This window comes from Lissotriton vulgaris, chromosome 7 (genome assembly GCF_964263255.1).
Source record: "Lissotriton vulgaris chromosome 7, aLisVul1.2, whole genome shotgun sequence".
Lineage (NCBI taxonomy): Eukaryota > Metazoa > Chordata > Amphibia > Caudata > Salamandridae > Lissotriton > Lissotriton vulgaris.
The window spans coordinates 1716469294-1716541382 of record NC_141695.1 but is presented as its reverse complement, the minus strand read 5'-3'; the positions used below and the strand labels follow the sequence as shown (position 1 = coordinate 1716541382).

The following is a 72089-nucleotide window of genomic DNA, read 5'->3' as shown; positions in this document are numbered from 1 at the left end:
GAGACTGGGACTACAAGTGAGGGGTACGGGGGGTAAGTACCACCTGAGGTTACCCGAGGTTACCCGGCCACCGCGAGGCCTCTGGCCGGGAGGGGGAGGGGTGTCAGCAGTGACCGAGGGCAGGGCTGAGGTGACATGAGGCGCACCCCTCAGCAGATACGGGGGGAACAAAATGGCGGCCATGGGGTGTAGGGGAGCCCTGGCAGGGGAGGGGTGGTGAGAGGCCTCAGTCACTGGAGAAAGGCCTCCCTTCCTAACCCCCCCGAGGACCATGCCTCCTCTCCAGCTACACGGAAGGCTTGCCAAGAGAGCCCCCCCACCCCAAACCGCCTCCACACAGTGAGCTGCTGGGCGCCCACTGCAGGGCCAGTGCCGCACTGACGTGTCCAACCTCCCCCAGGAGATACCCCCCTTTAAAGGAACCCACTCCTAGGTAACTACCCCAACATTCACCCCCAGTCACAAAGATCTTGTTTTAATACATTGTTTTTTGCTTACTACTCAATCCCAGTTTGGACCCAGCCATATGCAAATCAGTCTTAACCCTCATGGGAACAGTCCAGCCTGAACTGACAAGCAAGGTCCTTCCTGGACCAGAAACAATCATCTTGGAACCGGTTTCGGGGTATCACCCCCATCAGCCAGGCTAGCTTTAATCCAGTGGTGCGGTGAGCATGGGAGCCACGTCTGGCCATACTTTTCTCACTAGGGGTGACCAAAGCAAAAAGAACACATGATGGACGGAATGCTGAACAATACAAACATTCAACCCCTAGTCACAAAGATCTGGGTTAAATCCATAATTTTTTTTGCTCCCCCAGCTTGAACCCACCTTATGCAAATCAGTCTTGACTGTGCTCCTCGTGGGAACAGTCCACACCGAACTGCCAAGCCAGGTCATTCCTGGACTGGACACAAGCATCCTGGGACCGGTTTTGGGGTATCACCCCTAATCAGCCAGGCTAGCTGAACAATGTAAGCATTGTAAGCCTCCAGGCACAAAGATCTGGGTTTAATCCATCTTTTGTTTGCCCACCACACCACCCCAGTTGGTGTAGTGGCGCTGACACAAGCCAAAACTCCAATGGAGTCTATTCTGCCACGTTCACTAGTCAGTTTGAATATTCTGTCAGTGTCTATCCCACTTGGAGGTATCTCAAGAATTGCCCGTCAGCCAGTTTGTATCTGGTCTGCAGTTCCAATGTATAGTACCACCCTACATTCCTCATATATATCCACTACTTCAGACAAGTCCATAAGGTACCACTAGCAGCGCGCTTCCAGGCCCTGCTTCTTAGCCAGTATATTGGCTTCTCATAGTGGAGTTTCTAACGTCAACCTCATCCTCCATGCCAACGCACTCGCAACTGCGCTCCACACCTTGGGGATTTCAGCTGTCGGTGTAAGGAGGGCTTGGGTATCGGACCCCCATACAGTAGGCTCACATTACCCATTGCCTTTTTTGTCGACCATCAGCGCCAACTGAGTTTGTGAGGCGAAAGCCCATTCGTTTGACACCAACAGCTGGGTGCCCTGTAATTAACAGTATTTTAGATCTGGGCAAGAACTACCCCTCATAGGGCACTCTCTTCAGAGTTAGATGGGCTTTTTGCGGTGCCCAAACATCCATGTGGTGAACTCCACTACCCTAAAGAAGGTCCCCGGCACCTCATAGGGAGTATTATGGAGCATATAGAGGAATTTCAGGAGTGTGATTATTTTGTATAGGGCCGTTCTGTTCAGCAATTTTCCCCAGTGGGCTACATCTTTTGTGAATTCCTTGTGTACCTTCCCAAGTTATTTGTGGAATTTGTTGGTCAGTGGTAATATATATACCTAGATATTGAAACCCCTTGGGTTGCACCACAATGAATTCTCTACCCTCTGGTCCTTCCCAGAGGGTGATTGGGTATATCACCAATTTATGCCAATTTTCAGGAATGCTAGTATGTTTTCCAAATACGGTGAGTATCTCCGGAACCCTTGGCAGGGAGCTGTCTGGATCCGCCAGATAGCATCATATATCCATCAGATATTTGAGGATATCATCCACATACAGGTAAATAATGTCTCTCCATGTGGTGGTTCAGTTGCTCCCTCTTATAAGTGCATTCTTCCTCACTTACTCCGCCAGAGGCTCATGGGTGACAACAAAGAAGAGTGGGTTGAGTGGGCACTCCTGTCTAGTTCCCCGACACAGTGCAAAGTTGGCTGAACAAATCCCATTACCTTACCTTGGGCTATCGGTTCAACTTAGAGTAATTGCAGCCAGTCCAGAAACTCCAGGCCAAACCACACTTTACAAAGGATGGCCTGCTGGTAAGGCGATTCCATGGTGGTCACATGCCTTTTCGGCATCTAGCGAGATCAAGAAAGAGGGGTCCTGGATCACCTGGCATCTCTTCAGGAATTCAAAAAGTTGTCTTAAGTTATGATGTGTGGCCCTTTGTGGCATGAACCTGGACTTGTCTAGGTCCACCAATTCATGAATAATTGTGCTCAGATGGTTTGAAATGATCTTAGCCAACACCTTAACCTCGGTGTTAAGCAGGGAGATTGGCCCATAAGATGTAGTATCTTCCCTCGGGTTCACCACTTTTATGTATTATGACTATTGTCGCAGACTTGAGATTGTCTTGAAGACACCCTGTTCGTTTGGCATCTTTGAACATTGCTAGCATAGCCTTAGTTATTTTCTCCTTCAGGCATTTAAAGTTTCTGAGTGGAAGCCCATTCGGTCTCTGGATCCTCCTACTCCTCATCTGCACAATTGCCTCTCTCAGCTCCCTTTCCCCTATCTCCTCCTATAGTTGAGCCATGTCCTCCCTGTCAAAATGCAGTATGGGGAATTCCCTAATGAATCCCTGCTTCCCCTCTGGGTCTATCTGCAACTTGGAGCTGTATAGGTCACGAAGGTGCAAACAAAACACCTCCAATATCTTCTCTGCAATATACCATCTCCCCTGTCTCTCGACAAATGTAATGTACCCATCTTTGGCCCTCTTCCCTGCTTGCCAGTCAAACCAGCATATACCCTGTCTTATTGCTGAATTAATACATTTGGTGTTGCTTTGCCTGGTAATGTTTTCGTACCTAAACCTCTACCAATTGTCAGTAGCATTCTCTAATCAACTCTATTTGTCCCGTCATCCAATGGTCAGGGGCCTCCGTATACTTCATCTCCTGTCTCTCTAGTTCCGTTTCTAAGTCTGCAATTTCTTTATGTCTTTTCCACTTCTTGCCCAGGACATGGGACATTGTCCCCTCATGATGGCTTTGAAAGCCTCCCATAATACTGTGTCCCAGGTCACTGAACCCTCGGTCTCTCTGAAGTACAGATCCATGGCCTCAGTGATGTGCCATCATATGTTCCTTCCACCAGATATCCAACAGCCTCAGTGCGGATATGAGATTTGTCCGCCTATTGTCCTCTTTACTCATGTGAGCACTGCTTGTGACTCTATCTAAAGTGATTTTCATTGTTAAGTACAAGTCCCCCCTATCAGTAGTAGGGAATGTGACGTTTGCGCAATCCACCCTCCCAAAGCCTCCATCTTGTCTGTCCACTCAGGATCTAGTTAATGTGAGTGGAAATAAGTACTGGGCCAGGACCACTGCTCCTCTGGATTCCCATGAGAAACCAAAGTGCACCAGGAACTTGTATTTCCCTCTGCTCAAGTGTCTATTAAGTCTGGGCGTTGTCTCACCAGGTATTGTACACTACTCCCCTCTTCAGTTGACTGTTTAGGCCATTCACGTTCCATGACAACAGGGAGAGCATCTGCCCTGATCCTCTATCCCATGTCATCCCAAAGGATTGTACTAAACATCCCCAGGGTTCATCTTTCACCTGTCCTGTGTCATGAACCTCAGTTGTTGCCAGTGTTGGCACCCTTCTTCTCCCCCTCCCCGGAGCCCTCCTGCTGCAAGTTTCTAATTACTTGTCCCCCTACTGCCTGAGGCACCTGTAGCCTCACCCTCAAAACCATCAAACTGTGTTGAGTCCTGCTAGCTCAATAACAGATTACATCAGTCAACCAAGCCAGCCGAACCTGGACTCTATGGAAGTCATGGGTGATCAACAGGCCTCGGACAGTCACCAGAAGGTCCATATCAATGTTCCCTCTTCAGATAACCCATCATTGTCTGCCACATTGGGTCACTGTTTTCTTCATATCTGCGCAAAGCCGGTAAATAGCCACCGCCACAGTGTCAATCTTAGCTTCTAGTGCAAACACAGTGTATTTTATTGCCAGCAGCAAGTCTACAAACCAAGGTGCCTGTTTATGGGCCATTTCTTTTTGCGGTGTATGTAAGTTTGCTATATGTTCCCCTGGCACTCCTAGCCAAAAGGCATATTTGTCCAGCTTAGCAGTTTGGCCTGAATTGTTCCCATGGGGCACTGGGTCAAGACAGATTTGCATATGGCTGGGTCCAAACTGGGGTGGTGTAGTGGGCAAAAAAACAATGGATTTAACCCAGATCTTTTGACTGGGGGAGAATGTTTGCATTGTCAGCATTCCGCCCATCATTTGTTTGCGGTAACACTTTTCGCCCTAACTGAGATGGGTATGCCCAGACGTGGGTCCCTTGCTCACGGTGTCACTGGATTCAAGCTAGCCTGGCTGAAGAAGTGTGACATACCCTAACACTGGTCCCAGGATGCTTGTTTCCGGTCCAGGGAGGACCTGGCCTAGCAGTACTGTCTGGACTGTTCCCATAGGGCACTGGGTCAAGACTGATTTGCATATGTCTGGGTCCAAACTGGGGTGGCATAGTGGGCCAAAAGAACAATGGATTCAACCTAGATCTGTTGACTGGGGGAGAATGTTTGCACTGTCATTATTCCCTCTATCATTTGTTTGCTGTAACACTGGCTGCCGATAGTCGCCTAAGCACCTTGTCTTGTACCATCCCTGTGCGAGCCGAGTGTATTAGCCAATTAAATGATGATGGGGAGCCTGGCTTATCAGACATCTGTCTTGTGAGCAGATATAATGCAGCCTGCTGATCTGGCGTATGATGCGCAGTGAGATGTGCATCGCTCCATCAGGCTTTTTGTGTATCTGGAATCCTTGATCATAAAGAGGCGTGATAGTAAAGGAGTCTTTACCTCCAACTAGGGTGTGGGGCTCATACAGAGCTTGTTCATGATGTGCCAGATTACACTGTAATTGACAAAGTTACAGTGTAGGCCTCTCCTGTCTCCCTCATCTGAGCAAGCACTTTCTAACTACAGGTAGCAACTCGTGACAGTGAAGCAATCTAGTTCACATACTTATCGTGCAACTGGGTTGGCACATTTCCTGATGCCTTTAAACCAGGGATCTCCAACTTTTTCTGTAATTAAAGCTATGTCTGTTCAATGAAAATCATTCTGAGCTACCAATAATATTAGTGTTGCAATTGTGAATACAGAAGACAAGATATAATGAATGGCCACCATTTACAAGATTACCAGCAGTGATCACCTGAGTGGAATAGACAGGGTTGTCAGCAGTAATATAAAACCATATTCAATTAGAAATGCTTCTTTATGCATAACAGCCATAGCTGCAATGCACCAAGGAAATCATATCAGCAATAAGTCTCTCCAATGTCACATGATTTATCCCACAAATATCAAGTTTACATGTATTTTAGAAATTCATCTATTTTTCTCCAAACGTCATCCTGAGTTCTTTAAATACACACATTTTCGTCTCGTCTACACACTTTTCAACTTTGGTATACACATATTCATTCAACCAAGCAAAACCTTCTAATTTAGTAGGCTGGGCAGAACAAAGGAGAGCTTTTTACAGGTAGTTGGAGAGATACCAGTAGCTCACAAGCTACTTGTTGGAGAATCTTGCTTTAGACCTGCAGACTACACGCTACCAGCACCTAAAAAACAATGCTATGCACTAGGCGCCTTGATACTGCCTCTGCAACAGCACTGCACATGGCCAGGAAGCCCTGGTTGGCCCGGGGACTTGGTGACCATCCACCTCAGAAGTGTCCTCTGGGTTTAATGCCATACCAAGGAGGTATTTAAATCGTTTTCACATGTTCTCTTCTTCTGTCCCTCCACAGCAAGCAAACAAATGTTGAGGAGTTAAGGGCCTTGCAAAAAGACAACCCGGTTATGTATTGGGGTGGGGCAAAGAATATATGATGTCACTTCCGCTATTCTTGACATTTTGGTAAATTGTCCTCCATGTTTGAGTCTCATAACTTGAGCATGTCTGAGACGTTTGGAGCCGTAGCAGAATTATAAGCCATAGGAAGTGGCTCCCTGGCTAACCAGGCTTGTGGCATGGACACAGGGCTGTATGGATGGATCCAGCCTCAGCCCTTCAATCCAGACCCAAGGAAATGGTACTCAGCCTTCTAGGCATGTACATGACTGTTTGCTGCTGAGAAACAGCACTCCTAGGCACGGCTCGATTCTGACATATCAGAATATTTCATTATCTTCTCTTGAGGTTCCGTCCAAAAGCTCCTGCTGCGGTTCGAAATCAATCTCTTTGCTAAGTGTAAGGCTGGTATAGAAATAGAAACATTTTCCAGGAATGATTTCTTCCCCAAACAATGTATATATATATTGTGGATATTCTTTCACACTCAATCTGGGAGTCCATTAACCTTATTCTGAACAATGTCTTCACCTTAAAACGTGACATCTTTCCAATTAATTCATCTTAGAGGAGCAACACAACTCCTCTACACTGTTACAATTCTTCTGGTGATTCTTTAGCGTTTTAGACGTACTAAGGGGTTCTGGGTTGCAAGAGGAAAACATGCATAATTAAAGGTGAAATTGATTTTTTTTTTCTTTTTTTGATATTTTATTGGTTTTTTTTGCAAACAAATCAGATTATCTCATTGTACAGCATAGAATTCAAAACATGAAAATACCATCAGGTTCTCCAATAGAAAGATCAAGAATGTAAAAAATAGAATAAAAAGGGGAATATAAACTTTGACAAAAAATTGATTTCTAATGTATGTGCTTGTGGTTCATAGCTTGAACCAGAACGTTTATTCCTAAAAGTGTTGAGTTGAGAGGGCATCTGAACCTATGTTTTTAACCCCCAGAATCAATCTCTTCATAAACTCTTGCATTACCACAAGTCTGAAAGTCAGTGGTGTTCAGGTGAACAGGGCGCCCTACACTTGCAAGTGGCAGTCGCATGTGGCCCAGAGCAGAAACTCTAATAGCCAGGGGTCAAGCCTTGTGTTCTAGCAGCCCAGGCCAGGCTGGCATAGATTCAGTAAGTGGCAGTATCAGTCACTCAGCACTTTGGATACAGTTTCTCTTTTGACAAGGACAGCTTCACAGACCTCATGCTTCTATGAAAATGAGGGAGAGCACACCCAATGGTCTGTGAGCCAGACCGCAAATCTTTCTCCAGTGATGGACTCCGCAGGCAAATTTATCATTAGGAATTGGGTCAGGAGTGGCCTCTCCCTGTAGTCTTCTCAGGCACAGTGCTCAGAGATCTTTAACACAGTTACAAGAGGTTAGTTTGGGCCAGAGAAACTCTTCACACAATGCAACATCACAATGCTCATTACAAATTCTTTTTTTACTCTGCAGGGAGATACCAGGGCAGGAATTAATTATTCCAGCCAGTATGTCCTTCCGAGTATAACACGTGAAACCAGAAATAACTTGTTCAATTCCAAGTTTTTCTTCATTCCGGGGGAAATACAAGGACACAATCTGGAAACATTTACAACCTGCTTAGAGCCAGTGGCAAATGTAGGAAGGGCTTTTTTCTTGGCGATGGTGGAGGAGAAACCTTTTCTCCTCCCATCCCACGTCCCTCCCCCCAAGCTGAAGTATGAAAGCAAACACAAGATGATGGAAGGAGAGCTGAAACTTTTCAACCACTGAGCCCCAGTCAAAACATCGGAGTTTAATCCATCGTTTTTTTGCTCACTATGCCACCCAAGTTTGGAGCGAGCCATATGTAAATCAGTCTTGACCCTGCTCCTCATGGGAACAGTCCATCCCTAACTGCCAGGACTGGTGCTCCCCGGACCGGAAACAAGCATCCTGGGACCGGTTTCGGGGTATCACCCCTCATCAGCCAGGCTAGCTTGAATCCAGTGGCACAGCGAGCAAGGGTGCTTGTTTCCAGTCCAAGGAGCACCTGGCTTGGCAGTTCGGGCTGGATTGTTCCCATGAGGAACAGGGTGAAGACTGATTTGCATATGGCTGGGTATAAACTGAGGTGGAATGGTGACAATGGATTTAACACAGATCTCTTGACTGGGGGTGAATGTATGATTTATTCAGCATTCTGTTGATCATTTCTTTGCATAGAACTTTGAAAGAAGGCCCAGCTCGGGCACAGCAGATACCTTGCAGCTCCTCACAAGTGTTGAACAGTGCCTCCAAGCCTAGAATGATCAGGTGCAAAATTTGATAACCCTCTGAGGATATGGCTCCGGTAAACTTGTCATTAGGGCCCAGGAAGGACTCAAGGCAAGAGATTAGAAAGAGGAACTGTCCATAGCAATTCCGAGGAGAATAAACAAGTAGCAATCACAACACCAGTGTCACGATGGACCCTTGTAAATAAGACACGGGAGTCGGAGCTGTGCTAGTTCACCTCTTACTTTATTCCCTGCTAGCACCTTACTGGCTTACAAAGCTAAAACCTTTTCCTGTTCCTGTTTCCTGTTTGGCTGCCTGTCCTGTCTGAATACAGGGTCAGGCGTTACGACATTACATCTCCCCCTTTTGTACAAAGTCTCTTCATACCTCAGATTTCTTCAACCAAACGTCTGGGTCTTCTTATCTGACGCTTGGGGCGGCTCTCTCGTTCTGGTGCTTGGACGTGAAGATTATCTCTGTCATTGACAATTCGCGGAGGGCTGTAACTGTCCCGATCAGCGTTGTCACTATGGCTCACTGAGTCACTTGAGGTTTGACTCAAGGAAACCTTCTGATGGCTGTGTGGGTAATACCTTTTGAAGTATGACACGTTTCTCGTTATTTGCTTGTTGTCAGCTTTCGCGGTGATCATTGTTCCTTTCTTTTTGCTAACTTGTAGGGGAGTGTCGTGATATCAACTGTCTGCCTTCGCTCGCCGGTCTCTCCGGACTATCACCCAGTCTCCTTCTTGTATGTTGGAGTCCTTGGCGTGTCTGCACCGATCGGTGTATGTCTTCATTCTGAGCTTCTTCTCGTGGTCTATGTTGACCAGTGTGTCATGGTCGACGGTGATGGTCCGAGGTTGTGAGGCGGTAGTTGCCATGGGTAAGCGAGTACGGCGTGCCCTCCCTAACATGAGGGTGGCTGGGCACTGATTTGTGGTGTTGTGTGGTGTGGTCCGGTATGCCCTTAGTACTTCATTCAGAGTCTGTTGGATATCTCGGTGCATTAGCTCAGCTTGTTGAATTGCCTTTTTAAGAGTTCCCATAAATCGCTCCACCATGCCATTAGCCTTGGGCCACAGGGGGGTGATCTTTTGGTGCTTGAAGTTGAGATGTGTCGCAAATTCTGTGAAGTCATGACTATTGAACGGGGGTCCATTATCAGATTTGACTCGAAGGGGAATGCCCCATGCCGCAAAGATCTCTTCCAGAATTGGGATGACTGCTGTGGCTCTAGTCGATGGTATCAGGTGTGCAAATGGGAACCGTGAGTATTCGTCCATGACGACTATGATGTATTGTCCCAACTGTAGTGGTCCAAAGAAGTCGACTGCGACTTGTTGCCATACCCCATCGGGCAGTTCAGACATTTGGAGTGGGGCTGGCGGTTCTTCTCGACTAACAAGTTGGCATGTCGTGCAGTCTCTTAATGTTGTCTCTACCATTTGATCCAATGTGGGGAACCAGACGCGTTCTCTCAAGGCCTTCTTAGTGGCATTTATCCCTCTATGGCCTTCGTGTGCCAAGTTGATGACTCCTTGACGTAGCTTGTGTGGAATGACAATTCTCCCCCCTCTCAGAAGAAGACCAGTATCACTGATGGAGAGTTCATCGTGAACCCGCTGGAATGCGGTCAGGTCTCGAAGGAGTTGGTCTGACTCTTGTGGCGTGCTTTTCATGTGGCGCCAGGAGTTCGAGCGGACACGGATTATGGCAGCTTGTATCAGTGGGTCACTGGCAGATGCGTCTTGTATGGCCTCAAGAGGAACTGTGGGGGGGCATGCTGCATCAATGACGAAATGAATGTAGTCATCCGCCAAAGAGTGAGCAGGTTTCGTGGTGTCCAACGGATGGCGGGACATATAGTCAGCTGGGTTTTCGGCTTTTCCAGGTTTGTGAACAATAGTGTATATGTAGTCTTGGAGATGCAGTCCCCATCTTTCGATGCGAGGTGGCATCTTGGCGTTGGGATTGCCAAAGATCGTAATGAGTGCCTGGTGGTCTGTGACGATCGTGAAATGCTTTCCATAGACAAACAGATGGAAGTGTTCGCATGCCCAAACCACAGCCAAGCTTTCTTTCTCCGGCTGGGAGTAGGCTTTTTCAGTGTCTGTGAGGCTGTGACTTGCATAGGCGATGATGTGGCGCTGATCTGAATTTTCACGATATTGTGCGAGAATGGCTCCCAGGCCCACTGGACTGGCATCGACAGTGATCTCAGTCTTCTTGTTCGTGTCAAAGTAGGCAAGATTTATGGCTGAGCTAACAGCTCGCTTGATGATGGTAAATGCCTGTTCACATGCGTCTGTCCAGTTGAAAGGCTGACCCTGGCGTGTGAGCTCCCGTAGTGGGTAGCTGATTGTGGCGTAATCGCGGATGTAGAGCGCACAGTAGCTTGCCATGCCGAGTAAAGAGCGAAGATCACTGACATCTCAGGGAGTTGGTGTGTCGACAAGCGCGACTACTTTTTCCGGGTCAGGCTTCATCCCTTCTCTGGAGAATATGTGCCCATAGAACTTCAGAGTGTCTTTGTGGAATTCGCACTTGGCGGCGTTGAGTGTTAGGTTTGCGTTCAGCAGGGCATGACATACTCTGTCCAGGGCTGTGTCGTGTTCGGTTTGATCTTTTCCGAAGACTAGCAAATCGTCACTGTAATTGAAGGCGTTTGGAATGCCTTGTATGACTCTCCGAATGGCCTCTTGAAAGATCTCGGCAGCCGACGAGATGCCAAAGTTTAGGCGCTTATAGCGGAAGAGGCCCTGATGTGTAGTAAACGTTGTGATGTATCTGGATTGGTCATGAAGTTCTAAATGATGATAACCTTTATTAAGGTCAAGTTTGGAGAAGACGGTGGCGCCGTTGAGTTTTGTGATCATGTCTCTTATGTGCGGACCAGGGTGGCGTTCTCGCTCGATGGCGGTGTTGGGAGCACGCATGTCGACACACAGTCTAACTTTGTTATCCTGTCCCTTTTTGGGGACTACTACAACCAGGGACACCCATGGGGTGGGTCCCGAGGTGCGTTCAATGATGTCGGTTTGCAAGAGTTCTTGTAGCTCATCATCGACAGCTTGCTGCAGATGGAAAGGCACTTTCCGGTGGTGTTGAGCGATGGGTGTCACACGTTCATCTATGTGTAATTTCACTTTGAAGTGGTTCAGCTTCCCGAGGCCTTTGAAGAGTTTCGGGAATTTCGCCACGATGTCTGGGGCATTTTCCGTCATGTAGAGAAGTTCCACTAACCTCAGCCTTTCCGCTGTAGGTAGACTAAGTAGACAGTCAGCTATGTCCGGTCCTTCTACGACATGAATGTAAGCTTGAATTTTTCTGTCTTTGAATGTCAAGGTTGTGTGAAAACGACCTAGGCACGTGAGGGGTTTCCACGCCATCCATGTGAAAATACGAACAGCCGCTGGCTCCAATTTAGGACGTTGTTTCATGCTGTTGTACTCCAACACGCATATGTAGTTTAGCGACGCTCCTGAATCTAAGACAAATTTTGCCGGGTGGTCTCCTATCATGATGTCCAGCTTTGGATATCGTTTCAGGCGATCTGGATCTGAGACCATGCAGATGAATTCATCACTGTCTTGTGACGTGGGTGTGTGTGATGAGGAATCACTGGACGTGGGTCTGTGTGATCTGTAGGAGTTCGCAGTCTGATGTCGGGAGCGGTGGGAACTTACGGATCGGCCTCTGGGATGATATGGACTCACTGATTGACAACTGGACCTCGATGAGCTAGATGACTGATCTTCTCTTCCTCTGACAGCACGAGCGTGATGTCGGGTGCTGCGGCGTGGGGGCGATGACTTGCGTGTGGATCGCCTGGCTTGACGCGCCACCTCAAAGTGATTGTCTCTCCCACAGCGATGGCATCGCTGACCAATGGCCGGGCATTGTCCTGAGTGTGGGTAGTCTTGTCCACACCTATAGCATGCGGGTGATGGTTTCGTTGACTTGTCCTGTCTCGAGTCGCGTCGGGACGGAGATGTGCGAGAAGAGTGCTTTGATTTGTGGGATTTGTGTGAGCTCGTTGTATGTCTTGTTGTTTGGTGTGCTTGTATCCGGAGGGCGTGGTCTTTCCGGTCGGGTTTGTGGGTTCCCATTCGTTTGGCATAGTTTTCAGCTTGGTCATTGATTCTTGTCAGTTCCGCGATCTCCTCCAGGGTGTATGGTTTCTTTAAAAGTCTTCGGCGTAGGGATTCAGATAAACAACCATCAATGATGCGGAGACGTAGAGCGTCTTCCGTTTTGAAGTTTTCAAATTCGCAATAACGCGCCATTCTTTTGATGCGTATGATGAAGTCGCTCATACATTCGTCCTTCTCCTGAGTTACCTGATTGAATGTGTATCGTTCATAGTCGACGTTGCGTTTGTGGAGGAATAGTCTGTCAAGAGTTCCTTTGACTTCGTCATAGGTTGCGGTCGCTGCGTTCGGCAGGTCTTTAATGAACTGCGCTATTTCCTGGCCTATTAGGTTCCTCAAAGCCACCAGTTTTTGTTTGGGGTCTTGTACTGACGAACCAATCATGTAATCTTCGAAATCCTCGCTCCAATTTTTCCCGGCAGGTCCCATGGTGTTGCCCGGTGTTAATACCAATGGTTGTGGTTGTCGCATGAAGGGTGCCCCCAGGGGCACATGAGACGTCATGGCTGCACCAGCTTGAGGCGCTGGACCTGCTGTAGCCGCTGGGCTGGCTGTAGCGTTTCCATCCGTCGTGCTGCTGGCAGGGGTGAGAGACATGTTGGGCTTCTCTAATTTGCTGTATGCTGCCTCTCTTCCTTTTTGTGGCAAAGCGTTTCTTTAGAAATGGGCTTTCCCGCTCTTTGTTACACACTTCGCTGTGTTCTTGGGGGTTTGCCTGATTTTAAGATGGCCGCCGCTCTTGTAACGTGGGTTAACCAATGGCCAGCGCCTGACCTTTCAATGGCCGCCGTGTGGGACGCTATGTCTTTGGGTCTTGGCTGTTCCACTTTCCTTCCTTCACTCTTTGCCTTCGCGCGGCCTCTGCAGGACTCACCCCAGCTTCTCTGCTACTCTTGATTTCTTTCTCGAGCGGGTTTTCTGCGTCTCTCGTGACGCTGCTGCTCGCGTATATTTCCTGCCGCGTGTACACGCGCGTTGTACTTCTCGTTTGCGCTTCTCTCTGTTGTCTGCTTCGGCGCCGTATGCCTCGACGGGCTTATATGTTGGCTCCAGCAGTCTCGGCGCCAGTTTCTGTTTCGCGCATTTCGCGCTCTTGGGGACAACGACGACTGCGGACTCGCTGGTCAGGCCGGCTGCATCCGGCTGGGCTGCGTGACTGTGTGGGGATGTAAGGATCCCACCCTCGTCGCCAATGTCACGATGGACCCTTGTAAATAAGACACAGGAGTCGGAGCTGTGCTGGTTCACCTCTTACTTTATTCCCTGCCAGCACCTTACTGGCTTGCAAAGCTAAAACCTTTTCCTGTTCCTGTTTCCTGTCTGGCTGCCTGTCCTGTCTGAATACAGGGTCAGGCGTTACGACATTACAACCAGCTCTATCAGAACTACTCTCAGTAACGAATACCACAGACAGGAATCAAAAGAAAGCTCTGACACACACCCACATGGGTTGTTGGAAGAACATAACGATCAGGCAAGGCTCCAAAATCAAAAAAGGCAATCGCTGTCAGACCTAAAATGGTTTAGGTGGAGGAGTGCAAATCGTAAATGAGCTGCCAAGGGCACCACAGAGACAACACATGATATGGCTAACACTCACGTGCCGGGTTGGAATGTGATAATATCTGCCGGTCTTGACTGGACCTGACCATGAGCAAAACCCTCAGGGTGGTGAATGTTTATTACAGCATCCCAGCAGGTAAGGCCGAAAAAGACTGAATCAGTTCAAAAAGTATTTAAAAAAGAAACCTTGGAATTGTAGTACTGATAAAGCAAGAGTAACGTTTGAAGTCATTTAAGACGTGCACCACGAAAAGGCAGCAGGTTACACTAGAAGTATTTTACTCAGAAAGTTCCTGGATAGACACACACACAAGCAAATTAACAATGCACATCAGAGAAAGTATCATCAAGAACCCTAAAGATAGACCCATATTTAATAGGTGCGACGGGCAAAGCTAATGGCAATTCACATGTCCCTCGTCTTTGCCTTGCGTGAACGGTTGGTGGTACGTTGCATGACCATCTAACTCATGGAGGTAAAAGAAAAACACAAGACCAAAAAATACCTACACTTTTAGAACCAAACAACACTTAAGAGTAAACATAGAGACACAGGTCAAAGCTGAGGGCTTCATGACCGTGCTCCATTGGGAACAGCCCCCCTTCTCTACCAACTCCATCTTGATTCCACTTTCGTGCAAGGCCATATGTATCATTATAAATTGCGATCGCAATTCGGAGTTTGCAATCGCAATTGGGCTTAGTGGTATGTATTAATGAAAAACTGCCCTGCAAAACAAGGAATCGCAAAATTTGCAATTCCCTATTTTGCGATTCCTTCAATGCAATTTAAGAAGCACAGAAAAAGTGCAATTTGGCCTTAAGCAATCGCGTTTTCTTTGAAAAATGCATTATTTATGCATTTTTCAAAGTGCAATGTGGCGCAGATACTTGTCCTTAGGGCATGTATGTGCGCTACATGTGCATCCATGCTTATTTCAGGGGTGCAACAGGGTGTCCTTTTGACACCCTTGCAACCTTGAAATTGCATTCTCAATATGCGATTCTCTAATTGCTAATCACAATTGGAGAACGTCTTCCCATTCATTCCTATGGGTCTGTAGGCCCGTCGGAATGGATGGGGAAGGTTTCCTTAATTGCGAATCGTACTTTGCGATTCGCAATAAAGAAATATGTAGGATTCGCAAATCTTTTTTGCAAATCCTACATACATATCGTTTTGCGATTCTCAAATAGTGATTCTCTAAAATTCGCTATTTGAGAATCGCAAAACCAAACTTTCATACATATGCCCCCAAATGCCCATTGAAAATGGCGGATAATGCACTCGGCTATAACTCGATCACAAAATGAAATCCATTCTGTCTTGCAGCCGCTTTTTGAGGAACCAAACATGGATGCTGGTAATGGCAGCAGCTGAAGACAGCAGAGGGATCTTGCAGAGTCCACAAAGGCGGGATTCAAGCCCCAAGTTTCAGATATCCACTTGTGATAAATGCAGATGCAGTGACTCTAGATAGTCCCTGGTCGTTGTGAAAACATGGCATGGATCCAGCCCTCTTACACCGAACCTTGAATATGAGGAACATTGGACTCCTTTTGTTGGTAAGCTCCCTCGTCAGTGGGGGAATTTAACTGGGCCTGCAAACACCATCAGCGCAGAAGCTGGACACACTCTACAGCTGTGCAGGGAGAAGGGGGCCTTGGTAAAGGATGTGCTTTTCAGATACTAGAGGACTCTGCAAGTGCACTGGTGTTCAGAGTTAAAAATATTTGTTTCCAATTTAGAGGGCATTTCTGGGAGCACAGGAGCTGCAGCCCCATGAGTTATCCAGCAACAGTCAAGGACGAATAAGGCACTTTGTCATTCATTTGATTACGTGGTAAGTTTTGGTTTCTGAATTTGAATAAGGTTTGTTTATATCTGGGGTTCTTACAAATAATATATTTCGTTACTAAATGCAGTTAGATTTATTTTTGATTTAGCGCACATAATTGGTGCTGAGCAGGAGGCTCTATGCAGACTCCAGCACTTAAGACCTAGTGCAATGCTGCAGTGGATGTTGTAGTTCACAGTCTGGCTTTGCCCACCAGACAGACATTTGTATAGAAACCCTCCTTGCTTTCACTACTGGTCAGATGCTAATACTCCTGGAGGACCAGTGGGGCTGTAGATACTGACAAGGGAGCCTTGCAAAAAGCCCTGTGCAAGATAGTAGTGGAGTTGGTCTGTGACCTGGGCCTCATACTGGCACAAGAAGGACTGACCAACAGGATGGTAAAGAACCAGATGGCACTTACACTCTTCCCTCAGGCCACCCTCATCCTCATACACACCAGCCATAAATTGGGGAAATGTGGAGCCCTAGTCTCGCTGTGACTGGATAATGAATCACATCTTGTGTAAAGGACCCTATGAAAAAAGTATTGTTTCCAAAATATACATTGCACTAAACGAGATGGACATCATTTTCCTCATCTCGAAGACTAAAAAACACAGATTGTCCCCTAAAATCACCACCCTGGGTCCACTTTCCCAAAATTAAATTCAAAATAATCTGCCGCTTGCATAAAACCTTCTGGAGAAAAAGTCATGGTCACTTGCAGACACACCTTTTCTTGTGTGTTAAACCCTGGAGCACCTTCCCCAGCCAGATGTTGATCAAACAGGGAGGCAGGCCACTAGAGGACCAGTGTTCCCGACTCTGGTGGGTGTGGGTCACTGCATGAATGTGCAACTTATCGACCTGTCCTTCAGGTAAAATTTGGTTAACGCTTAGTCAAGCTTATAATAGCCTGGCATACCTTTACACACCCCAGAGGATACCTCAGACTCTAGGACAAGTGGTCAAAACCCTCTTGAATCAATGTTGTTTGAATCTGCCTGTGAAACCTGTAACCCGCTGAAACCACTTTGCTAGCTCACAAGTATCATATAGTTTTTGATATGAAGCTGAAAGAGTCTGTCCGGGGAACATGCTTGGCGCCAAACAAAACAAATGCTACTGTTGGAATTGGCCCTTTCTGCAGGGTCACCCCCAAACTGTTTGCCTTCCTCCTCCCTTTTTCTGACCTTGTTTTTATTGGTTTTAGGACTCTGGGTACTTTACAACTGCGAATTTCCAGATTTGACCCTGTCAAGTGCAACAAGATAGCCCCGTTCGGCCCTGTATGTTTCTAAGCACTAGATTTCTGAATATTCTTTAAAAATTCATAACTCCGATTCTACTTATTGGATTTTGGGCGTTTTCATCTTGTTTTGTTCAATACATTAAAGTCCTTGTTTCTAACTAGTTGTGTGTTATTTTTGTGTGTTTTTTCACTGTTTTACTTCTTTAAATGTTGCACAAATACTTTACACATTGCCTTAAGTGGTATACAGTCAAAATATCGGGTCAAAAATATAGAATTTTAGTAATATCGAATTAAAAATATAGAATGGACAAAATATGGAATGGACAGAATATAGTCAACAAAAATATCGAATTGAATTGCAGTAATATCGAATTCAAAATATAGAATGGACAAAATAGCGAATGGACAGAATATAGTCAACAAAAATATTGAATTTGAGGTAAGCAAGTTAATATCGATTTTTTAATAATATCGAATTTTTAAAGTGTTTTTTATGTTAGTATATGTGTGAAAAGTCTATATTTATTTTATAATTTATTTTAAATAATTAATTTTATGGTATTTCATTTTTGCGTAATATAATTCTGTAGTGGGTTGTGGGTTTATAGGGGAATAGGGTGGGAAGTAATTTAATTATAATTAATGAAATATTTTAATTTATTTATTGGTATTTAATTGAATTAATTGTTAATTAATTTTTAATTGGTAATTAATTAAAATATAATTGGTAATTAATTTTTATTAATTGATAATTATGTTAATTTTATTAATTTATTTTCTGTAGCGGGTTGTGGGTTTATAGGGGAATAAGGTGGGAAGTAATTTAATTATAATTAAATGTTTTAATTTATTTATTGGTATTTATCTTAAATTAATTGTTATTTAATTTTTAATTGTAATTAATTTAATTATAATTGGTAATTAATTTGTATTAATTGATTAATTGATGATTATGTTAATTTTATTAATTTATTTTCTGTAGGGGGTTGTGGGTTTATAGGGGAATAGGGTGGGATGTAATTTAATTATAATTTATTAAATGTTTTAATTGATTTATTGGTATTTATCTTGCATTATTTGTTAATGAATTTTTAATTGGTAATTAATTTAATTATAACTGGTAATTAATTTTCAATTTATTAATTGATAAATATTGTAATTTTATTAATTTATTTTCTGTAGCGGGTTGTGGGTTTATAGGGAAATAAGGTGGGAAGTAATTTAATTGTAATTAATTTTAAAAAATATTATTTATTGGTATTTATTTTGAATTGTTAATTATTTTTCAATTGTTAATTAATTAATGGTTAATTGTTAATTAATTTGTATTATTAGGTAATTATTTTTAATAATACATTTTTATTCGTATTTCTAATTGAATAATTATTATATTATATTAAATTGGTATTTACTTTTAATTAATTTGTAATTGGTATTAATATTTAATTTGTTTTTATTCATATATGAAGTATTTACTTTCCCTACTGTTGCACTCTCTGGAGTGGGAATAGTAATTTTTATCCCAACGCTATCCAATGCTTTCCCTACTGTTGCACTCACTGGAGTGGGAATAGTAATTTTTGCCCCTACACTATCCAACGCTTTCCCTACTGTTGCACTCACTGGAGTGGGAATAGTAATTTTTACCTCTACGCTATCCAACGCTTTCTCTACTGTTGCCCTCACTGGAGTGGTAATAGTAATTTTTGCCCCTATGCTATCCAACGCTTTCCCTACTGTTGCACTCTCTGGAGTGGGAATAGTGATTTTTACTCCTACGCTATCCAACGCTGTCTGTATCCTTGAGCTTTTGTAGCCACAAAAGCAGGTGGCCCTCTGTCCCTGAGGGTTTTCTGAGGGAAGGTCCTACATATCTTGCAGTCCTTCACTTGGTGTTCAGGATGCAGGCAGTAGATGCACTTCTTGTGGGGATCTTCTTTAAACAGCCGGAGCTTACCACAAGAGTCACAAGGTCTGAATAAAGATTTCTTAGAAGAAGACATCTTCAAAACTAGATTCCAGAAGGATAATAGATAAGTACTGAGCAGAGCTCAGGGAGATTCCCTTCTCACAACGTGCGGTAGAAAATCTGAGAGCCTGAGCCTCAGGGGGGAAACTTCTAGTGGGTGCTGTCGCCTGATTGGCTGCAGTTTGGGCTATACAAAATGACTAGGATAGTCACAAGTGTGGAAGTTTTTTCTCCTGTAGCTTGGGATTCTTTACTTCCTGGTTGGGAATTACTAAGTTTTCCTATGTTATTATGGCATATTATTGTTTTTTATGTACCGTGGGACTCCCACTCCAATGACGGGGAATGATTCAGGCATGTGAATCTATGAAAGACATCCTAATACTGGAGAATAGTAGTTTTTACCCCTACGTTATCCAAGGCTTTCCCTACTGTTGCACTCTCTGGAGTGGGAATAGTAATTTTTACCCCTACGCTATCCAACACTTTCCCTACTGTTGCACTCACTGGAGTGGGAATAGTAACTTTTGCCCCTACGCTATCTAACGCTTTCCCTACTGTTGCACTCTATGGAGTGGGAATAGTCATTTTTACCCCTACGCTATCCAACGCTTTCCCTACCGTTGTACTCTCTGGAGTGGGAATAGTAATTTTTACCCTTACGCTATCCAACGCTTTCCCTACTGTTGCACTCACTGAAGTGGAAATAGTCATTTTTACCCCTACGCTATCCAATGCTTTCCCTACTGTTGCACTCTCTGGAGTGAAAACAGTAATTTTCACCCCTACGCTATCCAACGCTTTCTCTACTGTTGCACTCACTGGAGTGGGAATAGTAATTTTTACCCCTACGCCATCCAACGCTTTCCCTACTGTTGCACTCACTGGATTGGGAATATTAACGTTTGCACCTACGCTATCTAACGCTTTCCCTACTGTTGCACTCTATGGAGTGGGAATAGTAATTTTTACCCCTACGCTATCCAACGCTTTCCCTACTGTTGCACTCTCTGGAGTGGGAATAGTAATTTTTACCCCTACGCTATCCAACGCTTTCCCTACTGTTGCACTCACTGAAGTGGGAATAGTAATTTTTACCCCTACGCTATCCAACGCTTTCCCTACTGTTGCACTCTCTGGAGTGGGAATAGTAATTTTTACCCCTACGCCATCCAACGCTTTCCCTACTGTTGCACTCACTGGATTGGGAATAGTAACGTTTGCACCTACGCTATCTAACGCTTTCCCTACTGTTGCACTCTATGGAGTGGGAATAGTAATTTTTACCCCTACGCTATCCAACGCTTTCCCTACTGTTGCACTCTCTGGAGTGGGAATAGTAATTTTTACCCCTACGCTATCCAACGCTTTCCCTACTGTTGCACTCACTGAAGTGGGAATAGTAATTTTTACCCCTACGCTATCCAACGCTTTCCCTACTGTTGCACTCTCTGGAGTGGGAATAGTAATTTTTACCCCTACGCTATCCAACACTTTGTCTACTGTTGCACTCACTGGAGTGGGAATAGTAATTTTTACCCCCACGCTATCCAACATTTTTCCTACTGTTGCACTCTCTGGAGTGGGAATAGTAATTTTTACCCGTACGCTATTTAACGCTTTCCCTACTGTTTAATATTCTGGAGTGGGAATAGTAATTTTATGTTCTACGCTATCCAATGTTTTCATTACTGTAGTTTTTTTTGGACTTTAAATAGTAGCTTTATTTATTTATGTATTTAATATTTTTTGTATTTTTTTAGATAATGTGTTTAACTTTAAACAAAGTTAAAGTATATTTATTTTTTATATAATTGTTTATTTTTATTTATGTTTTATTTTATGTGTGTAGATGCATTTGTAATTTATAGTATTTTTAATAATGTATAAGTAATTAAAATAATTATTAAAAAGTATTAAGTATATATTATATATTGTATGTACATTTTTAATAAGGTTTTATCATTAAATATGTATTATTTATTGATTTTAAACATGATTAAATATGTTTATTTTATTTATAAGTATTATTTACTTTTTTAACAGAAAAAATATATTTTTAATTGCGATATTTTTAACATCAATATTTTTTTTCTCGATATTTTTCTACTTACAATGTTGTAGATAGGGTGTCGATATACTTGCCTTCGATATTCCAGCGTCGATATTTGTGTAGGTAGATATTCTGTCCATCGATATTCTTTCAGTGATCCTCCTTCAGTTAAGGCTGACTGCTCTGTGACAAGCTACCCAAGGGTGAGCACAGGTTAATTTAGGGTGTGTATCTGACTTATCCAGACTAGGACTGTGGTTCCTGCTTGGACAGGTTGCATACTTCTGCCAACCAGAAACCCAATTCCTAACAGCTATCTTAGGAGAGACTGCATCAAATGTATTGAGACCATCTTCCTCCATATGGAAGGGACCGTGTCCCTAAAAACAAACTGTTTAGGGCAGAAGGTACAAAACAGAAAGAATTTTTATTTTCCAAAATAAATAGATACCTTTCTCCTGACCCCACACCTTTGATCTATACACTACATTCGCACACGCATACGTGAAAGGGCTTTCATCAGTCTTAAGGATAAGTTCTGCAGGTCGGCTCTGTTGACATGTGCAGTGTCTTGTCTGGCACCCTCCGCACTCAGTTTCTCCTCCAGCTCCTGAGATAGCCTCTGCACTCTGGGATCCTGCAATCGCTGATACAGGTCCACTATGTCCCCACGCCATATCTCTCCTCCAGATCGGGATCTGGCCACAGTGATTCTGAGTGGGTGTGCATTAGATGGAAGTGGCCAGTTGTCGATGTAATGGTGTCCCTTCAAACTAGGCTCCCTATGTTGCACTGCTATTATATCCAAATGGTCTTTATTTGAGGTAGATCTGAGACTAGTAATGCTACTAGTTAGATCCATGTCTGGGGTTTGTTGGGTATAAAAAGTTATTTTGTTAGATGGCAACAACTTCATTAGTCCATCCGAGTCAATGGTTCTTCTGCCCAGAGTGGTCAAAGTGACTTTGTAAAAGTCATTGTAGTTGGACCTTGGTATTTTACTAAGAGCCTTCAACAAGTTCTCATCTGACCCTGTCTTCGGGAATTTAACATTAATTTCTTCAATGGTATACTTTGGCGAAGGACTATTGAGGCCCGACCTGGCAGAATTGCTGGTGAATCGTAGCAGCCGCAATTTTTGGCTAGTGAAGCCAGAAGCAAGATTGTTGTAGGGGGATGATGAGTCCTGGCTAGTTTGAGTGCAATGAAAACCATCTTGGGAACCAGAGCAGGGTCTCTTCTTGCTGGTTACCAGCCTTATGTAGGCATTAATGGCCTTCTCATTCCCCAGAGATTCCACTGTCCTGCTCTTGGCATATCTACCTGGGTGGAAGGTGTTGCTGGGGATCACTTCATAGTCGTGGCTTGTCTCTGCTATTAATATTTGAGTTGGCACATTTCCTGCAATACTTTGGGTATTCCACTGACGAAGACCTTGTTCTGGGAGAGTTGCATCTACAAGGCTCACAATGGGGTTCATCTCTAAAACCTCATCTTTTAGTATCAACTGGACAGGTCTTTGTTTAATCATTGGGTGAATGTTCTGCGTCCAGGTCATTTTTACCTTGTTTGTTGTATCCAAAATATTTGTGGGCATTAACCGGTGAATACTTTGGCTAAAGATGGCCTCTTCCTTTGGGATAGTCACATCAACGTTCAAGATGCTGGGGCTTTTGAAGCTCGTTGTCACCCGAGTTGTGTGTTTGGGCATTACCTGTAAACCTCTTTGTATTGGAGTAATCTCTGAAACCCATTTTTGGGGTGTTGAAATCGCAATCTGACGCCTTATGCCAGGGACAGTGATAGTCTGCTGGTTTAAGGCCGTCACACTAACTTTCCCCTCTGAAGGTTCCTCTGGGAGTCTTTCATCCATGGTCATCTCTCTCAGGTTCTCCTCATCAGATGCCCTAAGGAAAAATGGGGTCCTGCTATTTCTGTAGATTATTCCAGTTGCAATCTTGGTAGGAAGGGTGGATCCAAAAATACTTCTGGCGTTGGGTTGGTTCACACTACCACTAAACACCGGTTCCCCAGAAGGAGCGGTTGTCCTCAAATGATACTCTAAAGTTGGCAAATAACTGCTACCTCTGCTCTCCACAATCCTTGCTTTTGGCATCTCCTGATATGGAGGCAGAGCTTCCATAATCTTCAGGGTTGTACGCTTCAAGAACATTTTAGGGTCTGACCAGCGGCTGCTGCTGGTAAAACTCTGTTTCACAGCCATCTTCTTGCTTGGCATTGCTCCCAGCATCTCCTCTGTGGTCGACTCATGTTGGAGGGCAATAAAGACTTTATTTCTCTTCTTTTTACTTGGAGTCTGCTGCAAGTCACTCATTCTGTCCTGCCAAGTGTCATCATTACTTAAGTGGGCCTCTCGATCTGAGGCTATGACACCTTCATTGAGTCTGGAGGAAATTACAAAGTCCTCCTCCGTCTCGCGGCTTGGTTTCACCTGGTCTCTCCACTTGTGTAAAAATGTTGGGTTGCCTGTGATTGTCTCCTGCCCACTGGATCCTGGGAACAACCAACTAATGTTGACAGTTGTCTTCTCCGTCATGACCTCGCTTGGCCTTACCAGTAAAGTCCTGATGCTAAATGGCCCACTATTCTCATTGGTGAACATTGGAATTGTTTCCTTGGCAAACTCCTTTTTGCGCACCAGAGGCATCTTGTTGGTGTTCTTGCCAGGTCGTCTGCTGGAGGTGATTTTCAGGTCATCCCGGATAGTCCCCATCGCTGGGCTACGGTCTGATGACACGCTCATTTCATAGAAGTCCTGGTCTGCTGGGTTCTCCAACATATCACCATCTTCATCCATAAGTCTGTATTTCTGAGCCATGCTGGTACCTTCACTCTGAACATCATTAGGACAGTTGACTCTCTAAATAAACAAAGAGACAATGATTATGCACTGAATGAAGCTCAACTATATGCAACTAGCTTCCTGATGTGCCTCAGATTGGCTTTCACCTCTCTCCATACAATACCTCTATCTAAACATTCCTCTAACTCCTACACATGTTCTCCTTATTTCTCACACTGATTCCATACGTCTCTTGATCGTTTCCCACAACCAAATTATAGCTCAGTCTCCTTAGATATTCTTCCTTCAATCACTCTCCACATCTCTTGTTGGTTTCCACTGTTGCCTGCACTCTCATCACATTTACAAAAGACATACTTTTTGCAATAGTAAACTCACTGAACCCATTAAGCAATCCGGGCTTTAGATCTTGTGTATTTCACTTTTCAGCTTGGTTTGTGACCCATGCTGCTTTTAGGAGTCATATCTTGCAGAGGGGTGGGTGTAACTTGCATTATTTGCTGTAGCATAATTACGTGAAATTACCAGCAAAATGATGCAAGACTGCGTAGAATTACGCAGGGTACGTAACCCAGGATTTAGCACTATTTTCTTAGAGCAAAATGCACCGTTGTGCCCAGGAAATGCAACAGAACATTAACAACAGTAGCTGCCCGCGCTTGCTAAGTTTGTTGCTCCTGTGGCCCTGCAGTAGGATTTTGGTGGCCAATTACTCTGAATTATGCAAAAGGGCATAATTGAGTAATTTGTTTGTAATTTTGCGTGAAAAGAGTAACATGAAATTACTCGTCTTACTCAGGCACAAATACAATTTCTCCCAGACCTAATCTTACCTCGAGAGCAGCAGTGGCTCCTTCGCTACGGCGGAAGAGCATCGGCCCACTGCTTTAAGAGTAGTGCAAAGGACAAATAAAATTATAATAACGGAATGTTATCATTTTATTTTTCCGTTCCTAGGTGCGGGCAGCGGCTGGACTGGCCAGAGCAGGGGTCAGTGGGAGGAAGGATGAGCACACTCAAAGTGCGCATGACTGTTTGGCCGGCTGTCTTGGACCGGCCAAACAGTCATGCGCACTTTGCATGTTCCCCACCAGGCTGCATTACACAGCCTGGTGGGGAACATGCACCTGTGTATAGTCTCTGTATAGGCATGATCTGTCTCCCAATGGGTGTCAACGCACCAGTTATTTGCAGCTTTCTCTCCTGCTCTACTTGGGTGCAGGTGATGGGACATTCAACTGAAAAGCTGTGCCAGAAGAGAAGATACTCTAACTGCTCCCAAGAAGATGCTGCTGCACCTTCCAGCTTGAGAATCATCAGTGTGACCGACCCATCACAGTGAGGGTTGCTGGATGAGTAGACTCTGGTCTATTCATACTCCTTGAAACAAAATATAATTTTCGCATGCTGGAGGAATGACACCAGAAGTTGGGCAAATGCACCCCCCTTCTGGTTAGAAAGTCTAGATGAAAAGCACAAATCCACACATGGATGGCAGTGTGGACTCACTGACCTTTCCCAAATAAGGCAGAAATCTAATACCAACGAAAAGGGTTCTACGTGCGAGGGAGTAATTGCGCTCAGCTGAGTACCTGTCTATGTAGTGCGTTATGTGACTAATGGTGTGGTTACAACAAGGGGGTTCCTGGACTGTTCCTAAGCGTGACTAAGGGAAAGACTAGCTGGCGTGACCAGAGGTGTAAATGTGACACCCAAGGGCATCCATTTTGTTGGATGGATTTGCCTCACACACCCCGAAGGATGTCATGCTTCATCATCGGCGGTTGCTCCTCGTCGGGGAGGCAGTGCAATCCCCGACGGGCTCACCTCAAAGAGGGGCTCTTTGGCGGAGATCTTTTTCCAACTGCCTTATGGTGAGGTGTGGGTGTGTGGGCAGGGTGGTATGTGATAGTGAGAAAGGGATATTAAAATGTAGCTAAGGGTACCGGAATGGACTTTATTCTGGGGGTCCCTAGCTGCAGTTAAAAACAAGGGGCTAGCTCACTAGGAGTCAACGAGTAAGTTCAGGTGAACCTAGATGGGGCTAGTAGTGCAAAACGGTCGACATGTTTCTCGCAGTGGGCAATAGTTACCCGCGATTCATCAGGACCTATAAAAGGTGATTAACCACATGCTGGTGTCATGTGTGGGTTTGTGTGTGTATTACCTCTGTGAGAGTTGTCCTATGCCTAAACATGATGAGGAGAAAAAACAACAATGGTTAAAACAATATGCAAATGATGCAAAATCGGTCACGCCAATGGGGAAGAATTGTGAAAAACGTGGCATGCTGTAGGTGTACTTGTGGTTCAAGTAACAATCAACACATGCCTGAGTGGTTAAGTATGCCAATTGTCTGAAGTATGGCGTACGCAACAATCACTAAGTAGGTGAAGTGGGTGTTACTGTGAAGTGTGAGGAGGTTTCTTTTAAAAATAAAAATTAAAAATTAAAAAGGGATTAACATGCAGCAGCTAAGCAAGCTCAATTGTGCAACTGGGAGCATACCCTGTGAAGGTATCAGTAAGTAGCAGGGGGAGACCCCCATTAAAACAAGATGACTATAACATGAGCAAATTACACATGCACTCCGACTAATGGTGTGGTGCTACAAGGAGAGGGGTGACCCTAACAACCCCTCAAAAGCTGTTGTACAAGACAACAACCAAAGAACACAGTCCCTGTACGGGATGGTTTTCTAATTACGCTGAGTTTCGGTTCCAAATGGTGTCAATCCCCAGTATCGGTCTGTGACTCTGTCAGTCTGCCCCACGACTAATTTGGCGTTCTCGTGTAATGGCGAAAATTGCGGCAATCAGCGTAATTAGAAAACCATCCCGTACTTTGATGAGATGCATTTTAATTGGTCTGCCCTGAGTAACACTACGGCTTCACTGCACACAGCCCGTAACTCCGCTTTATCTTCATCTGTGCACAATTCCTGAATATTGATCAACACCCGAACCGGGTTGGAATTATCACCGGTTCAGGGGGATTGTTTCACCTGCTTCCATTGGAAGTAAGCCCTGAAGAGTCCGAGTGTATGTGTACTCAGACGAAACACGTGTCGGCTGGCGCTGTCTTGTTTCGAGTATTAAAGCATCAAGACCTACAAGGCTTCACCTTTTATTCCTCTTCTTATTAATTGCGAATGATCTGAAATTGTACTTATTATACGTATGTTTACTTGTGTGCGCACAGGGACTGTGTTCTTTAAATTAAGGCAGAAATCTAGCCTGTGTTTTGTTCCTGCTGGAGCAGGGGAAAAACTGAAGTGTGCAACACATTTTTATGCGGTGTAACTTGAGCATCACAAGAGCTGCAATCATCTTATCAAGGGCCAGATGTAGGTCGCCAATTACCGGTCGGTAACGGCCGATTTCGGCCGTTACCGACCGGTAATTGGTTTTTGACATGTAGGGGCCATTATTTTACAGAATCGGTAAATTTACTGCTTCTGTAAATTTACCGATTCTGTAAAATACCGAATCGGTCATTTTACCGATTCGGTAAAACCCAGATGTAGGTAGCACCGTTGACAGTGCTACAGGCCTTCAGAATTCGGTATTTTACCACCCAATCCAATTGGGTGGTAAAATACCTAATTCAGGTGTACATGCACATCTGTGCATGTACACCTGTGCCATGTGACGCACAGACATGCCCTTAGGGCATGTATGTGTGACACATGGCACACAAGCCTGTACTTGGGGTGCTAGAGGGTGTCAAAGTGACACCCCCTGCACCCTTGCAGGATTCGGTATTTACCGATTTGGTAAATACCAAATCGGTATTTCCCATTGATTCCTATGGGCTTCAAGGCCCATAGGAATCAATATCAATACCGATTCGGTATTTACCGAATCGGTAAATACCAAATAATACAGATTCGGTAATTCTCAAATTAGAATTATCTACATCTGCCCACTTCCGATTTACCGACTCATAAATACCGAATCGGTATGATTCGGTATTTAAGAGTCGGTAAATCGGAATTACCGACTCATAAATACCGAATCGGTATGATTCGGTATTTAAGAGTCGGTAAATCGGAATTACCTACATCTGGCCCCTAGTCTTCTTCAATGGTCAGGTTTCACAAACTATCCCTCCTTTTGCTATAAAAAGTTAAATCAGGTAATATCCCTGGAATTGAACCCCATTGATTTAGAACAAACATTAAACGTCTGAACTTGTCTCAAAATATTGTGACCAAATTTAAAGAGAGTTTTATTTTGGCTTTTTTTTATTTGAAATTGGATAGCCAGACACAGTTTGAGGGGTTTCCGGGTCATCAAAAATTAAGCCGACATTATAATTTGGGCCACGTGTGGACAAGAATTCATAGCAAATTTATTTCATAAAAACCATGTACATGCACATTCTTTGTTGCATAATCTTCGAAAAACAAATGGACCTGAAATGTTTAGAGGGAAGGAATGTTCATTTGTTGTTTTCTTACAAAGTCAATGCAGTCTACGGCACATAAAACATAACAAGCAAACAGTAAGGAGTGGAATATTGTTAAAAAAACAGGAAAACTTATGGCCAAAACTAATAAAAGCAACACTCAGATGTGTGGGAGACTGAGTATAAAGTGATGCGAGTGGTATAAAGAGCCTCTCCTCTACTCACTGGGAACAGTATTTAAAGAGTAAGAACTGCTTTGGAGAATGCTTAGCTGTTCAAAATAGAATGTTTTGTTTTAAAATACGGATTTAATAGTACCAAACAACGAAATAAGAAAGGGACGAAAGAGAAAAGAAACAGGGCACCAATTTATAAACAGGACTATATAGTGAGGGCTTGTGATGCAAGTACAAAAATAACTTACAAAGACTTTCTACTCACCTTAAAGGACATAATAATGGTTCCATTAGTTACATTAAAGTCAATGTGAATTTACTCCAATTCTTGAGTGAAGGTTTTTACAATTAGCAAAAAGGGGCACTCAGCACTTAAGAAGATGGCATGTTCTAAAAGCAGATGGAAAGGTTTATTGCAACACCGATAAGCAGGACATCTACACAATGATGTAACGTTTGTATTATGCAATGAAAAGTATAGCTAGCCCCCCGTTTGTATTATGCAATGAAATCACATAGAAAAGTACAAGTGTGTATAGCTAGGCCCGGGGCCCCCCAGATCCTCTCTATGCAGTCAACACGACGCTTGTGCATTGTAAGATCAGCAGGGGTTTCTTTGTGCAGTGACAGCTCGTGCCCTGGTCCAGCCTCGATGCAGACTTAGATTGGTACATTAACATCAACAGGTTTGAGGAACCAATTACTCAGCAAATTCCAGATTCCTCATTCCAGCATTGTAGGGAGAGTTGACAGCTTATCAACGATGTTGGGACAGGGACAGGGTATTTGGGTGAATGTGGTATCAGACTGAACTCGTTTGTCCTCAATCCCGGCAACAAAGCAGGCCGGACCATTGAGAAGAGAAAGCTGAACGGCCATCTTGGTTATTGGCACTGCAGCGACTCCCCTGGGCCATCGGAGTCCCAAGGCTGACGCCCCTGGGCCATCGGAGTCCCAAGGGTGACGCCCCTGGGCCATCGGAGTCCCAAGGGTGACGCCCCTGGGCCATCGGAGTCCCAAGGCTGACGCCCCTGGGCCATCGGAGTCCCAAGGGTGACGCCCCTGGGCCATCGGAGTCCCAAGGCTGACGCCCCTGGGCCATCGGAGTCCCAAGGCTGACGCCCCTGGGCCATCGGAGTCCCAAGGGTGACGCCCCTGGGCCATCGGAGTCCCAGGGGTGACGCCCCTGGGCCATCGGAGTCCCAAGGCTGACGCCCCTGGGCCATCGGAGTCCCAAGGGTGACGCCCCTGGGCCATCGGAGTCCCAAGGGTGACGCCCCTGGGCCATCGGAGTCCCAAGGGTGACGCCCCTGGGCCATCGGAGTCCTAAGGGTGACGCCCCTGGGCCATCGGAGTCCCAAGGCTGACGCCCCTGGGCCATCGGAGTCCCAAGGGTGACGCCCCTGGGCCATCGGAGTCCCAAGGGTGACGCCCCTGGGCCATCGGAGTCCTAAGGGTGACGCCCCTGGGCCATCAGAGTCCCAAGGCTGACGCCCCTGGGCCATCGGAGTCCCAAGGGTGACGCCCCTGGGCCATCGGAGTCCCAAGGGGACGCCCCTGGGCCATCGGAGTCCCAAGGGTGACGACCCTGGGCCATCGGAGTCCCAAGGGTGACGCCCCTGGGCCATCGGAGTCCTAAGGGTGACGCCCCTGGGCCATCAGAGTCCCAAGGCTGACGCCCCTGGGCCATCGGAGTCCCAAGGGTGACGCCCCTGGGCCATCGGAGTCCCAAGGGGACGCCCCTGGGCCATCGGAGTCCCAAGGGTGACGCCCCTGGGCCATCGGAGTCCCAAGGCTGACGCCCCTGGGCCATCGGAGTCCCAAGGCTGACGCCCCTGGGCCATCGGAGTCCCAAGGGTGACGCCCCTGGGCCATCGGAGTCCCAAGGGTGACGCTCCTGGGCCATCGGAGTCCTAAGGGTGACGCCCCTGGGCCATCGGAGTCCCAAGGCTGACGCCCCTGGGCCATCGGAGTCCTAAGGGTGACACCCCTGGGCCATCAGGGAAGGTATGGGAGTTTGGGGTGCTGTTTGAATTACCTGCATTGGTGGAAGCAGCTGGGCCTTCCTTGGTGATCGCATTTAACCCGAGGAGACCTTGTGCTCCACAGCTTGTTTGAGTGCCGGGTACTCCCGTTGCCTTCAGCGTCCGGGGTAGTCCCGTTGCCTTCAGCGTTGGGGTTGTCTGGGCTGCAGGATTGAGGCTCTTCCATGCTTGGAGAGGTCGACAGTCCTGTCAATCTCCAGCTTTCCTCATAGCTGTTTTGTAGGGGCCTGGAGGAGGCACTTAACTATTGGTCAGGCGTCTCAGGCAAGGGGAGATGGCCCAGAGCTGCTTCAGTCGGAGGTGGGGGTAGCTGGGGTGTTCTCAGCCCCGTGAGCCTCTTGTTGGTCAATAAGAGCACTGAGCCGGTGTCCTTTAGGAAGTTGAATTTTGTATAAATGTTCGGCTGTTTCATACAGGCATCAAACTTGCTCATGGGTGGCGAGAAATTTCCTAGAGCCCCCATATTTTCTGTTACCTTGTCTTTTTGGCTGAAAAGATTTATTAGAGAGCCTTCAACTGATGGTGGTTTGGGCTTTCTTTTGGATCTCACCCGCTTTGTTGCCTGCGCGGGCGAGTTGTTGTATCTGCCACGCTTCCGTCTTGTGGCAGCTGGGAGGGCTCCTCCCTGATCTTCCTGGACCTCATGAATAGGCCTGATGCCTGGTCCCTGGATGATGTTTGATCAATGGCCCTGGTGCCGTCTCTCTCCTGACCATCCGCGCTTCCTACAAAATTGGAGAGGGGGGCAATAAAGTCACTTCCGTAAACCAGGCCAGACCTGTCCTACCCCCTGCTGCCCCCTCTCACCTGAGGAACAGTGGACACCAGCAAGGAGGCAGCGACAGGGGAAGTGAGGCCTGTGATACGGAATGAGAGGTTGCAACTGAGGTTACTACTTTGTGCGCTGGGTGGGCAGGTTATACGTCGGCACAGCCCCCCAGTGCAGAGGCCTGCCAGCAATCTCTGGTCGCACCGCTCGCCTGCTTGCTTGCCTAAATCAGGTTCCGGGCTGACGGTGATGGCTGCGGGCAGCCGGGACAACGGCAACAGCGGCTTCACAGCCCTACGACAGCCTCGCAGATCCATGCAGCAAGGCTCTGCCCGCATGCCACGTCTTGTGTGACTACTGGCGCTCTGAACAATGTTACAATGGATCTCAAACCAGGGTCAGATTGGGAAGGCGGACAGTCGGGCACGGGACGATGGGCTGATGCTTCAGGGACACCTGTGGGCCATTTTTATTAGCCTCTGTAATAGGCAGTGCTCCAGGAACTTTTATTTGGGTGGGCCAAGGTGCCTTCGGGTAGGCCACTGAGTTAGTCGCACCCGGCATGACTCGCGGGGGGAGGGAGAGAGGGCAGGGGGGTCACGGGGAAATTTAAGAATATATATATTTTTTTTTAGTGTAGCTTACTGGGTCCCACGTCTTCTCGGCTCCTGCCCAGGATGCAAGCAGCCAGGCTCCCTCCCCAAAGGTGCATAATTCTAGTGGCCCTGGGTATATCAATACACCCCAGAAGGCAACAGTTAATGCCTGTGCTGTCTGAACAAATAAACTATGGCGTAAACATTTTCAGTTTCGCTGGTTTTGATTGAAAGGGCTTTCTTTTTTTTTCAAGGAAGGAGTACATGATCAAACATTTGGTCTCTCGAAAAAACAAAAGTGTCTGTGGTGGCCCTCCTTTGACTGAGGTAACTTAAAAGTTGCACTGCGTGGCACTAGGGCCCAGGAAACTTACTTCCAAGGGCATCTGCTGACAAAGCCTATACATTAAATGCCACATCTCAAAGAGACTGGTAAGGTGGTGGTTCGTTTCTGGTTAAATTCAGAGTTTGAGATGGGAGGTTGGTAGAGCAGTGAGGATGCCTTGCCTGGCCAGCATGAGTTGGAGTCGGGCCACCCATCCACTGCGAGGAGGGAGGGAGCAAAACCCTGTTTATTGCCCCCATCACCCCCTGTTCCTAGGGGAGTGAAAACTCTGGCCCGCAGTAGCAGCATCTCCTGTGGTGAAGCCTCACTGTCATACCCTAAGGCAGTGGTCTTCAAACTTTTTTGCACGGAGCGCCGCAAAGCAAAATGTTTTGAAGTCGGGGACCCCTGCAAAACTTTATTCCAAGGATCGGGAAACAGGAGAGGCAGGGCTGAGAGCAAAGGCAGAGCTTTTGAGATCATATCATGGATACTTTTTTGTAGCTCCTAATCCACAGTAAATGTGAAACATATGATAGGGAAAATCATCAAACAATAACAGAAATTGACCAAAAAACTGTTCTCTCCATAATTTGGTTCTTGTGAGACCCTCGCACTTGTGGGCCCCAATGGAATTGCACTTTCTGTACTAATGATAGCTGAGGCCCAAAGTAGCCCTCTACCTCCTCTGCCTCTTTCACAACTTACCGACCATGGCTATCACTCCAATCTTGAAACAGCTTATCTATCCCTTTTTTGGTTTTATGTAGGGAGGACCCGGCCCAAGGGCATTGGGAAACTTTAAATAAGCACCATTTACATTACACAAACACAAGTTCATATTAATTTATTATATATATATATATATTTATTTTAGGCACTGGACTATTAAGTGATTTGAGTTGAGCTGACAAGAGGACCTGAACTAGGTTCCAAAGTAAAAAGCTCTTGTCATTAGGACACAACTCCTCCCTTTTAGAAATAATGAGCTCCAACGTGCTGCCCCCACCTTTTTGCAGTAAAGGTGCTCTCATCTCTCTGTGAAACGGCCTTCGCAAAGCTTGACTGGTCACCTTTTTTTGCTTTTTGCTATATTTGGGTATTAAACCAGCATTAATGAGGTGAAACCAAAGCCCAGATAGTTTTTACCAAATGTAAAAATGACAAAGTAACAAAGTAAATGTATGACAAAATGTTCTGTATAACCCCACATAATTTTCCTTTTCTTGCCACATAATTTAGTCAACACTGCCACATGATTTGGTCCTCCCCTGCCGCATAATTCCAGTGACCCTGGCTGTAATAGGCCTCTCTTGACGCTGGACCCTATGCAACTGGTTAAGCAACACACATAAAAGTAGCCGAGGAGCTAATATATGTTTTATCTGATGCCAGAGTGCTTTTTACCACAGGAATGGAACGTGTAGCTCTATAAATACACTAGTTACTATTTCCAACTGTGAAAACCAGGATTCAAATCGGCGAATCTCTGGTCAGACACAGAAATCTGCAGTGATTGCTTTAGAGAACGGAGGTTTATAATGTAAGAGAGTATATTTTCCCAAAATTTGTTTCATTTGGTAAGAGAAGCGGCCTCCCAAGAGGCCAGGTAGTGTCACCTCTGCCCCAGTGTCTTTTAGGCCTTGTTGCTGGGTGCAGGGCTTAAATGACTGGATATGACATTAAGATTAATCCTGAATCGCTTCACAAAACGTGTGCCTAGAAAAGTACACACAGCACTGAGTGGAACCGTGGAACTAGCATTTACAACAATAGTTAAATGAACACTGCAGTACATGGAGATGTCAGCGAGACGTAAAGCAAGTGCACACGTGGTTAAACCAGATGGGTCCCTGATGATAGGAGTAACTGACTAAAACAGAATTAAACTATTATATCATGAACTGAGAGTCACCTGCAAATCGTGAGCTCCTGTAAGACAAGCTTCGTAGTAGATCTAATTATCAGAGGCTCCTATGCTGTCAGACAGAAAGGATGTTATGCAGCCACAGAAAGGGGTTCCTGAACCAGTGTGTTTTTAGAAGAAATTTGATGCACACAAAGGAGGGGCGTTCCTTACTTTGTGAGAGTTGCCTGCGAAATGTCTGTGCAATTGGCACTTCTTGAAAAGTGGGGTACAGTTTTTTTTATTTTATAGTTATTTTTTTAGGATTGCGGGTCTTAAGAAAATGCAGGCATAGATAACTTTAGAGAATGGTAACTGGGAGTGTTTATTGTGTATCTAGATTTCTCATTTTTGTTTGTCACAACGCACATTTGTGGCTACATCGAGGCACTGAGAAGGGCATGGGATGGCACTTTACAAAACGAATATATAACACATCAGCCCTTTGCATTTATAAAAAAGATATTGGGGAACAGAGGGGGCTTCATCCAGCACATTTTCAGATTCTGTTTTCCACAGCCTTGAGTGGTTCAGGGATGTTGTTAAACCAGAAATATGAGTGCCCCTGCAGAACTCACTTATAGCGCTTATACCTCTGGGGAAACTTGAGAAAAAGTTGCGAGTGGACTGTTTTCCACTGCCCAGAACCGCAACTGAAACTTAAAAACACCCTCTCTCTATTAAAAAGAAATAACCAGACATATTCTACAAAGGCTGGGCAATAATAATTAAAGAGAACTCCCTAATTCATTTTAACATATTTTTTCAGCTTTTTTTTTTTGTTTTACATTCAGTCACAGAAAATTAAGGCAGCTTTAGAACACATTATAAAGTGCTTTCGCCTTGCATTGACTACTTAAAGTACATACCTGTCGGAAGAAAATAACCCAAAGCCGGTATTTTTTTATCTATTTGGTACCGTGCTGGTGGCAACCCTAGCCAGATGCAAGTGTTGTGGCCTTAGGCTATTTTATTTCTCCTCGCCTGCATGCAGTGCTTCTATCACCCTATACAAACTTGATTCAATATGATGTAATGGTGCTATCTAGATATTTCTGTGTAATTGATTCTAAACAGAAAACGTTACGTTTGCCTTAAAAAGCCCTGCTTTGTTCTTAAACTACCTTCTGTATTTTGATCCGTTAGTGTTTGGGCACAGGCTTGTGTACCACACTGGTGAACTGTTGAAGGTATCTCTTTCTGGATTGTTTATTGAGTAAAATTTGAAACCACTGTCCGGCTGGACATGTCGCTCAAAATATAGATCTGACTCTGTCTATATTTATTGTTTCTGATATACCTGAATGCATGGGACCACTGTTCAAAAAATATGTTCCCCGAGGTCCCCTGCTGACTGAATTGGGGTCCCTTGTTGTTGTTAACATAAACATGGAATTACAACGCAAGCCTTTTCATTCTATAGGAAGTTGTTGTTAGATATGGAGTTTGTAGCTCACATGAAGATATGGATTGAGTATTTATTTTTGATAAACCGTGATAGTGCAGGGATCGGGTGTGTTTGGGATACCTTTAAAGCTGCCTTTAGGGGGGAAGCTCTCAGCTTTGGCCTGTATAAGCAAAAACAAATGCGGGCAGCACTGCAGGAATTATATGCTGCTTTAACTGTAGCAGAAGAAAAGCTTATGTTGGGCATACACAGAGGCCATGATATTACTGATCTTCAAACTGAAGTTGCCCGGTGCAAGGCTAAAATAAATCCCAACTGGAGTAAGGAGACAGCCAAGAAATATATGATTAAGAAACAACTGAATTACGAATATGGGGAGGCAAGTGGACTATGTCTTGCACAATAGCTTAGATCTAAAGAGGCAGCCCAGAGGAATAGTGCAATTGTTGATTCTAGGGGCCATCTTATAGAAACTGAGGCTGGGATTCTTGACGTGTTTCATGATTTTTATGAAACATTATATACTGTGGGAACGCTATGACCGGCAAGCGGGGGAATCTTTGGTACAGCTTTTTTGTGATAACAACTTGGGTGGGCAAGATGCTGAGTCTCTGGAGTCCCCTATTACTATGGAGGAGCTGGAAATGAGTTAGCAGTTGGAAAGGCCGCCGGACCGGATAAACTCCCATTGGAGATTTATAAAACCTTTTTTGGAGTCCTGGAGGCTAATATGCTCGCTACGTTTAGACAAGCTCAGGCAGGTGCTCCCCCCTTAACATGGGATGAGGCCAGTATTATTGTTTTTTAAAAAAAGGATAAGCCCGCTGAACAACCCGCTTTAAACCGTCCAATCTCTCTCTTAAACGCAGACGGCTAGATCTATTCTAAAATCCTCGCGACCAGGTTGGCAGAAGTAATAACCCCGCTGGTATCAATTCGACAACATGGTTTTATCCCCAAGAGGGGAACAACTAACCATGTCAACAGAGTGGTAACTTTGTTGGATATCGCAAATTCCAGCACTGGCCGAGGTCAACTGGGTACAGCTTTTAAATGATGTGCGTTAACAACTGGACCGATTCGAGTGTTTGCAAATGTCCATGGTAGGATGATGCAATGTCCTTATGATGCTGATCCTCCCCAAAACGTTATATTTTCTCAGATCTGTGCCACTGGAAATTTCTCGTTTCAATCTGGCATTGTTACAATCTATTTGTGCTATATTCTTGTGGGCTCCGGGTAAATCCCTGCGAGCTATGCAATATATGACTTTGCTTCGGGAGCAAGGCGGATGGGCTGTCCCGGACTTCACCTTATATTATTATGTTTGTATTTTGCAGCATTTGAACATTTTACTAACTGGGGCAGAACCGATTAGTGTGGCTGAAGCCCCTTCTATATACCAAATGCTGATGGGCAGTGATGCCAAAAAGCGATTGTTTATTAATCTCAATAGGAGTTATTATAAGAGAACCAGTTTTAAGGTTCTCAATGCGGCCTATAAAGTATGGAAGGCTGTTAGAAAGAAGTACAGATTAGAAAAGATATCTTGGTATACCCCGCTAACTGCCACCACCCTTCTCCCACCGATATTTTGGGATCGAAGCGTAGATAATTGGCGGGCTAAAGGGGTTCAGTATATAGGAGATCTATATAGCAATGGGGATTTGATGTATTTTGAAATGTTAATTGATAAATTTCATCTTTGCCGCTCCGATTTTTTTAAATACTTGCAAATCCGTGACAACCTGTTTAAACATCGATGGAAAATTGAAGCGAACCGTGTCAATGAGGCTGTGAGGAAAGATGCACGGATTGGTATACTCTAAACTTTACTGTTAGATACCATGGGCAATGATCTAGAGACTCAAAATCCAAAATGGGATAACCGGCTGGGGTGCTTCGGCACTCGGGTCGAAACTTCTATTGAACTGGCTGGGAGACTGTTTATGTCTGTTAACCTCGGTGCACAGGAGAAGTGTGGCTCACTGGTTAGAGGAGGCAGACCTGGAAGCAGAGGTCAGCCCGGGACCATGGTTCAATTCCCGGCTCGGCGGGGTCTTGAGTCCTAAAATGTCCATGGACTCGACAATTCTTGCTCCGGTGCCTACTCGATTCATGGGTTCACACTCTGCGCAATAGCTTGCTTAATCTCCACAACGGCCCCTCGCGGCGGGATGCCTGGCTTTCACCTTGCGGATACCCTGCTGGGGTTATCTCACAGGGGAATACCAGGACGGGTTCCCTAAGCAAGCGCTTAGAAACCGCTTGGTGATTTGTGCTATATAAATTCCTGTACATTTACATTTTACATTTACAGCACTATAAGACAGTTTTTAATCTATATTATACCGCAGCTAAAATATCTATATGTGGGGGGTGGGGGGAGGGGGGTCTAATGATGGAAAATGTTTCAGCTGCGGGTCAGATGAGACTGATATTGTACATATCTTTTATACTTGCAGGCACTTAAATACCTTGTTTGAGCATATAGAGAAATTTTTAGCTGAGATGTTGGGTGGGCCTGTGCGTCTATCAGCACATGTATTGTTGGGGGTTGCTGAGGTAACGGAAGAGGATCAACTGCTCTATAAATTTCAGTATCTGATTTTTCTTGCTACAGCTGTTGCTAGACTTTGTATTGCCTCAATGTGGCTCCAGAAGGATGTTCCATCTTTTGAATTATGGAGGGCTAGATTTCTATAATGTTTAATATAGAATACAGCCTATATGCTTTGAAAGGCAGAAGGAAAAAGAAACTGGGCTGTGAGATTTGGGGTCCAGTGGCCGCTTATATGGATAAATAAGCTTCTTTTTTTCTCTGCTGTGGTTTTTCTTTTCTTTTTCTTTCTTTTCCCCTTTTTTGGTCTGTGTACTATGTATAAGATTGACTTTATGGAACAATTGGGTTGATGTATTGTAATGTGATTTTTGTGCGATCATGGACTAATAATAAAAAGTAAAAACCACCCATGCCTCTCCATTCCTACATGGCATGTAGAATACCTAATACCTAATGGCAGTGTTTTTTCCTACTATTTAATGTGCCATTCATGGCAAAAACTTTATATTTGAATCATTCTAGACTAGAACCAACATTTTTGCTTTCCTGCACAAAATTGTTCTTGCACATACACTCTCCTGCATGCACTCTCAGATCTATACCTCTCTATTGTTTCTCGCTTTGATCTTCCCAGATACTCGTTATTTTAATTCCAGGACTTACCCTTAAATAATATTTCTTCTTTGCGCATCGATAGTGTGCAAACGTGCAAAAGTCTGAAAAGTAGGGGGCATCTGGTGATTCTGAACAAATGACTCCTGCAGAATGTGGAACAAAAACATCTGTGAGAAATGCAAAGTCTACGACTAGTGAATACGCCTGAGCATTGAGCAGTAACTACCATATGCATTCACACACACACCCCAGTTTTTTCATCCCTTGGTCCCCACGCACACTCTACCACAACCTGACCTGCTCTCTACTCCAGCCTACTCTGGCAGGTGTGGTGTAACAAACACTTAACGGGCCACCCTGCAAGGAATGTTGAGGGGCTCACCCCGTAATGCCCATTCCAACACAGTCACCAACTATCCAGTAGAAGTACTTGACTTTTGTCTCCTGCCTCCGCATGACATCAGCAGGAGTTTTCCATGATACGTTTAGCGTCAAAGAGAAAATAAGCATTGGAAATGCAATAGGTCTTGCCTTTGATTAAGTTAATATTTACAACAAGGGGTGGTGAGGAACAGAGTCTCTGAATTAAGCAGAAAGCTCTCACCCAGTCAAGAGATCAGGGCTAGATCCAACACCGTTTTTTAGCTCACTGCACCATCCCAGTTTCAGAACCTGGCTGTATGCAAATTAGTCTGTTCCTTGTCCCAGTGCATGATGGGAACAGGGCAAACCAAACTACAAAAGCCAATTCTTACACTGGGAAGGAAACAAGCTCCCGGGGACCGGTTTCTGGCATTACAGCCGTCTTCGGACCGGTTTGCTTGAATCCTGATGGTGCAATGAGCAAGGGTTAAAGCCATTTGCTTTGCTAATGGTATTGTATAGCAAAGCAAATGGCTTTAACTTAATCAAAGGCGAGACCTTTTGCATTTTTAATGCTTGTTATGGCAGTGTTTGGCATTCCAAATGAGATACCTATGGGCTCTCATTGGATGAGTTGTCCCAACGTGTAAACTGAATATATTCATAATTAATAAAAGTAAACTCCAAGGTCATTAAATGCGTGCAAGGAATAAAAGAAAACATGCATCTTGATTAGGTGCCAAAACCATAAATGTTCCCTACCTTCATTTGGTCATTAGCAAAACTACTGCTTGCAAACCTTATTGTCCGTCTCTATCCTTTCAACAAGCACTCCAATTGCATGCTGCTGCCGACAGGGGGAGCTTCAGATGCAATGAAGTTTCAAAAACACCACTACATCCAAACTACTACCGATCTCAGGCTCTCATATGACCCATTTGTATTTTAAAATCATGGCACCTTTGCCTTTTCAGAGAAAACATGAACAGGCGTCTAGCCTCTCATGTTAGGTTATTTCATCCGTAGTTGTTTGTACGGCTGCCCGAGGCCACCCTGTGGCCGCTCAAGAGGGAGGCCCTCTAGTCACAGAGGACTTCCCTCAAACCCCCCCTCTGGCACCCACCGGGTCCCTCCGGGGCATGGCCCACCAGAGAATACCAGCAGGGTGGGCAGAGCAGCAGACTAACCTCCAAGCCCCGCGACTCTGGCACACCGAAATGGCTCCAGAGTTATGGGCAGACAGCGTGTCTAGCTGCCGAGGCATCAACGGCGTATCCGGCGCAGAAATTGTGTTCCCGCTGGCGAGGCACCACGACGCGTCCGGTGCAGCAAAGAGGTAGAGAAAATGGGGAGGGGGACATAAGTACCCCTCGCCCTTCCTGCAGCCCCGGACGTGACATCACAGCCTCCTCCCACATTCCCTTCGTGAGCAATTGATACACATACATAAATGGTACTGTTGACGTCACTTTTACATTAACTAAGGACCTTTGGATCCAGAAATTAGTAGTGGCAAAGATATCAGCAAGCCACAGTGTGTGTAGGGGGTTGTTTGTTTTGTTTTCCTATTTGTGATTCAATGATATATCTGCCTGTGATATTTGTTTTTTCATGACTTCTTTGTTTTAAATTTAATTTAAACTTGCTTATATATGTAATGAATTGTTATGAACACTTGTTTTTATTTTACTTTTTCAAAGATTGCTCTTTGAAATTTTAACCTGTCATTTTGTGCAAATCTTCTTTTGTATATGCTTTTATTAAAAAAGATTGTGAACGTTCAAATTTTAGTGTGGAAATTACCTTTTGCTTTCCTGTTGATGGTTGAATGCTTAGACAGACAGGTATGAAAGTATAGCAAGTCCATATGTGAGTGTGTACTCAGGGATTTCTCTTTGACTGATTGTCACTGTACCCTGTTCCCTGGAGATAGTGGGGTACTCTCTCTCTAGATACCTTCGGGGAAGGTAGAAGCACAGGTCTAGCGTTTATGAAAATCCCATGTAGATACCAATTCCTTGGCTAAGTCTGATCAGCCACTATGGTGGAATGTGCCTGGTGAAGTGTTTTGACCCAACGCCAAAGTAGGAGTACTAGTGCAGGGCCAGAAGCATTATGTGTAGGCAGCCCGACAAAGGTCTTTTAAGACACTGTGTAAATTGTGCATGGTAAGTAGTCCTTCAGGCCCCCCCCCCTTGCAATGGTTGGCAGGCAGGGGTCACATGGGGGGACGAGCTAGCAGCTGCCAGTTTTTGGAGCAACCCACCAGCATGAAAGGGTGAGGGTGGCTGCCGGTTGCCCTAGCATTGTTTGCCTCGTGTTGGGGACCAGTGATTGTTACTTATCAAGGTAGGGTCTGAATTCTTAGTTGCGTTTGGACACGTTGGCAGGTTGCCCTACTCATGCAACACAGCATATTTTCAAATGTTGCGGAGTGCTGCTCTTTGTGGAACTTCACTTAAAACTCAGTAGTTTGCAGTTCCCACAGTGCGGAACATAACAATTTTAACATGCTTCAAGGAAGCCATTATTAGCAGGAAGGCAGTGAACCATGGAGAGCCAAGGATTGTGGTCATGGTGCAGGATAATTATGGTTTACCGGAACCAACTTTATGCCCAGATTCTGTATGCTTTTGCCACCGGTGACCAGCCCAATGGGGGGGGGGGGGGGGGGGGGGGGGGGGGGAGTATAATCCACACTTTCCCTGGAAATCACAACACAAAGGAGGAGCTATGAAAGGGCAGGAGCGGGAGGTACTGTCACCCCTGTATCAATGGACCGACCTGTCCCCCTCCCTCTAGTACAGATTAGCAGTAGTTGGGTGAGTCAAACCCCACCTGTGGTGCCAGACTAAGTTTGAGGGAATCGTCCGGTGCCACATTTACTGACCGTATATCAGGTTTCAGTATCCCGGAAGCTTGCGTCAGCAGTGGTGCCGCAGAGTGTGGGGCAGGGTAGCACTCCCACCTTACATCCTGCATTCCTACTGGCCATTGTCATTGAACCGGGGAAATGCCCTCCCCAAGCAGGGCCAACCTCCATGTTCGGCGACCCGTGCAGGGGAGGGCCTTCTTCACTCCTTGCATGGTCACACCAGTTCTAATCTGGAGCTTGGCCATGCTTGTGGGTCGGCATCCCTCTGCTGCCATGGGCAGGTTTCAGGTTGTTCCAGCAAGACGTATACTGGGTCTCCCTCCCAGTTGCAGACTCAGCAGGACATTCTGTCTGGTGGGGCACAAGCAATCCCACACAATTATAGGGACAGCCGGCTTTAGGCCACCCTAAGCCCAGCTATGGACTTTCCGAGTGCCTTGAGTTAGCAAGTATAGCGACTGTGCGAGGCCAATCCTTCTCGCCCCATAGCATAGGCCAATCCTTCTCGCCCCATAGCATTAGTAGAAAGTCCCTCTGCCTCGTTCGGAGTCCCTCCCAACCAGCTGGTCATTCACCTGGGGGGGGCAACAACCCCACGAATTTGGAAGGACTGTTTTACTCCACATAGTTAAAAATGACCTGGAGAAAGTCTGTAAACGCATGGGGGCAATGTGAGGTATGGTGGCCGGAGATCGTGCTACGCAGGGCGCCAAATCCTGTGAAGCAGTAGAGAGGTCTTGGAGAAGAGTCAACAGCGCCATAGGCAAGTTCACCGAGCAGAGGGTCCTGGGATTCGTCAGGCATGATAATATTCAGGAAAGGATCAAGGGCTACTATGAGGTGGCGGGGTCCACCTCTCACCTGCAGGGATGGACCTTTTCCTCCGAGACCTACAGGTAGCACTGTAGTTAAAAGGTTGCAGGTAGGAAGGAAGCTAGGTAGTGGGGGGCCCGGGCGGCGACGATTGCCGCCGGCCGGGCTGTGGCGGAGTTACAGGGTGTTCCGGAAGCAGAGAGGTGCATCACGGTACCTCAGCGGGCACTTAGGCGTGCCAGAGCCTAAGACCTGGGGCCTCAGGGTAGGTTCCGGGAACCTGTGTCGGCGCCCCAGTAGTCCTTCAGGCGGTTGTGGGTCTGTGCAACAGGGGGCTTGCCTAGCTACGCTCCGCCCCGCAAGGGGCGTGAATATAATCATTAACATAAGGGGCAGCACATAGGTGGTTCGCCACGGTGCTGCCTGGCTCATCAGGCGGGCAGCTGGCGAGAATGCGGCCTGCCCTTGGATCGCCCGTAAGATAAGCCACTTGATTACATAACGTTGTATGTAATAAACTTGCAGCAGCTTTTTCCCAAACTAACACTGGTGTCTAGTGTGTTATTTGCGGTATGCATGCTTTATGTTGTGGGGTGGGGGGACCTGTCGCCATGATGTGACTATAAGGCTGCCCGAGGCCACCCTGTGGCCACTCAAGAGGGCGGCCCTCTAGTCACAGAGGGCTTCCCCCCGAACCCCCCCCTCTGGCACCCACTCCTCCCCCAGGCAGGAGGAGTCCCGAAGGGAGCGTGGGAGGAGGCTGTGATGTCACGTCCGGGGCGGCAGGCAGGGCGAGGGGTACTTATGTCCCCCTCGCCATTTTCTCTGCCTCTTTCCCGCACCGGACGCGTCGTGGTTGCCTCGCCAGCGGGGACACACAATTTCCCTCCCTATCTCTCACCCTGTGTGTCAGGTTGGGGGAGACAGTTTGAACTTTTTAATGTGTTAATTTTCGTTGCAGGCGGAGTTACAGGGCGATCCGGAAGCAGAGAGGTGCAGCACGGTACCTCAGCGGGCACATAGGGGTGCCAGAGCCTAAGACCTAGGGCCTCAGGGGTGGTTCCGGGAACCTGTGTCGGCGCCCCAGTAGTCCTTCGGGCGGTTGTGGGCCTGTGCAACCGGGGGCTTGCCTAGCTCCGCTCCGCCCCGCAAGGGGCGTGAGTATAATCATTACCATAAGGGGCAGCACATAGGTGGTTCGACACTGTGCTGCCTGGCTCATCAGGCGGGCAGGTGGCGAGAATGCGGCCTGCCCTTGGATAGCCCGTAAGATAACCCACTTGATTACATAACCTTGTATGTAATAAACCTGCAGCAGCATTTTCCCAAACTAACACTGGTGTCTAGTGTGTTATTTGCGGGATGCATGCTTTATGTTGTGGGGTGGGGGGACCTGTTGCCATGATGTGACTATTGTTAGTGCTCTGTGAAGAAACATGCACCGTGGCTTTGTGTGTATTGTACCTTACAATTAGAAGAACCAAATAGCTTAGTTCTGTGGTGTTTGCGTGCAGCCTTGAGTTCTGAGTTACGAATGCTTTTATCGAACAGGTAGCTCTTTCTTACTCGCAGTATAACTCGCAGCGCTTAGAAGAACCATACTTCGCCCTTGAAAGCGCTATGCATGCTGGATTATCACGAGCACAAACTAGGCTCCAATAGTCGGATTTTAGAACAGACTGCGGTTTTATCAAGTGAACAGATCCGGTTTGAATACGGGGCAGGACAGCTCTGTTCCATTACTGCATTTTACAAGTCGGGCTAACTCTAGAGCACAAAGTGAACAGTGCATTTTCAGTCTCAAAGCAGCATACATCGAAACGGCTGACAATTACACCTAAAGGTGCCTGATAAGATTGCCTAGATTGCATCAGTACTTAAGAAGCAATGTAAATTAGCACTGTCCCATTAATAGTAACTGGGCTTAACGTAGAGAGCACGATAGTAATGGAAATCTGAAATGAACAGTCTCTCGGCTTTGGCAAAGGCAGACGCTTGTTTATAATTGCATCACACTTTCACTTTAAGTGAAACGCGATGCAAAAATAAACACGCGCCGGCCTTTGCCAAAACCGAATGATAACAAAAAAGTGCGTAGCAGCTAATTAGGAGACACTGTCTCCCACGGCCAGTAAAAGATGCAATCCAGGTGGGCGGGGCCAAAAGGAGACAGGGTGATAAACAGGAGGGGCTAAAAACCCTCCTGGACAATCAGAACACTTGGTTTTGCATAATTAGTGATGCAAAATGACTCACACCAATGCAAAACACTGGCAGAGCAGAAAGCGAGCTTCTGGAACAGTATCGATTCCAAGAAGCCCTCGTATGACAAGAGCAGTGCATGTGCTGCTTTCATCAGGCTGAGACCTAAAAAGTTATCTTTGTAGGATGAGCATGCTCTCAGTGGGTTGACAACAGCCCCTGCAGCTTCCGCAGTGTGGGAGACACCAGAGCTCCAGAGGTTCCCCTCTGGCACTGTGCAAGGGCTGAGGGCCCCTGGCATGGGAACTCCTGACTGGGTCCGGCGTAAAGGGGGCCTCCCTCCATGTTCTTTGAAGAGGTCCCCCTCAAGTTTCGTTATGCCACTGCATGCTCTAGGTACACACACACTAAAAATCGAGTAATATTCATTTTTTTAACTCTAATATTATTTTTATTAACAAAAGCTTATTTTCAGGGGTGAGTGAACATTCCCCTAACTGATGCTTAAATAGAGGAGTACGTTTGTAAGGGATGTACAGATGCAAAATAAATCAAGCCTCCAAAAGGTGAAGATTTAGCAGGTTATTTCCATTTTGGCAGAGTGAGTTAATCTACCATAAATTTGCTGAGCTTCTATTCTATGAGACTCGTAGTTCCCCTTTCCGTTTAGTGCCTTATTCTCAGTTCCCAGGTGCAGCAGAAGTTTATCTGTGACTTCAAGTGTGCCCCTTTAAACTACACTTCTAGGGACACTAATGATAGTCTGGCTAGTGGCATTTTAAACATCGCATATATGAACAAGCATTGGCATAGCCAATAGGTCTCACCTTTCAGGCCTTATAAGTGTTTAGTTATGCAGAACAATATCCTTGGTGCAACAACATGATCTGTTGCATGGTTAAACACTCATAGGGTCCCAAAGGCGAGACCTATTGGCTATGCCAATGCTTGTTATTTGTTAGCCAAGGGAAGAGTACGCGATTTGCCCAGAATCACAGGTTGTTGAGCGTCCCTGCTGGGACTCGAACCTCGTTTTTCAAATTCAACGTTGACAGCTCCACCAGTTACGCAACATCCTCTTTTTTTATTTTTTAAAAGGGAGGGGGGGGGGGGTAATTGTGCAAACTAATTATCGTATTTGTCCTAGTCTTGCATGGGCTGTGACCTGACATTAACCTTCAGCAGAGCGCATGGCCCAAACACAATCAAGTCATGCTAAAAAAATGATGTGGAAAAATATTCAACTTGTATCACTTACCTCAGTAACGGAAACAAATTGACATTTTTACCAGGAAATTACAGCTGAACGCCTGAAATCACCAGCCGAGGTTGCGCGAGACGGTGGTGACGCAAGGCAAAAGAAAATGTGATCTCTGGGCTGTTAGCTGGGTTGAAGGGGGCCCTGGGGAGCCCAGCTCCAATGGCATCTTATATGCTAACAACGTGCAATTGTTTAATTTATGCAGCGTCCTGGTGTTGGGGAATCAGTTGAAGACAGTGGGAACTCACACATGCAGAAGAGTAAATGGGGGCGTCAAGAGTGCTTGAGGGCATGTTGCCCAGTCGACGGCTTGTGCCGCATCTATAGGTGACTCCGTTGCACCTTTGGATATGTGTGCACTGCCTCTGAGTGACAGACATATATGCGTCTACTATGACCCACCTGAATTTTTATCTATGAAATGCATTTGAATGATTAGCTCCGCATAAACCAGTGTTCATGGTCAGAGGACCCTCAGCGCAAACTTGATAGGTTGTGAGCCAGAGACTCACTTTCCACCCTGTGACGGTACAAAGAAATGGAACACTACGGGCCTATACAATTGAAACGCACTTACATGCTTGTGAGAGGCAGGTGCTGACGTGCGCCACCAACAATATTTTCCTTTCCTCTAATAGGCCTACCTACGTATGACAGGGTGAATGCCACTAGGATGGTGACAGCAGGCACTGTACCAGAGGGCATCATGATTTGTGTTAAAAAGATGGCCGTTATTATAACAAGTGCCTTAAGAAATTAAAGACGGCCCGTCATGTTTGAGAAGTTGACATAGGTGATAATACGGAAAAACTGTGCTCGCGTCATAAACGTGTTGCAGAGTAAGTGTACACAGGGATACATCTATGTGACATGCTATAAAAAAGCACGCGTGCGCCTCGTCCGGCACCAGGGAGAAAGGAGGGGGCCTGAGCCGTGTTTCCTTGCGGCAGCGAGCAGGAACCATCTGTCAAAGCTCGCTCTCGCAAGGGAATCGCCAAACATGCACGAGTTGCCGTTGAAGGCAATGTAAAGCGTGCACGCTTTTGGCTGAAAAGGCGAATCGATTGCTAAAGGTCTCCTTCCTATGCAGCGAGACCTAAAAATGCATAGAAAAAAGAATGCAGACACATATGATGGCTCACGCGGGCATGGGAAACATGGGTTAATTGCTGTATTGGGTGATAAATAGGGCCACTGTAATTACGTGATTCTGAAGCTGCACAGCCGTAGGCATTATTATGGATGTGCAGCAACTCATCATCTGCTGCACAGGCTACAGATTTTAGGCAAAAAATTTGCTTTAAACTCACACGTATTAAAAGTTACTAAAATCTCAGTGACCGGTGTTGTCGTGCAATGTAAGGCCCTGTGCAAAAGGTTACCTTTTGGGTTCTTTTTTTTTACTGTATTTGTGTATTAAACCAGTATAAATAGTACCCTTTGCCTAGCCAGTCTTAACGTGTTAAAAAATGACAAAATTCGGAAGTAATTCTATCACAAAATGTGCCACATTACATTGCGTAATTTTTCTTTTCTTGTTGCATAATGTAGTCCACCCTGGAACATAATTTGATCTTTAGAAGTTCCATAATTCCAATGGCCCTGGTAAGAAATGTTATTTACTTGTTAAGGGGTTCATATTCAGTGTGGGATGTGCTTTTACCTTTCCAATGCACCTGCTTGGATTAACATACATCATATGTCCGTACAAAACTCCTCCCTTTAGTTTATTGCATATACAGGGGACACCATGCTAACATCTAACTATATTAAACAGGGCTACCAAGTTGTAAGACTGCTTATGTGTGACATTTTCATACCTCATATGTGACACTCTGAGTAACACCTTAGGGAAAACTTTGTCTTTGACCCTAGCAGATAATGTTTATGCACAGATAGCAGGATTTGTCTCTGAGACACGGGCAAGGGACCCTTTGCGGGAAGCTGACCCTGTGTTGGGAATTGTACCTAGCAATACAGATTCACTACATTCGGATATCTCACGATATCATGATTCTCCTTTCAGTAATAATTCCCTTACGGCCACTTGCCACTATCATCCCCTGCCCAATAAAGTCATGTGTGTGGTCTCCTTCCCCGACGACCCATCTGCACTGCTTTGGTATCACTGACCTCATTCTTTTACAAGAGGGAAGGATTTTTTTCCAAAAATTAAGAATACTAAAATTGCCACTGCTGATGTACATTCCTGTAGGTAGCTGGATCTCTATAAAGTGTACTAAAACGAAGTACACCGTGCAGAGAGTCCAGTGGGTCCCCATTTGGTTTACAGAGGCTAAAGTATATATTACTTACCCTCTCTTTTGTATTAGTGTGTGCGAGTAGTTAGGCTTATCAGAGGGTAGTGCTAAGCATTTGTTGTACTCAGAGAGTCAATAAATGAGGCACACACTCAAAGAATACATCAGAGACCAAAAATGACAAATAACACATTTTTTATATATATTTCAAACACAAAAACTTCGATTCAAGGTAAGTACAGTTTCCATAAAAATATTCACAGCTAAGTAAACGTTCAAACCTGTGCACTTTTATGCAAAATGCAGTCCTATGGGAGGAATAGTCAATGATGCATAGGTAGGTACAGTCGGTTTAAGGGGCCCACGTTCTGGGATAAGAATAGCAGTGGCCAAAGTTCAAAGTACTACCAGCAGCTCTTCAGGAACCGCCAAGGTTCTATCAAGAACCGGGTGCTGGTGAGGCTGGTAGCTGCCCAGAGTGGGGGGGTTGGGCACCTGAAAAGACCCCGGGTGGTAATGCGCTATATAATTCGAGAAAAAATAAATAAATAAATAAATAAAAGACGCCGCACAGAAGGACTCGCGGGTAAGTCCGATGGCTCCTAAATGGGGGTTCAGGGTGCAGAGTGGTTGACTCAGCTGGGCTGGTCCACAAAGATGCACCTCTTGGTCAAGGACAAACTGCTGGCAGGGGCAAAATCAAAGCAGCTGGGCAACTCTCGAAGTGATCTGCAGTGATGCTGAAGTACCTTGATGGCTCCTTGAACCTGGTGCAGTGAGAATCCGGACTGAATTTTCACTGTTGGTGTATGGTGTCTTGTACCCTGGGGGTTGGTGCTATATGGCTCCGGTTTGTCTTGATGTGTACACACTCGGTGGGGAGACAGATCTGACCTTCCAGAGCAGGACTACCTTCTCCTGGTCATCTGTGTCGTCGGTCGGGCCAGGGAGCTGCACAGTGGTGGACCGGGCTATGCTTGTTGGTGCCTATGGGCTGCAGGGGAGTAGTTTCTCTACTTCAAGGGAGACTTTCAGTTTTTGTTGAAGTCCTGGAAGGCTACCCAAGGCTTTTGCAGTTATTCCAGCTTTCAGGATGAGTCACTTGGTTGAGATTGTCATGAAAGGGCTTAGGACGGTAGGGTTTCATGCCAAAGTTCTGCTGCAGTTCTCAACAGGGAGATACTCTTCTTCATCCTTCTTCTGTTGATCCATCAAATCTGAGTTCTTTGAATCAGGGGTGCTGCCTAAAAAGTCAATTTAGGGGTGCTGTGGAGTGACATGCAGTAGCCAATGGGGCCCTCTATATGACCGCTTCCTGTGGGAAGTGGGAATAACCCTGACCCTAGAAGGCTAATTCCATCCAAAACACCATGGAGGAATCTGAAAAGTGGGGTCCACATCAGCTGGCCTTCCTCTAGGGGTGGTGCTGGCTGAATGTGAGCACACCCCTAATCGAACATATGTTCCTACTGTCTTGCTGCCATTAATGGGGGCAGGACAGGGGGAAGGGGGTGGGCACCTCCGCTATCTGGAAGGATAACAAAGGTTTGCAGGGCTTTTAAAGCTCCAAGTTCTGAAATGCCCATCTTTCTTTGAGGAGGTGTGAACACCTTTGCACAGAGCAGGCTTTGTTCCTGTCCTCCAAGAACAAAGGCTCTCACACTCAGGAGGTCAGAAACCTGTCTGTTGTGGCTGGCTGGTCGAGACCAGCCAGTCAACAAATAGCAGTCAGTAGGTTTTCAGGGGGCACCTCTAACGTGGTCTCTGATTGCATTTATTTATAAATACAGCACTGACATCAATGTGGGTTTATTAAGACGAGGTGTTTGGTGCCAAACACCTTGGGGTATAGTGAAGCCATCATGTAGCTGTGGAACTCGTAATAATGAGTGTTCAGCCCCTGTACTAGTTATGGCTTCCCTGTATAGTTATGATATCTGAGGGCGAATTAAGATACCACAGGGACACATCCACTCAGGCAGATATGCCCACAAATGGGTATGGTGCACCCTGCCTTCGGGGTGTAAAGCCTGTCGTAGGGATAACTTACCTATACCACATGCAGTGTTTTGCTGGCATGGCACACAGGGTTTGTGCCATGTCAACACTTTGTTTTCTCTGCACCAAGACACGCAGGCTACAGTGGCAGTTTACATGAGCTGGGCGAGGGGTCCCTTAGAAGGGCACAGTTCGTGATGCAGCCCTTTGGGACCCTCTTTAGGTCCAATGTCCTAGGTCCCAATCACTAGGGACTTACAAAGGATCCTAAAGGGGTGCAAATTGAGGAACAATCATACAGTTTAGGGGAATAACACTGGTGCTGGGGACCTGGTTAGCAGGAACCCAGCATACTTTCAGTCAAAATTGCACCAGATACAGAGCAAAAGGTCAAACGGGGTACTTTCCTACAATTCCTGCTATGGGAGCTACCAGTATGAAAACACAAACTTACTTTATGGAAACAATGAAGGAAAAGGCTTCCATGCTCCGTTTATGTACAAAAAAGGATTCATTCGCCCTTACACCATGACCTTGCACTTTTTCTTTTCAGGTGAGCAGTTGATACAATGAATTCTGGTATTTGCAGTGCTGTCTATAATGGGTAAAGACCAATAAAAAGAAACATCTGACAAGAGAGAGGTTGAGCTCTCTGTTTTAGAATCCTACAATTTAATTAGGCTATTTAAATTCACTGGCTCCTTTTATGTAACACAGAGGCAATCTGCTTTGTTGAATTTACTTTGGTTTAAAAGAAATACCTGAAGCACTTGCAAATATTTTATTAAAACGGGTCCCTTTCATTTTTCACTGCTGTGCTTTTACTGGTATATGTTTGTCAGTTATCTTTAAAATATATCTATTGCATATTGCTCTTTAGATTTGGCCGGCAGGTTAATCAAAGCATGACCCAGGGAAACAAGGAATTTATGGTTTCCATTCAGATCCTTTAATGGAAACATGTTTTTGTCCCCTTATCAGTACATACTTTCAACAGTTAATGTAAGAAGAAACACTTCAAAATGTGTTCTTCAGCAGTCATATTGACCCCTGACTAATAACAATAAAAAAGACACAAAGGCCATGTTAAAATGAATACAGATTATTTCATATAACGGACTGCTTAAGAATCGTGTGCAGGCATTTGTAGAATATGAAAATATGAAAAGACGCTCAAATTTTTCTCTGGGGAAGAAAGCAACCTTTTCTCTACTCCAGTAAATTCTGTGCTGCATCTTTCCTCCAAAATGAGCAGTGCTTTGTGGAGGACCTACTGTCTCAGGGCCTCCCCTCCACTCCTGAAAGGTGCCTGGCAGGGTCGGTCAGACTGAAGAAAAAAAAAGGTATATTGTTTCTTTTCCGTCCTGGGTCAGCAGGGTGTCCGCTCAGAGCAGGCTGCATCCTGCAGCTATTTTAACCCTTTCATTGCTAGGTCTAAACACCCCCCGCTAAGCCTTTTTTGGGCTATTTGGGGGTCATTCATGCTTAGTCTCCCATAACTTTGTCCACATAAGGTGTAGCCTTTTTTCCTACTTCCTGGGGATTCCAAAGGTACAAATGGGTTAACCAAAATACACCTGCATTTTGGGTTTTTGGAGAAACAAGCGCTACAGAAGAAATCAGTTTTTTTCCCTGCAAATGCCTTCAACAAAGGGTTTGCGGTTCTAAAATCACCATCTTTCCAGCTTTCACGAACAGGCAGACCTGAATCAGAAAACAAACATTTTCAACACACTTTTGGTATTTGACTGGGATATAAACAATTTTTCCAAATGTTGGTGCTTTCAAACTCCTTCCAGGTAATGGTTAGTGTGGGTGTGTAACCCATGGTGGATCCCAGAAAGCTATACATATCTGAAAAAGAAACAAAACATTCTGAATTAAGCTAGGGGTCCTTTTTGGAGATCCTTCAAGGTTTTCGTATAGAAAATAACAGTTGAACTAGAAAAATAATGAAATTGAGTTGAAACACCCGCCCAGCCGTTTGTGTCTACGTTTTCATCTGTAACTTCCTCTAACTATGGCCTATATTCGAAAGCAACATACCATCACGTCCACTGGATCCTTCTGGTTGTGAGATATATAGGGCTTGTAGGTTCTTCAAGAACCTGAGGAACCCAAAGCCAATAACTGAGCTGCTCCTTGCAATGGTTCTTCATTGTGTACCAGGTATACAGCAATTCATTTGGTAAAATATACAAAGTGAAAAATAGGAATCAAGGAAAACTATGTATTTCCAAACTGGGTACAAGATATGAAGTGTATTCAAGTTACTCAACCTGTAGGTCTAGTAAACCTTTTAGGACTTTGAGGACTGTGAAGGACAAAGCCCAGGGCGGGAGCACCTGCCCCAGGGTCCAGCCGGAGCTTCTAAAACCAGCCATGCATGGGAGGCATTCCTGTACCAGTGAGACCCCATCCCAGGAGCTTGGACATGCGGCTGGCCGCAGGACGAGGGCTTCCACCCCAGGCCGTGTTTCTGAACCCAGCCAAGTAGTTGAAGCCTCCCCGAACCCGCGGGACCTTCTTTCCAGGCCCCTTGTGAGGTGGCAGGTTAGAGGACAGAGCCCCAGGGCACTGACCCTATGGCCCAGTAGGGGCCCCAGGGCCCCGTTCAGAAGGGAATGATGCAGGGGTAGCATCCCTTTCACAATACCACTGGTCCAAGGCCCTGGTGGGTTCACTTACCAAGGCCTGCTGGCTCCCTGATACTGGCCCATCCTGTTCGTTCAGTGTCTGGAGAGCCCTGGCTGGGGTCACAGTCAAGTGTTTCCAACCAAGCAGCCAAAAGTCAGCAAATAGGCCCAACCATGCTAGTTTGACCAGAGTCTGGCCCCCTGGCACAGGCCACCCTGTCTGTGACCGCAGGGCCCATACCCTGGTAGGAGGCTGGCTTAGTATATGGTGCACACTTATTTAAGTGATGCACCTTTCACTAATCCAGGCAACCATTATGATGATTTTACTGGTCTTTGATAACCACAGAAAGCTCTCAAAGTGGTAGCTGTGGAGAGCAGCCTTCAGGCTTATCTTGAAGGAGTGTTAAGCAGCTTGTTTTACCAGTTTAATCATGTAATGTAGGTTAAACGAAAAAGAACCACACAGCTGTGTCCCACGTCGGATGTCAGCCACCAGGTAGTATGGCTGGGAATCAGAGACAAGAGATTGGGAAACTGATTTAGAACCTGTCTACAATCAGCTGCCTGCCAAGGATACTCCATTAACTGACCCATCAAGAGGGTCTGGAGAGAAGAGATCAGGGAGAGTGTCACTCTCTTCCTCCTGTCCCTCATCAGTGGCTATGAGCAAGCTCATGTCAGCCCTGTCAATAAAAGGATTTAGGCTGTTCATATGAAGTACTCTGTGGGGAATTCTTGGAGTGCCCAGGTCAACCAAGTGGGTTGACCTCACCTTTTTTCTCCAGGATAGTGTGGGCACACCTCTACTTGTCTTGGAGAGCTGCTGGGTCCACAAGCTCAAACCCCAAACTTTTTGTCCTGACTGGTAAACAGTCAGCACATCCTTTTGGCAATGCCAAGCTTTCTGAAGCTCCTTGCTGGCCATAAGGTTTTTACTGGCCTTCTTCATGTACTCTGCCATACGAGCACACAGGCCAAGTACATAGTCCACTATTTTTTGTTTAGGAGATTTGAAAGGTTGCTATCATACTTCTTTAACTAGACATAATGGATCCCTAACTGAATGTCCAAAAAGAAGTTCAAATGGGATGTAGCCCACCCCCTTCCGAGAAACCTCTCTGTAAGGAAAGAGAAGGCAAGGTAGTAAGACATCCCATTTTCTTCTCAGTTTTTCTGGGCATTCCATAATCATACCTTTTAGGTTCTTGTTGAACCTTTCAACAAGCCCATTGTCTTGTGGATGGTAGGGTGCGGTATACTTATAGTTAACACCACACTCTCTGCACATAGCAGCGATGTAGCTAGACATGATGTTATTACCTCTGTCTGACAAGACCTCCTTAGGAAACCAAACACTGGAAAAGACTCCCAGGAGGTCCATAGCCACCACAGGAGAAGTAGTGGTCCTAAGTGGAATAGCTTCGGGACACCTAGTGGCATGTTCCATCACTAGTATGTAACTATGCACAAATACTGTTGGAGGGTTTAAGGGACCTAGAATATCTATCCATACCCTCTCAAAGGGTACCCCAACCACTGAAAGTAGAATTATGGAGGCCTTGTCACTGGCTTGGCAAGTGACACAGGAGCAACAAAACTCCTTGGTATCTTCAGACATGTGAGTTCAGTGAAAGAGAGGGTCAAGCCTATTCCAAATCTTGCTTTTCCCAAGATGTCCTGCAAGGAGATGTCATGTGCAAGGGATAATAGAAACACCCTGAAAATCAGAGGTGTAACCAACCACCTGGTATCACCAGCCTTGTGGTCTCTACACTCAGAAAATAGGAGCCTGTCCTCCTAATAGATCCTATGGGACCCACTGACATTCCTTGCCTCCTCAGCAGTACCCTCAGTGCTTAACTGTTTGGCCTGGGCCCTGATAACTGCAAAGCCACTGGCCGAGATTTCCATTATCTCTGCATGTGTCCTGAACTCCCCAGCTGAGATTCACAACTGCCAAGGAATGATCAGACCGGACATTGCTTGAATTGGTCACTTGGTACATTTGACCAAGTATGATCTGTTCAGGAGATAAAAGTTTCTCTGTAACCATATTGACACTGGCCCTGTATGGCACAGCTTCTATACCATTAATCAGGGGCTTCTGTCTGTTCTTGTCCAGGCTAGTGAGACTTACAAGTAAAGTATCAAGTTCAATACCACTGTCACAGAAAAAGACAGCCTGAGTGAGTGTTCTGACTAGGTCAGAACCCACTTAGGGCGACAAAAGCAAAAGGAACAATTGCTGGACAGAATGCTGAACAATGCAAACATTCACCCTCAGTCACAAAGATCTGGGTTTAATCTATTGTTCATTTGCTCACCACACCACCCCAGTTTGGACCCAGCCATATGCATATCAGTCTTCTCCCTGTTCCCAGTGCTTAATTTGTAAAACATTAAGTGCCAGAGCTCTAACCGGGAGGCCACTGCAGCTTTCACCGCCCATCGCCCGCCATCACTGCCAAAACAACTACTAACCATCTCTCTTGCATGTAAATGCGACAGTTCAGATTATTCCAGGTCCCCAAAGGTAAAGGAATTGCTGAGGAGGCAGATATTGAAATTTTTTTTTAATGTATATTGTTTTCCTAAACAACTGTTATACTGCTCATCTCCAAATTACATGAGCAGCGCCACCTTGTGGCAGACTGCCCTAAGTGTGGTGTTGACAATTAGGTGCTGGTGCCAAGCACCAGAAACCAATTAAGTGCCGGTGTTCAGCACCGGAAAGCTCTGACTCAAATTAAGCCGTGCTTGTCACCTCATGGGAACAGTCCACCACAAACTGCCAAGCCAGGTCTTCCCTGGACTCGAAACAAGCATCCTGGGATCGGTTGGGGCATCACCCCTCATTAGCCAGGCTACATTGAATCCAATAGGGCACTGAGCACTTGACCCACGTTTGGGCGTACCTTTCCCAGTTAGGGGACAAAAGCAAAAGGAACAATTAATGGATGGAATGCTGAACAAGGGAAACCTTTACCCACAGTCCCTTAGATCAGGGTTTAATCCATTACTGTTTTGCTCACCATACCACCCCCGTTGGACCCAGCCATATGGGAGCATCACCCCTCATCAGCCAGGCTTGCTTGAATCCAGTGCTCTATCCATCATCTCCTTGTGTTTGCTTTGTTCGCCCTAAGTTGGCAGGGTATGCCCAAATGTGGGTCCCTTGCTCATTTTGCCACTGGATTCAAGCTAGCCTGGCTATTGAGGGGCATCACCTTGAAACGGGTCCCAGGATGCTCGTCTCCAGTCTAGGGATGAACTGGCTTGACAGTTCAGGCTGGACTGTTCCAATGAGGAACAGGGTCAAGACTGATTTGCATATGGCTAGGTCTGAACTAGGGTGGCGATGTGAGCTAAAGAACAATGATGGAATCAACCCAGATCTGTGACCGGGGGTGAGTATCTGAACAGTTTCAGCGCTCTGTCCATCATCTCCTTGTGTTTGCTATGGGCCGAACCCACTTTAGAACCCAAGGTTACCCCTACTAATCCCTTGGGGGCACTACTACTACGTTTACTGGTGTATTAGTTGCTTTAGGAGGAGTGGTAGTTGTTTCCTTGGTGCCAGATTTAGAGCAATTGACATATTTTTTCCTATGGCATTTTTCCTTACACAGATAACACCAAGGTTTCATGCCAGAAGAAGAGGAGGTTTGGGAACCACCCTCAGAGAAAGACATTCGGGACCTGAACAAGATTTGCTGTCTACCTTTTTCCCCTCCCTTCTCTTGGGCCTTAGAAGAATTTAGCTTCTTTTCGGCACCACCATCATCATGAGGTTTCTGCTTGATCCTGGTGCGGACCCATTGGTCTGCCTTCTTTCCTAATTCTTGGGGAGAGGTCGGATCAGAGTCCACAAGGTACTGTAGCAGCTGCTGATTTTGAGAGTTATTAAGGATGTGCTCCCTCATCAATAAATTGTACAGTCCCTCATAGTCATGTACATTACTTCCATGAAGCCAGCCTTCCAGAGCCTTAGTAGCACTATCTACAAGATCAACCCAGTCTTGGGTGTGTGCCTTCTGTGTGTTCCTAAATTTAACCCTGTACACATCTACGAGGGCACTCTTCAGGACTGAGTAATTATGTGCCCCTTCCTCCATGACTGTGAAACGTTTGTCTCCACCTTTGTTAGGAAAGGAGAGCCACAGGATAGCTGCCCATTGCCCTTGAGGGACCTTCTGACCTTTACAGGCCCTTACTAAAGCATTGATCTATTTATGGATCTGATCCCCCTCCTGGTAAAGGGGGACTATCCTGCTCAGGTTGATAGTGGCAAAGGAATTCTCCCTGACCCTAGGTTCGCTAGTGCTGCCACTATGGGACCCTAGTCCCACATTTTTCTTAGCCCTCTGAACCTCAAGGGTTTTCTTATCAAGGGCCAACTGCTCCTTCTTGTCTTGGCTCTCTCAAACTGGAGCAGGTTGTATTCCCTTTGAACGAAGTCTTCCCCCTGTCCAGAGATGGAGTCCCTGTAGAATGGTTAGAGGCATTGGAATTGGCCCTTTTCACCCTCCCAGGAGGAATCAAGGCGGACCTACCTCTAGGGATTCCCTCTGTACCATCTGTACCATTCCCTGGGGGATTAGAGTTCACCAGTGAGGGGGTCACCAGACTCCTCCCGGTCATGCTCAAAAGTGGGGTCATTGGGGTGAGCCTGACCCCTCTTCATGAGGCCCACCAAACCCAGAGGTTTCCTGCTCTTTTGTCCTCTCTGGATTCTGAAGGTCATACTGCAGGAGCATTTCTAAGTGTTGCTCTGTGTTAGGATTACTACCTGTCTTTATCTTCCTGCATTCACCCAAGGTCCTAGGTTCCTGGAACTTAAGACCCACTGGATTCCTCAGCTAATGACGTGGCGACTAGGTGTAGTGTGGTGTAGTACCTACTTACCTCAGTGAAACTAAATGTCCAAAGATTGGAGAAAAGGTTTTGCTAGACCCTTAAATGGCAAACCAAAAAGTTCAGTAGAACTTACTAATCAAAAAAAGTATTTTGTATGTGCCTATGCTAGTGATGGTTTTTCATCTAACCACACCTAGATTAAATGGTAAAACAGAGCAGGCTTAAATCCCAACCGCTGCACACCAATGTAGGAGGCTGGCTTAGTATATGGTGCACAGTTATTTAAATGATGCACCTTTCACTAATCCAGGCAACCCTTATGGTGATTTTAGTGGTCTTTGATAACCACAGAAAATTTTCAAAGTGGTAGCTGCAGACAGCAGCCTTCAGGCATAACTTGAAGAAGAGTTAAGCCGCTTGTTTTACCAGTTTAATAATGTAGTGTAGGTTACACGAAAAAGAACCACACAGTGTTTATAGAAAAATACTTCTATTTATTACACAACACTCTCTAACACATTGGTATATTTTCTACCCAGAGGTATCAACACAAACACACAATAATACTTCAATTGCAATAAGGAAAGTGGCACAAAATACAGAGGTCTCCAGGGCAAAACCAAATCATATACTAAGAAATGGGAATGCGAACTGCGACCAAAGTGGGGACTTGGACCAGGAGACTCAGAGGAGCTGGGGACACAAGAAACCACCCAAGACAAGTACCCAGGAACCCCACAAAGAATGTGTGCATAGTGAAAACACAACCGCATGTCTAACAGAAGTAAACAGGAATGTCACGGTTGCAGTTTTTAAGAAGAAGGACCCTTCTCAGTGGACCCTGAAGAAACCCTGTGAAGACAGCAGGCTGGAGAGCCACCCCACCCGTGGATACCCCAGGAAACCAGATACCTACGCCAAGTAAAAAGGGTGCGTAGGTGGGAAGTCACGTCGGAAACCACTGAAGACAACAATGGAGGACTTCAAAGAATATACCGAATATGAATAAAACTGTGCAAGAGTCCGTGGAATTCAAGGGCGGATTCTTGAAGAGGAGAAGCTGCAAGCAGAGAGGACAGAGTCTAGGCCACTCAGAGGTGACCAGGAGGCACGCAAGAGCAATGCCCACTGACGTCAGAAGGTGCAGAAGTGTGGACTGTGACGCTGACACTGCAGCTGTGAGGTCCGGCCGACACTGAGAAAGACCAGGAGCCGTTCACGAGCTGTCACAGGTCAGATGTTAGTGGCCAGAGGGTCTGTGTCCGGCGGGAGCATCAACCAGCCTTGGTAGCCCAACAGGCATGGAGAACAAAGAAGGAGCAACTTTGGGAACAGCAAGGTCCAAGGGTCTCACCAACAGCATGAGAGTCGAGCAGGCCCAAGCAAGCAGGGGAGTCCACTGAATCAGGATAAGAGGACTCACAGGCTGAAGGCACAGGAGTCTCAAGAGGACCTTGAGCAGCTCACCAAGAAGGAAGGCCCACAGTACAGAGGATACGATGAAGACGCCTGTACTTGGGAAGAAGAGATGCTGGAGGCTGGAGTTTCTTGTAGCCTGAAGATCTCTGGAGTGCAGAGCCAACAAGCCTTGACAACGGCAAGTCGACGCGGTGCACAGCAATTCAGTCCCAGTTGTTACGACGAGGGATACTGGCGTCCAAATTGCAAGGAGGACAGGTCAGGTCTGAAGGGAGTTGCAGTACCTTTTGAAGTCTCAGCAGACCTGTCAGCTTGGTTGCGGTGCCTGCAGGTGCAGGGTAGTCACTTCTTCATCCCAGGGGAGATTACATCAGGTGTCCTTGATACTCACAGGTCTGTTGAAGATCCTGGAAGAAGCACAGACACAGACGATGAAGAAAGCTTGCAGAACAGCGAGATCAGGAGCAGCAGGAGTCTTCCTTGGTGCAGTCTCGGTTTCAGGTAAAGTCCAGCAAAGTCCAAGTGTCCAGACGTTCGAAGAGTGGCGTGGTTTCAGGCTTGAGTCTTGTCCCATGACAAATCTAAAGCTTGCCACAGGGGCGACTTAGAATTTTTAAGTGAAGTGACCCCCAAGATATAAGGAAACGTATATCTGACGTGAGAGGTGCAAGCGCTAACTCACACAAGTTGCAATGGCAGGTCTGTAGTCACAGTTTAATTGGACTTCCATGGGTGGCACAATACACGCTGAAGCCCATGGGAGACCCCAAGGGTACCTCGGACCTGGGTACCTTATAACCATATACTAGGGGCTTACATGGGTACGCCAGTCGCCAGTTGTGGTTGTACAGAAGTACTTACCATGGTTAATTTAGGGACAAATCACAGTGACTTTGTTCCTGATTAGCAGGTTCCCAGTCAGACTAGTCAAAAACACACAGACACCAAGCAAAAAGTGGGGGTAACCATAAAAGCAGGCCCTACTTTCCTACACCCCTGCCGTGTGCTTGGCGGCTTGGAGGGCCAGGACATGGAGCCCGGACCCCGCCATAGCTCTAACCGAGAGCACGATTGCAGCCTGCCTCTGTGCCGGAGAAGAGGGGACAAGGCTTCCCAGGCTTGCCACATCCCTTTTGCCAAGCCAGCTAGTTCTTAGGAGAACTGTAAGCTTTGCCCCAGGCCTGCCGACCATACCTCCTGGGTGGTAAGAGATATCATTAACAGTTGCTGCCATTCGAGACCGAGCCCAGTCATTTGCTGAGGGCTTCTTGGTGCTCTCCCGGCTTGTGTTCCAGCTCGGCGCCACAGGGGCTGGGCCTTCATGCAAGGAAGGTCTCTGCTCTTTACCCCTAACAGAGGTGGGGAGCACGAGAGTCCTCCCTAGTCTGCAGCCACCCTGCCCTGGGTAGTGCCTGTCAAAGCCATACCCTGGGCTCAGAGTGCAGCCTTGGGTGGGTGCCTTCCACCTTCCTAGAGCCCAGGGAGCCAAGGAGACTTATACCCAGCCCACACCACATCCTCTCCCTATGGGCCTGCCTGGGAAGTCCATTTTCCTTGAATATTAAACCCCAAGAACAGGGGGCTTATACAACACTGGTTGGGGGACAAATAGTGGAGTTAGCCCCACTGGCCGGCCAGCGGCCATCTGGTCAGCCAGCCTGACAGGCTCACCGGTTGCCCAGCCCTTAGTGGATTCTGACTTCTATGGTCACCGTCCTGCTATCTATATCAACCAACATCTTTTCTTGGGTCTGACGAGTCAGCATGGGACACCTTAATCTGGTGTTTGGTTCATCCCACAGCACCAGTTCTGCTCAACACAAGTGGCCCACTAGGCACACGCATTCCATGCTCGGCTCCACGCCAGTGAGCTGGGCTTCTTACACATTTAAAGTTTGAGAATAGGTTGAGATCATTTTGGCCCCAAGACCTCTAATCATTCGCTTGAGCAGATAAAACTGGGGGTTCAGAGTGTCAGCTATCCTGAGGGAAACTTTGGAGGGAACCAGATGGTTCAATTAGTCTTTCACTGCATACCCAGGTCGGGCGACCGATTTGCACATCAGGACTGCTACGGACCACCACCAGTTTCTTCTGGCTTTACCCTGTCGAGGCATAGTTCACTATTTTTTGGGTCCTATTATGCACGTTAATGCGCCACCTTCCCAGAAGAGGAGGTGAGATGGACTGGAGGTGTGCCCGCCGCAGCCTTCGCGGCAGGATCCCACCTCAGCTGGTGTGTGTCGGCCCTCACCTTCATTGCACCACAGGGTTTCACTCGGCCCTCCGACTCATGCACTTGTTAGACTCCTTGGTCCATTGCCGTAGACCCCTGGAGCCCAGAGTGGCCTCCCCGCCTGGCAGCACAACATGGTCGGGGCGCACTGAGCACAGTCTGTCCCAGTTGTGCCAGTAGCAGGGGGTCCTGTCCCTCTTACCCGCCCTGGCGCACCCCAAGTGGCGGCAGAGCAGTTGCCAGAGGAGTGCATGGAAGCGGTCGAATCTCCCTCAGCCCGACGGACACGGCGAAGCCGCAGCCAGGGGAGCTGTAACACTCTCCACTGGAGCAGAGTGTCACCTGTCACCCCAAAGTTTTCCCAGCCAACCCAGAGCTGTTCGCGGCACACCACAGCGGAGGAAATGCACCCTGTGGGGCTGGGTGCACACGGGCGCCGGTCCCACAGAGTGGATATGCCTTACCGGGCAACTGACTTTCCCACTGTGTTGAATCCTCAAGGCGGACTGCAAGGACCCCATCCGTTTACCCCCTTGAACTCTCTTTTCAAAGTTCTTTTCAACTTTCACTTAGGGTACTTGTTGGCTATCGTTCTTGTGCCCGTATTTGCCATTAAATGGAGTTTACCACCAGCTTTAGACTGCATTCCCAAGCGACCCAACACAGAGAAGGCACGATCCCGGCATGCCGGGGGCCCCTACTGGCCTAACACAATCTGCGGGGTGAGCCTCGATCAGAATGACTTGCGCGCCCTGAGTGACGCTGGGAAGGAAGTCTTCTGTAGGCCACATTCACCGTGTCTGCCGCCGGGTGGGGATTTGGCAGGGGCGTCTTAACTCGCTTTTACTGAGGGAATGCAGATTTGTTTCTTTTCCTCCGCTTAGTAATAGGCTTCAATTCAGCAGGTTGCCACGTCTGATCTGAGGTTGTAGCCGGACGCCGAAGCATGGGGGAGCCGGGGATGACACTGGCCCCTGGGCTGCTGCAGGGGCTGAGATCACAGCAGCGCACTCTTTTTCCTGTATTGGAGGTGAAAATCAGAGGGAGCAAGCAAGCACCCGCAGGTCTGGCAGAGGTGTGGCCCTCCCCGGCTGCAGAAGTGGGCGCCCAAGAAGGTACACAAGGGGGACACCACAGAGAGATTCGTGCAGAAGCCAGCCAGGCACCTTGAGACTTGCCCAGGGCAGACAGGTGGCCAGTCTGCACCCCGCCGAGACAGGTGGGAAGCTAGGCTAGCTGTAACTCCGTGACAGGACCAAGGGGGGATCCTGTGACAGGCGGTCGGGGGACTGGAGGACTTGGGCCCCACCCCAGGGCCCACTGGGTCCCTAGTCAGAGCTTTTGAACTTGGCCAAACAGGATAAGCCTCCAAGGGCCTGCTGGACTCCCGGCTCAGGTACATGGCAGTGCAGGACACTGGGGAACGGAGAGTGCCAACCCCGGGGCCCCGGTGAGCACTTCTGGACTTGGCTGCACAGGGGAGGCTTACCTGGGCCTGATGGACGTCCCAGGTCCTATGCCGAGTGGCAGGCTGGACAGCAGAGCCAAGGGTGGCAGTGGCCCTCCTCCAGGGCTCAAGGGGGCCCGCTCGGAGCTCCTGGACCTCCTAAGGCCCGCGGGACCCCGTATTGGGCTCACTGTCCCATGTCGGGCCCGAGGACAGAGACAAGGGCCAGTAACTCCATCCCCAGGGCCCGCCATGGCCCTGATCAGAGCATCTGAACCCAACCAAGCAGGAGAAGCCTCCATGGGCCCGAATGAACCCCGTCCCAAGCCTTTGGTGGTGCGGCAGGCTGGAGGAGGCAGCCCTTGATAGGAGCACTGGACCTGGGTCCCGGAGGAGCCCTGGTCAAAGCTTCTGACCTGGCCACCCAGGGGAGACCCCTCTGGGACTGATGGGCCCCCATCCCAGGACCTTGCAGTGGCGGATGGCCAGAGGATGGAGCCTAGGGTGGGAGCACCCACTCCAGGGCCCAGCTGTAACTCCTGGATTTGGCCCCACAGGAGAAGCCTTACCGGGACTGCAGGACTCCATACTGGGAGCTTTGACAAGTGGCGGCCACGAGGACAGAGCCCAGGACAGAATAACTCCAACCCAAGGGACCGCTGGAGCTCCTGGAAGAGCTTCTGAACCCGGCCAAACAAGAAAAGCATCCCCAGGCCCGAGCCCTTCGGGGTACGGCTGGCTGGAGGATGGAGGCAAGGATGGGGGCTCTCACACCAGGGCCTGTGAGGTAATCAGTAAGAGCTTCTGAACCCAGCCAAACAGGGGACACTTCCCCCGTGTCAGGACAACTGGTAATAACACTTGTTGTACTATTCTGTGTTCCCCTAGATTTTGGGCCCTAGCTTAGCTGGCACCTTGGGAAACATAGCCAACCTATACATTTTTGAAAACTAGACACTTTGGGCTATCCAGAGTGGGCTAATTTGCATGGCTCTCACCACATTTTATTACCCAGAATCCACTGCAAACCTCAAACTTTCACTAAAAAACACATTCTCCTCACATTTCTGTGATGACAAGTTTTGGAATCTGCAGGGAGCCACAAACTTCCTTCCAGCCGGCATTCCCCCCAAGCCTCCCAATAAATATGGTACCTCACTTGTGTGGGTAGACCTAGTGCCCACAACAGGAAATGGCCCACAACGCAATATGGACGCTGCACGTTTTTCCTCCAATAACGGACCTTTTTTTTTGAGCCGATACACCCACCGTGGCTGAGGACGGAACCGTTCTGTCCTCCCCACTGACGGGGATAAAGTGACATGCTACGCAGACATGCTAATGGGGCCATCTTCATGTAGAGAAGACTGGAGCCCCACCTACACCACAGGGGCTGCATGGGGTGTACATTACACCCCTGAATCTCAGCTCTAGAGACATTGTTTATATTGTAACCCACTCACTGGCCAGTAATCTCAGAATATTTACCCTGAAATTGGACAGTGACTATACTCAAAGCTATACAAAGTCGGCATTAGTGACCATATACATTTTTCTTGCTTCTCAAATTGATATTTTGAGCATGGTTGAGAACATGAGTTATGGCCATGTGTTGTATGTGTTCATACATTCAAATGCCATTGTAAAGTGTTCTCTTTCAGTGAATGTCATAGCTATTTTAATGATTACTTCCAAACCCTGCTTTTGGCCTGGGCTGTGGTGAGGCTCTGCGTCTAACCTGTAACAGGCGGCCCAACTCTTGCTGCGCATGGCTTTTAACTATGCATAGCTGGGGTTGGGCTAGGGGTCGGTCTCTGCATCTAACCACCTAGTTTAGCAGGGGTTGTCTGCAAAGCCTGACTATAGCCCTGAGTACCATCTAGGGACAATGGGAGAACAGGCTTCCTTATTTAATAGGATTCCTGGTTTTTAATTATTTTTTTCTGGGGTCTAAAAGGATTCACGAATCCCAAACAGCAAAACTTTAAATCCCCCTCAACAACATTTTACAATACTTTTATTTCAAAACCTAAGGAGCAGTTGTTTACCAAACAAAGAAACACACACTTCCTGATGAAAGTTTTCGTTTTTGTGCCACGTTTCGACTAAATATCTTCAGCGCTTTGGGATGTAAGCAACGTTTCCTGTGGAAGCTAAAAGGAGAAAATATATTTTTCCAACTTCCACATCCTTCCTTACATTTCATGTTGCACCTTCACTGGCTATGCCAAGAAAATGCTAAACATGATACACAACCCTCCACAGGGCTCAAAAGTACAGCACATCACAAATGTGCACCTGAACCATAACTACATACTGGCAGCTAACACTGTCTAGTGTACACACACACACACGACACACACACACAGATACACCAGCTCTTCTGAAACTTACATTCAGTCATAACTTCATGTTGTTGGGAAATATAGCTTGGCACGATGCAGACATTTCAAAGACAGTTTTGAAACTCAGCACTGGGGAGGAGGTATACACGCTAGCTTGACACATGCCAGACCCTGGGTAGTAGCTTCACACACTTAGATACATAGTCCGGCATGGGATAATAAACTCACAGATTCCTATAACCCCAAACACTACAGCACTGGGCAGTAAACTGACACACTGAAATAATACGCACACTAGGCATTAATCTGACACACTGAAATAATACGCACACTAGGCATTAATCTGACACAGTGAAATAATACCAAGTACTGGGCAGAAACCTCAAACACCAATGTATACCCACTAGTGCTAGGTGTTAAAACTTACCTTCTGGAACTACACCATGGTTCTCATACTTGTCCATTCGCAGGATGCTCAAGCTTTCACAACCAGATTGCAAGCGGATCGCACAGAAAACCTTGGCCTGGCCATGTGACACCACTGTACGGAAGAACTGATCATACTCATCATGGGAAAGGGGTGATCCTGGCACCCTGAAGTGTGCAGTAGAAGCAATGTAACTGTACCAAGTAGCATATTGAGCATGGGTGCCCTTCCAGAACTGGATCCCTGCGGATGAAAGAGAGAAACAGGCAAGCCCATGAAATGTCCATCAAGACCATCAAACACTTAGATGGAGATCATTAAGAGCAGTCGATCCCACCTTTGGTTTGCTAGCATGATCAAGGCAAACCATAGGCATCTAATTTCTTATATGTTTTCTCCTAGTGCTGTCCTCAACCTTAGTGTGTCTGGCTATGTGAGACTTGCAGGAAGCTGGCTCTTTATATACTATACCACAGTAAGGTATAGTGTGCACAGAGTCCAGTGGATCCCCAGAGGCTTTACAGAGGCTCAAGTAGAAAGCATAGTAATGCTTTCTTTTATGGTAGCGTGGGCGAGCATTCAGGCTTATCAGAGGGCAATGCTAAGCATTTGTTGTACACACACAGGCAAGAAATTATTACTCACACTCAATGGCTAAATCCAAGAACAATGTTTTGTAAAAATATTACTTTTAATATGTTTATTTCACAGAACCAAAGATACTTTGTTGTAGTAACATGAGTTTTGCAATATCACTGCCTTTCAATGTAAAAAGTAGACACTGCATTTTTCAATCAATATAATGTAATCCTATGGGAGGAAATACAATCAGCAATTTAAAGGGAAGAAAACGAGTTACAATATTGTGCTTTTAGATGAAGAATCATTACCAGGCAAGGTTCAGGTAAGTGACCTCACTGCACCACCAGCGGTGCTGGGGCTGATGGGTGCAGAGGTCAAACTCGGGATCTGGTGCCAATCTTATCCAATGGAGAAAGAGGGCAATCAACGTGGTACTACTCACAGGTAAGTAGATAAGTTTGGTAAGCCAGCCCCGGGGGTTAAGGTAAGCAAAGGGGAATGGGGGGGGGGGGGGCACAAGGCAGCACCAAACTTACACCACTAGCTGAACGGGGGCGGCCAGGTGCAGAGTTCCAACACAGCATCATGTGCCTCATGAAAACCAATGGGGAATCAACCCGGTAAAAGGCTGCAGGCTCAGGCCAGGAGGCCGGACAAAAGAAACCTGCTGCTGCACACGGTAAGTTGGGGTCCAGTCAGGATTAGGACACCTTCTGTAGATCTCCCCAAGACCCAGAGGCTCTTTGTGTAGGGGTGTCCTTTGGTATTGAAAGTCAGCTTACCGGGGCGGATCGCGATTGGGGGGGGTCATAGAGCAGAGGCTCCAGGCGTCGACGTGGAGTCCAGCCGGCGTAAGCACACAGTGAACTCTTGCTTTAAATTTCTGGGAAACCTTAACTGGACTGGTAGGCCACTGGAACTCGGGCCGTGGGTGTCGGATGCAGAGGTGGTCGGATTCACGGTTACACAGGCAGAGCTTTGGTCTTTAAACATGGTTTTCTTCTGGACATGTCCGCTGTCCATGATAGATCAGGAGTCTTTTTAGAAGGTAGGCAGTCCTCCCAGGGTTCTGGAGGTTGCTGGACTATGGGACGAGTTGCTTATCTGTAGTAGGGTTTTTGATGGCTGCAGAAAGGCTGGTAGGGCTGGGGCCAAGTCTGTTGGTGTCTTCAGTCTTCCCTACTGCACGGCTCTTCTTTGTCCTCTTCTTCGTAGGTCGTCGGTAATGTAAGGATTAAAGTTCCAGGGTGCTCCTAAATACTCAATTTAGGAGCGTTACAGGGGTTAGAAGGTAGTAGCCAATGGGCTTGCCTTTAGGGTGACTACACCCTTTGTATGTCCACTCCCTCTTGGGAGGGGGCATATCCCTAACCCAGCCGCGGCCCTGCAGGTAAGAGTGGTGGGGCCAGATTAGGGGGGATTTCAAGAGACGACCAAGAGGGAAAACTAATTATTTATTTAATTTTCCCTCATGGTTGTCTCTCAAAATCCCCCCTTACGTTGCCCCACTGCTCTTACCTGCAGCAGCCGCGGCTGCCCTAACCCTATTGGCTAGAATCCTCCAAAGCAAGTTGGGGCTGCTTCAGGTCAGGGCACCTTAGGGGTGGTCCTGGCTGAGAAGGGACACACCTCTCTTGTTTACTAATTTTGCCGCCGACCTTGCTGTCAAATTAAGGAGCTTGGTCGGGGGGGGGGCATCTCCACTAGCTGTAGAGGCCCTAGTCAGCATAACAATGGACATGAAGCCTTTGAGGCTCACCACCACACTATGCTGCTCCTGCTTGGGGGTAGGTGAGAAGGACCTCCACACAGAGCAGGCTTTGTTTCTGACCCACAAGAGCAAAAGGCTCCCACCTCAGGGGGTCAGAAACACGTCTAGAAATGGCAGGCTGGTGCAGACCAGTCGGGCACACCCAAGTGGTTTTGGTAGGTTTGCAGGGGGCACCTCTGAGGAGCCCTCTGAGTGCATTTATTATTGAATCCAACACTGGCATCAGTGTGGGCTGCTTAATCTGAAATTATTGGTACCAGAGATCTTGGAATTCAGTGAAGCCATCATATAACTGTGGAACTCGTAGTGACAAGCTACCAGCCCATGTACTCAGTATGGCTTCACTGTGTAGTTATAGTGTCTAAGAATGGACTCAGACGCTATAGGGGCATATCTGCTCATGCAGTTATGCCCTCATGTAGGGGGCTGGTTTAGCATATGGTGCACATTCAAAAGAGTGAAGCATCTTGCACTGATCCAGGCAAACCTTATGGTGATTTTAGTGGTCTTTGATAACCATAGAAAGTTCTCAAAGTGGTAGCTGTGGCGAGTAGTCTTCAGACTTATCTTGAAGGAGTGTAGAGCAGGTTGTTATACCACATTTAATCAATAGTGTAGAATAGAGGAAAAAGAACCACACAGTGTTCATAAAAATAAGTCTATTTATTACACAACACTATCACTAACACATGGATATATCTCCTACCGGAGATATCAACAATACACATGAAAATAATCAAAAGCAATCAGGTAAGTGGCACTGGTCTCCAGGGGGAAACCAAATCATATACTAAGAAAGTGGAATGTCAACTGCAAGGAAGAACAGGACTTGGACCAGAAGCCTCAGAGGAGTTGGGAGAACAAGGAACCACCCAAGGTAACTAACCAAGAACCCCACTGAGTCAGTGTGCAGAGTGGAAACACAGCTGCATGCCCAATGGAAGTTTATGGAGAAGGCCTGGTTGCAGTTTTAAAGAAGAAGGACCCTTCCCAGAGGACCCAGAAGAAACCCTTTGGATGACAGAAAGTTGGAGAGCCACCCCACCCAGGGATGCCCCAGGAACCAGCTTACCTGCACCAGGGAAGTCAAGTGTAAAGGGGTGAAGTGACGTTGGAACCTCCTGTAGACGACAGTGGGAAAGTTTGTAGAAAAGGCATCTGGAGAAGTTCGTGAAGATGTCTTGTGGAATCCAAAGGTGGATTCTTGAAGAGGAGAAGCTGAAAGCAGAGGGGATAGAGTCTATGATATTCGGAGGTGACCAGGAGGCACTGAAGCACAATCCATACCCTTGTAAGGGAGCTCAGGAGAGTTGATGAGGACCTTGTAGCTGCAGCTGTGGGGACAAGGGGACGCGGAGGTAGACCAGGAGCAGTTCACGAGCTGTCCCACATCCGTTGTCAGTGTCTAGGTGGTTGGTGTGTGGCGGTAGCACCAACAAGCCTCGTTAGCCGCAACGGACATGGAAGACGACAAGATGCAATCATTGGGATCACTAAGGTCCAAAAAACTCACCAAGCGTAGAAGAGTCATGTGGTGGTGAGACTCAGCAAGCCCTACCAGTGCAAGGGATTCGCCCTTCTCTGCACAGAGTCCTCAGACCAATAGGAAGAAGTTGGCACAGAAACTGGAATAGAAAGTACAGAGTTTATTAAACCTCATGAGGTGGAACTACATTCACACAACACCCTTCGGTAGTGTATGACGTAGCACACTGAATGAAAGGAGCTTGGTCCTTTTATACCCACACAGGGGCTCTAATGAAGGCGGTACAAGTACAGAATGCTGGTTTTAGGTACATATAAGGTCATACAGAAAGTGTACTGGCAACAAGTGGGAGGGGCTAACAGTTAGCTAATTCTGGTGGACACTTCCTGACAGTTACAGACTACAGCAGCTGAAAGCTCAACTGAGCATGTGCAAAGGTGGAAGATGCTAAATATATCTCGTCTCTAGGCAGATTTCAAGAGCAGTTAACACAAAGGTAGGACAGAGCACATGGTGAGCACATGGCAAACAAAATGGCTGACAGAAATACAAAATGGATTCTGCAAAACGAACAAGATAGTCTCTAAATACAAGATGTCTTCTGCTAATTCTTAACCTCATTGCTGCTAAATTTCAACAGTCAGAGCAGGCCAGGAGCAAGCAGGGGAGGCCACCAAAGCAGGAGAAGACGCTCGAGAGGACACACAGGCCGAAGGCACAGGAGTCACAAGAAGACCATAGGCAGTTCACCAAAGATGGGGGCCCACAGTGCATGGGATGTAGTGAGGATGCTGATCTTTGAGGAAGGAGGTGTTGGATGCTGAAGCTTTTTGTAGACTGAAGATCTCTGGAGTACAGAGTCTACAAGCCTTGGCATCGGCAAGTCGACACGGTGCACAGGGGTTTGGTCCCCGCGGCTTCAACGAGGGATACTGTCCTCCACATTGCAGGGAAGACAGGTCAAGCCTCTGGAGAGCTGCAGAACCACATGCAAAAACAACAGTTGGCGCACAAAATGCAGAACAATATCATACATTCACCCCCAGTACAGAGATCTGGGACTAAATCCATCGTTTTTTTGCACTCCACACCACCCCAGTTCAGACATGGCCATATGCAAATCAGCCTTGACCCTGTGCCTCATGCGAACAGTCCAGCCCGAACTGCCAAGCCATGTCTTTCCTGGACCGGAATCAAGCATCCTAGGACCGGTTTCTGGCTATCAGCAGTCTTCAGCCAGGATAGCTTGAATCCAGTGGTGTGGAGAGCATGGGACTCACATCTGAGCATACCCATCCCACTCGGGGTGACAAATGCAAAAACAAAAGTTGATGGACAGCATGCAGAGCAATATCATACATTCACCCCAGTACAGAGATCTGGGCCTAAATCCATTGTTTTTTTGCACTCCACACCACCCCAGTTCAGACATGGCCATATGCAAATCAGCCTTGACCCTGTGCCTCATGGGAACAGTCCAGCTCGAACTGCCAAGCCATGTCTTTCCTGGACCGGAATCAAGCATCCTAGGACCGGTTTCTTGCTATCAGCCGTCTTCAGCCAGGATAGCTTGACTCCAGTGGTGTGGAGAGCATGGGACTCACGTCTGAGCATACCCATCCTACTCGGGGTGACAAATGCAAAAACAACAGTTGATGGACAGAATGCAGAACAATATGATACATTCGCCCCAGTACAGAGATCTGGGCCTAAATCCATCGTTGTTTTGCACTCCACACCACCCCAGTTCAGACAAGACCATATGCAAATCAGCCTTGACCCTGTGCCTCATGGGAACAGTCCAGCCCGAACTGCCAAGCCATGTCTTTCATGGACCGGAATCAAGCATCCTAGGACCGGTTTCTGGCTATCAGCTGTCTTCAGCTAGGATAGCTTGACTCCAGTGGTGTGGAGAGCATGGGACTCACGTCTGAGCATACCCATCCCACTCGGGGTGAAAAATGCAAAAACAACAGTCGATGGACAGAATGCAGAACAATATCATACATTCACCCCAGTACAGAGATCTGGGCCTAAATCCATCTTTTTTTGTTTTCCACACCACCCCAGTTCAGACATGGCCATATGCAAATCAGCCCTGACCCTGTGCCTCATGGGAACAGTCCTGCCCGAACTGCCAAGCCATGTCTTTCCTGGACCGGAATCAAGCATCCTAGGACCGGTTTCTGGCTATCAGCCGTCTTCAGCCAGGATAGCTTGACTCCAGTGGTGTGGAGAGCATGGGACTCACGTCTGAGCATACCCATC

General features: G+C 46.7%; 1 protein-coding gene across 2 annotated transcripts; it reads right to left on the bottom strand.

Annotated features, from left to right (window-relative positions):
• Positions 1-21665: 21665 nt before the first annotated feature.
• Positions 21666-66109, bottom strand: LOC147706393 (uncharacterized). 2 transcript variants are annotated; one of them, XM_086929076.1, is made up of 3 exons: positions 65983-66109; positions 38888-38982; positions 21666-24083 (listed from the first exon to the last, which is right to left on the bottom strand). In XM_086929076.1, exons 1-3 carry the CDS (start codon positions 66017-66019, stop codon positions 21687-21689), a joined length of 2529 nt encoding a protein of 842 aa, XP_086785202.1. In that variant the 5' UTR covers positions 66020-66109; the 3' UTR covers positions 21666-21686. The 2 variants fall into 2 exon arrangements, with proteins under 2 accessions (XP_086785202.1, XP_086785203.1); XM_086929077.1 differs by lacking the exon at positions 38888-38982 and having other exon boundaries at positions 65983-66073.
• Positions 66110-72089: the final 5980 nt, after the last annotated feature.

Bases quoted from the DNA above. Each gene is read 5' to 3' on its own strand.
- LOC147706393 (XM_086929076.1), bottom strand. From the start codon at position 66,019: ATGGACAAGTATGAGAACCATGGTGTAGTTCCAGAAG. The intron at 38,983-65,982 runs GTAAGTTTTAAC...CACATTCTGCAG, and splicing joins CCATGGTGTAGTTCCAGAAG to GAGTCATTTGTTCAGAATCA. The intron at 24,084-38,887 runs GTAAGTCCTGGA...TTGTTTATTTAG, and splicing joins AGAAGAAATATTATTTAAGG to AGAGTCAACTGTCCTAATGA.